Source organism: Homalodisca vitripennis, chromosome 3, assembly GCF_021130785.1.
Source record: "Homalodisca vitripennis isolate AUS2020 chromosome 3, UT_GWSS_2.1, whole genome shotgun sequence".
Taxonomy (NCBI): domain Eukaryota; kingdom Metazoa; phylum Arthropoda; class Insecta; order Hemiptera; family Cicadellidae; genus Homalodisca; species Homalodisca vitripennis.
In genome coordinates, this window is record NC_060209.1 from 155,935,941 (window position 1) to 156,008,029 (window position 72,089).

The window sequence follows — 72,089 nt, forward strand, 5'->3', positions numbered from 1 at the left end:
GATGGGCGGCTGGTCCACTTGGTACATAAATTTCGTCGAAGGACATCCTACACCTGTGCCTCGTCCCTATTTGCAAGTTTCTACCGAGGGCGCTGGTCCACTTGGTACATAAAATTCGTCGAAGGACATTCGCACACTGTTGCTCCCGTCCCATTTGCAATTCTACCGAGGACGCTGGTCTCAATTTCGGTACCCTAAATTTAGTCGAAGTACTTCCACACTCCTCGTCACATTTAGCAAGTTTCTACTGAGGCCCGCAGGTCACATTGGTACCAAAATTTCGTCGAAAGGACATCCACACGTGGGCTCGTTCCATTTTGCAAGGTCACTTACCGGAGGGCCGCTGGTTACTTGGTATACATAAATTCGTCGAAGGGACATCCACACTGTCTCGTCCCATTTGTGCAAGTTCTACCGAGGACCGCTGGACACTTGGCACCAAAATTTGTCGAAAGTACATGCCACACTCCTCGTCCCATTTCGCAATTTCTACTGAGGGCGCTGGTCACTTGGTACATAAATTCGACGCAAGGACCAATCCACACTGTTGCGCGTTCCCATTTGCAAGTATCTACCGAGGGCCGCTGGTCACTATGGTACATAAATTCGTCCGAAAGGACATCCACACTGTGCTCGTCCCATTTTTGCCAAGATCTACCGAGTGACGCTGAGTCACTTGGTTACCCTTAAATTTTGTCGAAAGTACATCCACACTCCTCGTCCTTTTGCAAGTTCCTATCTCTCCAACCGAGGACAGCTTGCGTCACTGGTACCTAAATTTGTCGAAAGTACATCCACCACTCTCCGGTCCCATTTGCAAGTTTCAACAGAGGGCGCAGGTCACTTGGGTACCAAAAAATTCGTCGTAGGAAACATCCCTACACTGTTGCTCGTTCCCCATTTGCAAGTTCTAACCGAGGAGGGCGCTGGGTCACTTGGTACATAAATTTCTGGTCGAAGGACATCCCCACTGTGCCTCCGTCCCATTTGCAAGTTCTACTATCCGAGGGACGCTGGTCACTTGGTACCAAAAAGTTGTCGAAGGTACATCCACACACCCCTCATCTCCCATTTGCAAGTTCTACTGAGGGCGCTGGTCACTTGGGTAACATAAATGCGTTCGTAGAGGACATCACACCTGTGCTCGTCCCTTTGCAGAGTTCTACCGAGGGCGCTGGGTCACTTGGTACATAAATTCGATCGGCCAAGGACATCCACACACTGTGCACGGTCCCATTTTGCATAGTTCTACCGAGGGCAGCTGGTCACTTTGGTAACCAAAATTCGTTCGAAGGAACATCCACACTGTGCTCGTTTCCCATTTCCTTTTTCCAAACTTCTACCGAGGGCGCTGGTTCACTTGGTACAAAAATTTGTCGTGAAGTACATACACACTGCTCGTCCCATTTTCCAAGTCTCTAACCGAGGGCGCTGGTCTGGGTCACTTGGTACATATAAATTCGTCAGAAAGGACAACCACACTGTGCTCGTCCCATTTGCAAGTTCTACGACGCGGCGGCTGGTCACACTTGGTACATAAATTTCGTACGACGAAGGCTAGACATCCACACTGTGGCTCGTTCCCATTGCAAGTTCCTACCGAGGACGCTTGGTCACTTGGTTCCAAAATCCAAGTCGAGATGTCCACTTATACTGTCCTCGGGCCAATTTTCCAAGCATTTTTCAAAAGCATACACTTAGTAAATAACTGTATGTCTTTCGCCCTATGGTTTGATCCACTGTAATCACTTGTATTTTCGTGCAAAAAATAAAGACATCGAAAATCCATGAAATTAGCATTTTCTAACTTTATAAATAAAATTGAGTAATATTGCTAAAATTATGAATTAAACAAATTTGGAGTGATACATCGAAAACAATTGGTTTCACAGGCCTAAAGCTCAAGATTAAAACCCCGGTAGGTTTTCAAGATTATCATTTCAATGTCATAAAGTGGAATGAAACTGTTGGATGAAATTATAATTAATTCTTTAATAGTGTCACGCTTCATTTGAATTTGAGGCCAATCGCACCGATCTATATTTGTTTATTCCTTGTTCAATCCTGAATGAGTTGTAGGTGACACTGTTGTAGTCTTTGATACTGTTATAAAGGTTTTTACAGGAGGATCATTAAAATTAATTAGCCCTGTAGTCCAGAGGAATTTAAGCACCATAAATTTGAATTGAACTTCTAACAAGCCAGGGATTGGTAAATTTGGTCTGATTGTTGTTGGACCCGGAGTGACAATACCGGGTTTGTCATTTCCTACGCTAGGGACTCTGATTGAAAGTATCGCAGTCAATCTAGAGTTATTCCCTTATGTATATCTGGCTGGGAAAGTGGGCTCGCTTGGATGATTATGAGCCCAAAGTCTTCACTGGCAGTCTTAATACAAAACCTAAAAATCTCATGCAATTCGACTCATACAATAACAATCAGCCATTCGACATGACTACAGTCTATGGACTATAAAACCCACATCTAGACGAGCGCAACAGGAGTGCCTGACTCTATTAAGACATCTCGATGCTAACATTTGCGCATGCCAGCAGCACCAAAAGGTCCTTCCGGAAAGGTTAAGGATAGCCGCAGGTCTCGTAAACGGAGTCCGGTTCGATTACTCCACGCGATCGTTGGCCCCAACGACCCGAAACAATTACTTGTAGTTTAAAATTAAGAGGGTCGTTGGCCCAAACGATCAGTGGTTGATGTGTAATTCGGGGACTGATTTGGCCCCAACGACCCGATCAAATTAAAAACATTGCATTTCAAATGAAAAGGAGGTCGATTACTCCACTGACCGATTTAGGTCAACTATGGACAAGGGCAATGGCAGGTACGGCAGCCGCTCTTCCTGCACTGTTGGAATTTTTATCTTCAATTATGAAGCGTGAATACATTTGATGAAAAATATAAATTATATATATACTATTAAATGTTATTATAAATTATATATTAAATTAAATTCAGGTATGAGGTAAACTTGTACATTTTATTATTTTTGATCGGTGTAACGAGAAAAAATTACATTGGTTAATATTAAAACGTTAATATTTTTTAGTTATAATTTCTTTTCTACATCATTGGACGTGAACTAAACAAATAAATTGTTTTATATCAAATTTGTATATAAACGGGCAAAATCGTGATTTAATGTTTTATTTAGAACTACATTAGTATCGATTTTTTATCATATACATATACATGTACAAGTAAAATGAACTGGCCAATTTCTCTTAAAAAAGCCAAATGATAATGTTCTCTGAAAGCATTTTAAACATTTTCGTGTATCTGGTACATTTCTTCAGGATGGATATAAACTACATTTACAGTAACATATTAGGAGTGTAACTATCAATCATTAAAGCTTAATTGAGAATATGTTTGCCAACTTTAAATTAGAAGCCTCTGAAGAAGTAATGTTGATTGTTAATGGGATGTTAGAGAAGGCATTACATTATTCCTATATCCGGGTATTCTATATGAGATAATTCTATAAAACGTAAATGCAACCTGGTTAGACTCTTAGTTATAAGTAGAATAGTGTAATTTGTGGTAATATATATTAGAAATATAATTTTATTAGTGATGTCGCAAATAAGAATTCAAATTTCACATGCAACTGTGAAAGAGTACAGTACTACTAAGAGCTTTAATTTCCAAAAGTTTCAACAATTAATTCTTTTGATGGGGTCTTCCTTCAGTTTTATTTCTTTCCAAGTTTGATATCATGCAAACTTGGAATTTGATGTATCCGTGGACAAACCTTGTTATACATTTATTAATAGTTTTAATGTGAAGGTAAACGTTTTTCTATTGAGCGATCTTCATTGTATAGCTTTGTACGCTGTGATGGCTGAGGAGAATAGTGATAACTAATCGACCGGACATGGAAGTCCGCAGTCATTTACATGATTTTATTAAGTTTTTCAATTGGAGCCCTGTGGTTTACTTTTACAGTTAAATTTACATAATAAAAGGTTGGGTAAAAACGGATTAGGTCTTCGGTTTTACAACGAGCCGGTGTTCATAACTCAAAAACTGTTTTGGTCCTAACTATGGAAAGCTACCCTCCACCACAATATTTTTCCGGTTTTAAGATCTGTTTGTTTTATAGATAGTTCCCCACATATAAAAACCGATACATTGTTAAGAATTTAAGTTATCGGTTTTCGACGAGGTGTAATGTAAACTGCACAACACAGTCAAATATTATCAAATCATATAGCTTCGTGTTTTAGTATTTAAGGTATATTTAACAACTATCGAGAAGTCTTCCATGAAATTTTTTAAAACCTTCCAAATCTTGTGTAACATTTACTTTTACATTTAAATCTATATCATTGTCCAGTTATGACTTAAGACAGTGAAGCAGTGGACCTGTACAGAAGGAGAAATCAATCGTGGCCATTAGGCCAATTAGGCGGCTACCGAGGACTGACAGCTTTAAGGGGTGGCTAAAAGAAAACCAATTAGTCAAGAATGGTGTATTAAATTACTTTACAAGAAAAACCGAGCCAAAACAAATACATAAAACAGGCTTGTGTCACTATAAAATTCAAACCTTTATTCATATCAAATCATTACTTAAAGTGTCAGCGTTAAACCTTAGGTAAATTGAATTATAGTATACAAATAAAACCTTTGTAGTTTACCCTCTGACATGTGCAAATTGAAGACGGGCAACAAGTTTTAGATGTTGAGTTCGGGTGTAGTTGGGCCGTGATTGTGGCCTCGAAAAGCATATTGTCGCATCGCTTCTATAACCCCATTACTACTACTATGTCTAAACCTTTACTCAAAGTCGGAGGATAGATCAGATCCATTAGGTCTAGTTTTGAGGGTTTTTTATCGGGACTCTGTGTTAAATTTTTTAATTAGCGGTATCTAATGTTGACTTTGATTATGCGAAGCATCGCGCGTATGTTAGAGGACACGCTAGTGGATGCTGCCCTGCTCTTCCGAGGCTCTATACTTTAACATGGAGCAAAAATTCAATGGAAAATAGGCACATTGAACTTGTCTCAAAGCTTGATTTCTCAATCTTTCATTCCACAAACCAGAACTTTATAGTTGAACGCCTGGGGGTTTTGACTTCGGTATTACAACTACAGTGAATGCCATTTATATGGTCGATTGTGGATTTTGTTTTTCAGGACTATAAAATTGCAATTGTTTATCATAGAAATTCTTTTATCTAGGGTTTTTTTCATTGTTTAAACAAAATTTACTAATAAAAATTCATTTCTTTGAAGCATCTAGTTTTGCTCCTAAATGGTATTATTTTCAAATTATATGTGAAATTTTCACCTAAATAGATGTAGAGAAACATCTCCAGTAAGAACACCACTACTCTTGGTGTGTTTTTTTGATTATATTTTAGGGTTTGTCGGGCTTCTGCGAAATGTAGTAAACGTTGGAGGGAAGAGACGGAGCTGCAGGTGCAACAAAAAGTACAATTGGAAATATGTAATATAAAAGATAATAATAACATAGTCGCCCTTATTTTCAGATTTTTTAGAGAACCTGTTACGTCCAACCCTAGTTTGACTGACGAGGTGGCCTGACGTCACTTTTCTGCAGGGGTAGGACAGTTTAGTCCACCGCCTGATACCTGTGGGACTAACTAGTCCTTCTTTTCAAAAACTGACCTGGCGGGGCGTGCAATTAGTTTTTCTTCTACCTGCACTTATTCTTTAATCTGGTCAGTGATGCTTCCACTACATTCGCACAGCGTACTGCCTAAAAGCAGTTAAATATTAAACAACAGTTTACTCAAGCTACACACATATCTTAACGAGGATTATAAGATCTTAACGAATTATCCATATTTCCGATTATTAATTACCTCCCTCTGACTTAATTTGGGCATTGTCCTAATGAATACATAAACATCTTTACAGTAAGTTTGTATTAGTTTATCCTTATATTGGGACCATCGTTTGGTATAATAACTGTATATGCCCATAGGACAACTAAGGGTTGGGACACACAATTAACCGCACCGCGCCCGGACACGTTCAGTCGGCCCGTATGCTGGGCCGTCCATAACGGTGAAAGAATTGCCCAGCGCAGTTTTTCAACGTGCAAGTCCACACATGTCCGCACCGACACCAGACCGTCGTGGGCCGCACCGTGCCCGCCACCGTTCACCGATATTTTAGTTTGAATTTTGACGGGCACGGTCGCGGTTCTACGATGAGGCATGCATATGTTGTTTACATGTTGCGTTTCTTCTTTTTTAAAACTATTTTAAGTAGTCTACACGTATCTATTTTAGTGAATTATTTTAGGTATAGCCCTACTAATTCTACTTCCTCCTGTGTTCGCGTATAAAATCATATTATTATTAATAAAAGTATTACATTTTTCTGTTACCTTAGAGTAAACTAGTCATATTTTCTTATTGGTCCATATTTTCTTATTACCAACCAAATTTAAAAAACCATGTTGTACCTTAAAGTGAGTTCATAAACAACCTAAACTTCGAAATTATGAAAAAATCTATAAACCATTTTTCATTAATTATAGAAAAAATAACAAGCATATAATTATTTGCGCGAAAATCCCTTTTTTTCTTTGATGTATTGAAGTTACTTGAAAAATTTATTCCGGTATTTTTGTAAGCGGTCCAAATTTAGAGTGTTTCTATGATGACATTTTTTATTTTTTTTAGTCTTTCCACTTCAATAAAAGTAAAAATAAAAATAATTTTATTTACTATAAGATTTTTCAAGCAAGAAAAACCCAGTTGTTAAAAATAAATACTAATAATAAATTTAATTTAATTTCCCCCAATAATAAACAAAAAACTGAATATTACAAATAAATTTTTTATTATTGCCAGGTGCTTTAATAATAGATAATACTATGACATAACCGTATTTACACATAGCAGTAAATAACAAAATAAAAAACTATGTTTTCTTAACCTACTTTAATTTAAAATTTATGTACTTAGATGTAGGTAATAAAATATAAAAAAGTAGGTTTACATCCTTTTAGATTTTTCTTTCTTTTTTTAAAACTAATAATTAGCACCCAATTATCATTACCAAAAAAGGGAAATTTAAGGTTACCCATAAGAGGCTGTGCCTGTTTGGGGATTACGATACTACAAAAAGGGTAAAAAATAAAAATTAGCCGGAATCGAGCAAGAAGAATATGATAAAAACTGAGTTATTGTAAAGCTTATGTTAGTAAAATAATTACACTTACGTTTCAAAGTTTAAAATTTAGTATAAAACTAGTGTGCTGTATTAAAACAAAAGAGGACTTATGCATGATTTACAATTTCAATATTAGGGCTTTTACACATTTGTAACATTAAATATTATATTATAAAAAATTATTTTATAATGCTATATCGTAGTCCTATTTAAATATTATATATAATCGTTAGCTGACAAGATACTAACCATACACTAATGTATTATCTTAAACAAATACTCAATATCATTATTGAACCGATAACCATACTCGATTTTTTTTAGAAATAGGCTATATTTTATGTTTTCTACTATTTTTGACTAATTCTTGGGCAATAAATTATTTGTCCTCGGAAGCTATAAAAGAAAAACATCTTGGTAAAATCTGTTTTTCGTAACTTCTCCAGTATCATATTTTTACAAATATTTTACTATGTTTTACAAATTATTAATAAAAGGGCGTGCGACATGGCAAACTCTCTGGCATCACATCTATTAAAGCCCCCCCCCCCTTTATCTTGGGTTTAATATAACAAAAAACACAAATATACTGTTTAATAGTGTATTTGACCGAAAAATTCATTGCAATGAAAACACAATAAACAAGAAGTAATAGGATAACAAAATATAACCAAGAATAATTGATATTTTACAACAATTTTACATACTAGCTGATTGTTACAAAGCTTTACTGTAGCATTACAATGTTTTCATTCACCCACTCAGCGATTACTAAAAATAACAACAATGATATTAACAATTTTCTCAAGCAATACTTAATCTTCCGAATATTTTTGAAGTATCTGTCACTTCGAATTCAAAAGAAACATTTGCACTAGTACAAAACCAGTGAGATAATTGTTGCGGCTCAGGACTGTGCATACGGACAGTGTGTGGCCTCAACGGAAAACCGAGCCGAGGCCCGCACCGATCAAATCGGCCGACTCACGTGTCGGGCACGAGCGGTTATGTGTGGTCCCCTAACCTTTACTCGTAGTACACGTTATAGTGAAATGGATGGTTTATTGTTTTATTAAACATGGTTAATAGTTTAAAATAACAAATTTAGTTCATAATCTAATATATCATTTTGTAAAATTGTACCCAAAATTAAGATTAAATAGATACCGAAGGACAAAATTATTTTATTACCTTAAATAGTGGCTCTTGGCATATAACCAAACAGTAAACAAAACATCTTCCTACACAGACATAACTAACTTACATAATAGTGACCAGAATGTCAGCTAACGATTTCGTTGTAAATATCACTCAAACAGGAATTCGATGATGACGGTTAAAAAATGTGTCTAGTTTCATTCAAACTTCCAATTGCTAGTCATCCTCTATATTCCCCCTCGCGAAAAAATTTAAACGTTATTTCAAATAGTGATCCCTGAACGACAGGATGATAACATGTTTAATTACTATCAGTTATAAGAAACTTCGAACGCACCAAATTCTTAAATTTATTCTTAAACCCTATTAGTTTTATTCTCCTTTAAAATTAAACCGTTACGCGTTTAAAATGGTTTAAAATTTGGGATTTAGTTAATAAAAAAAGCCCTAGTTTAATGGTTGCCTTCTTATTTTCTCGAACAAGGTACAAACAAACTTCTGAGAAGCCTACTTCTGTCACCAAAGTCAAATAAACTATGACTATGCAGTTTTATAACTATATAACAGTTATATAGTACATTCCTTTGATGTCTGCAGACATACCTCAACTTGCGATACTCAATAGTTTACTAAAGGTTACAAGTTAAAAGTAGATTTGGTAATTAAAACTTATTAGTTTTCCTTATCTTAAAATATTTGTCTTACTTGTGCTCAACAGTGGGTCGCCAAAAAAATGGATGTTTAAATAAGAAGTGTTGTTAATTATCAAAGCTTACGCTAGCTTTCCACGACTAAATGTAAGGTAATTTATGATTGTGCTACTATAAAACAATGTTTACGACAGGACAATTGACTTAAAGTTTAACAGGCTCTTATACTATTATATAAATGTCTTGTTCTCTTTACCTGATTTTTCTGGTGCATTCTTACGATTATTTTAATTCGTTGTTCTCCTAGTCGGAGCGGAAAACAGATATCAATAAAACCAAAGACCCACTATATATTCGTTACAGACCAATTCTTAAGTTAGAAATTGGCGTAACTAACACCTGACTTTATTTTTATGTTATATCATTTTGGTTTCGATTTCTTTTTTAGCCGCTGTCTTATTGTTAGTGGTAACTGAAAACTATTTAGCAGATATAGAGTTTAGATCTGCGAAACATCCATTCAAGTGCTGCCAGTGGTGAGTACGACGATCTTTTGGTCAACCCCTCGTCAAAAGAATCCCGTAGTCGGACAGTGGGTCCACAGGCCGGGACCGCGGACCCACTGTCCACACCCTTAAGAAGTAGGTAAGAAATCTTTCCGGCCCAGTTTTATTGATGTGGACCTACAGTCCGTGACCATTTACTTCAATTGCTAATTTTACCTCTACATATCGAAGATTTCATAAGTAAAATAACCTCAATATATCGAATTTTTCGCCAATAATTTTGCCTATTTTTTACCTCTATATATCAGAAGTTTTCTTATAATTACCTCAACTATCGAAGTTTCAGTTATAATCAACGAAACGAACTTTGGAGTACTGTATTTGTCGTGTTTGTGCAAACAAATTCAACACATCAAAGTAGAGTAGGTACCGTCATTTTCCATGTCGAGACTTTGAAACCCCTACCACCGAGCCATCTCCTTTGTTTTCTGTAGAACGCCAGTGGTGGATCACCACTCCACCCTCAGTTTAATTTTGGACTTTACCACGATTAATGCGAGTAGATTTTTTTTAAACAACGTAAATAAGTTTTGTTTAAACTCTTTATAAGCATGTACGTAAGCCTACATTATAGTAGCATTTGTTAAACATTTAAAATACAGTACAGTAGAACCGTATTTCAGACTTGTGTATTTATACTGTAACAAAATAACATTTTTAAGACGTTAACAGTATTTCATATTCCATATTTATGTAATAATATTACTTTATACGTTTAGTTAAAAAATAAAATTTTAAATAATTTAAATTGATGTAAATGGTGTACTTGTTTAATTCTATTTTTCACATTTCCCGATAAATGTAATGTACGTGATTTCTTTAATTGTACTGTATTATTGTAGTGGGTGTGGATCTCTATATTATCTGAAGTCTGTCAGAGTTAACCATGTAGTAATAGAATAAGTAACAAACAAAAACAGTTGTTAAACCTCTATATAACGAAGTCTGCCCCCAAACAGCCTTGATATATCGAACCTCATTATATTCAGAACATTCTTGTTATAATCGACGTTGTAAATCCCCTTGAGGTTCGATATATCAAGGTCCTACTGTATATGTTTGTCAGTTTAATTCATGTTAGTTTAACTGACTACGTAGTTAGTTGTCAAGTCAAGTAAGGACGTACTTGGTGGATTTTAGGAATAAATCTCATTAACATTTTTAAGAACGTACAGTATACACTTTTTTAGGATCAGTAGATAATATGTAGGTATTTTTTTTTTTTTTTTTGGGGGGGGGGTTGTTACTTTTTCCAGGAGATCTTTTATAGCGTACCAACAGGTATAGCTCCTCAGGTTAAGGTTGCCAGTTGGCGCCGACCTCATTAATATACAGTAGACGAACGTTACTGTATAATACCGTGTGTCTTGTTTACTATTACGGGCATTCAAAGACGACTACAGGCAATTTAGGTCGTATTTCGTTATCTACTTTCATCATTTTTCCTAAAACAATTGTAGTTAGCTGAGTTTATAGTTTATTGTGTTTGAGGCAATCGTGATCAAACCCTGTAAAGTTTAGTCTTTTGGTAGTGGTAAAACAATCTAGAAATGCTTTCTTTCTTGCGGATCAGCACTAAATGGTCTGAGGCATCAGTGTGAATTCTCACGGAATTACATATATTGTTGTTCAAACAACCTGTATCTCTTGATTTTCATATATATTTATGTACGTACTTAAAAATAATAAGGTAGGGGGTTTAAGGCAGTTAAGGGAATTTACCGAAATGTATGGTTGTAGATTGGGTGGCCTATATAAATTCGTTTTCTTCTGAAGATTGTCAATTAGTAAGGCGATTTTACTCTACAAAAAACAAATCTAAAACTTGGAGTCTATAATATACCTGTTGTATACGAAACACTTTTCTTTATGTAGCCCCACGGAAGGTATTTATTATATCTTAGATAAAAATACACAAAATAGTATTGTATTGGCTGTATTGTTAAACAAGTATTATTTATTTAGATCTGATATTAACCTGACTCGAATCCCTTTTCGTTTCATATGTTTTATTGCCATTTGTTTTATTTTAATTTTTTTTAATTTTTCACATATGTAGAACGTTTTGAAATTGAATATAGACTTTTACTGAGGATTAAAATATTGAACTGGACTTCTACCAAGTTTTATTTATCACTGTTTTGACACTGCTTCTACGTACATAGCTTTTCCCTGTGTACATCCTTTTATTTTTCGTAAGGTTACAAAGTACCTCTTTAATAAAACAGGTATTTAAACTTATATTTTCATTATCATAAATAAACTGAAAAAATATTTTGGCTGTATTTTTTTGAATTTTGTATTGTTTTACATTATAAATTGAGACATCTGTTAAATTTTGTATTACTTTATTAAAACAATAGTTATTGATTATACTTTCGTTTTCAACATGTGTAGCCTATACAGTACTCCTTTTAGAGGGACTCTTCTGTGGATTACTTGACGCCTGCTCGTGAGCGCAAGTCTAAACATACTGCAGTAGCTTCGTAATTAATTATCGGTGCGTTTCTTCCCTTCGAAATGTTTATTCCACTAAAATTAAATATTTTTTAATTAGGAAAATGTTTAAATGGTTTGTTAGTGTGGGTAATTGAAATATAATGTACTGTAATAGGTATTGAACGACGCAATAGTAGCGTCAGCTGTGATGCAGCCCTCCATAAGGCATACTGCCAAGCCAAGCGTATCACTGCACAGATCACTGCAAATATTGGTGAAACGTGTCTTGTTCGCTATACTTCCATCTCTTACTTTAATTTTTAATGAATCTTTGCGAACTGGTATTTTCCCTGATATATGGAAGATTGCCCAAATCCGTCCACTAAACAAGATCCCATCACCTGCTTTTTCCGCAAGACTACAGGCCTATCAGCATCTTGCCTGCTTTATCTAAAGGTCTTGAACGAATAGTGCATTGTCAAATTACTCAATTTCTACAATCGCAAAATATTCTTAACATTTATCAGTCCGGATTTCGACAGTATCACAGTACTGAAACTGCGTTATTGAGAATTACAGATGACATCCGGTTTGCCATGGATCAAAGGCAGTGCACTGTATTAGTACAGTTTGACTATTCTAAAGCTTTCGATACTGTTAATCACACTTTATTAGTAGAAAAATTGAGACATATAGGATTTTTCCACCGAGGTTCTTACATGGATGGGATCTTATCTAGGTGGAAGACAGCAGTGTGTTATGGTTGATGACATTAGATCTGACTGGAAGCCTGTTACGTGTGGTGTTCCACAAGGATCCATTCTTGGCCCTTTACTTTTTTCACTATATGTTAACGATATAAGCAAGGTACTGACACATACGAAGTTTCACTCTTATGCTGATGACTTACAGATATATGCTCACTGCAGTGTTAGTAACATTAACCAAACTATTGAAAACATTAACTTGGACATTCAACAGATTGTACTTTGGACTGAAAAGCACGGACTGAAACTCAACTCGGACAAAACTAAACCCATAATAATTGGGCATTTTAGACTTTTGAATACAATTGACTTTAACAATGTACGTGAAATATTGGTAAACGGAGAGGCTGTAGCATACTGTAGTAGTGTCAGAAGTTTGGGATTGACAATTACGAAAACACTGGACTGGACCGACTACGTTGTAGATACCTGTAAAAAGGTATTTGCAGCAGTGCATACGCTGAAAAGAATGCAACGATTTCTACCGCACCACATAAAGCTTTTACTAATTAAATCACTCGTATTTCCCCACTTCCTCTACTGTTGTGCCGTGGTTAATGACATGACTGTGGTTTTGAATAATAGATTGCAGAAAATCCAAAATTATTGTTTAAGATTTTTGTTTTAATTTAAAGCGAGATGAGCATATCTCACCTTATTATGTACTAATGTCAACGTTAAAATTGCAAGATCTAAGAGCTTTCCGAATCCTAATTTTACTTTTTTCTATCCTTAAAACCGGGTTTCCAAAATACTTTACAAACGATTTTAAGTTCATTGCTATTGAAGAAGGCGTAAGGAACACCCGCACTGGCTCGTCGACGTTGCGAATCCCCCACCACAGAACGACTGTCTTTAATAAATCATTTGTAGTGTCTGCTTGCCGTTTGTGGAATTCTCTTCCAGATCCTTTAAAATCCTTGGAGAGCCGGGATCGGTTTGCTTCGGCTGTTAAGTTGTATCTTTTGCAGCGGATGTCCGCGGCCGTGGTGCCCGAGGATTGCTAGTCATGATTTGTTGCAGACAGAATGAATGAATGTGTGAGTGTAAGTAAATAATTTTAATAAAAATATAATGTTTTAATATTGTAATGTTGTATATTTTGACTAAATTTTTGTTTAAAAGTATCATCAATATTATTTTGTAATCAAGTATTAATTTTATACACAGTATAAATTTAAGAGTGCAATTTTGTTTTTGTTAAGAGATTTGTTTTTATTTTGAAGATTACAAATGGCTTGTACTTACATATACTAATAATCAGGTTAAGTGTAAGAAAGGACTATGTAGTCCTAACTTCGCCTGAAAAAATAAAGAGAATTTCATTTCATTTCATCACTTGTTGTTCAAGGTCTCCTCGCCTCGCCACACCCCGCGCCACCACTCCCCACCCCCCCCCCCTCACCGCTCATCGCTCTCTTATCGGTTAAAGGGTTCCAAGTCCAACAGCTGCCGTTACATTGTTTTGTCTGAAATATAAACTGGTGACTTGTACAACCCTCCCCTCCCTAACTATCTTCATTTCCATCTTGTCCATATTTTTGTTGTCAGTTCTTTTAGCGTGATCCATGCTCCTTTCAAATGGATTGTGTGCTTTACATTGCTTGTAGTTGAGTGGCTAAAATTGTGAAACAGTGTAAATGCTGTATAATTTATAGAATGTTTAAGTTGTGTGTAAAATTTCATACATGTAATCTGCAAAATTAGTGTATAAGCATTAATAAAGATGTGCTGACTACTTTTATAAATTACTACCGGATCCAGCTTTGCGATTCTCTGCGATAACTTTTTTGTATCCACGCAGTTTAAAAGTCAGTATTCTCGCTAAGCTTGTGGGGTTAATGGTTTTTTCCTCATCTATGATCAAAGTGCATATGATATCGTCGCTCCTTATTTTTGAATCACTGTTCATTTGGGGTGTATTAACAGGAAACGCCATTCCATTTTGAAGTTGTTGTTACCCATGAGTCTCTTGTGCTGTTATCTTTATAAGAGATAGAGAAAAGGTTCCTTGAAGTCTCCATACCAGCATTGTGCTATGAAAGGTCGTTAGACTGCCGCAGAAAATTCGTTACAGCACATGCTCTTTATCTCGGAATGACGAGATACCTCGACTTCCAAAAGCCGATCGACAAACTCCCGTCCAATCTTGTTTCTTTTTGAGATGGTTAAGCAGTCCTTATATCTCTTCCACCCCCTTTTCTTCCGTCACGACTTTAAATATAGGGTAAGTCACTGGTTCAGTATGATGTAAAGAATGAGTATAAGTAAAGAATACTTAACAGATAAAATCATACACTTAATTAGTATGAAAGGGATATACAAAACTCGGCATATGACTCGATTACATAACCTCGTGTTGCTCTCACTGCGGTTATCTGCAGTACTATCCAAATAAAATATTCCATTTAAGTGTCGATAATACAGCTAGACAATAGTTTGGTGCAGATACCGTAGTTGTTCTGAGAGTTACTCGATCACACAACCTTGCGTTGCTCTTGCTTGGTACGACGCACGCTGCCTTGCCTAACCTAACTCTCACTGCGGTTATTTGCAGTATTATCCAAATAAAATATTATTCCATTTAGATTTCGATAAGAAAGCTAGATAATAGTTTGGTGCAGATAATCATAATTGTTCTGAGAGTTACTCGATCACACAACCTTGCGTTGCTCTTGCTTGGTACGACGCACGCTGCCTTGCCTAACCTAACTCTCACTGCGGTTATTTGCAGTATTATCCAAATAAAATATTATTCCATTTAAGTGTCGATAATACAGCTAGACAATAGTTTGGTGCAGATACCCATAGTTGTTCTGAGAGTTACTCGATCACACAACCTTGCGTTGCTCTTGCTTGGTACGACGCACGCTGCCTTGCCTAATCTATTTCTCACTGCGGTTATCAGTACTATCCAAATAAAATATTCCATTTAGATTTCGATAAGAAAGCTTGATAACAGTTTGGTGCTGATAATCATAATTGTTCTGAGAGTTACTCGATCACACAACCTTGCGTTGCTCTTGCTTGGTACGACGCACGCTGCCTTGCCTAACCTAACTCTCACTGCGGTTATCTGCAGTACTATCCAACTAAAATATTGCATTTAGATTTCGATAAGAAAGCTTGATAACAGTTTGGTGCTGATAATCATAATTGTTCTGAGAGTTACTCGATCACACAACCTTGCGTTGCTCTTGCTTGGTACGACGCACGCTGCCTTGCCTAACCTAACTCTCACTGCGGTTATCTGCAGTACTATCCAACTAAAATATTGCATTTAGATTTCGATAAGAAAGCTTGATAACAGTTTGGTGCTGATAATCATAATTGTTCTGAGAGTTACTCGATCACACAACCTTGCTTGCGTTGCTCTAGCTTGGCGCGACCTTACCTTGCCTAATCTATCTCTCACTGTGTTTATCTGCAGCACTATCCAAACAAAATATTTCATTTAAATGTCGATAAGAAAGCTTGATAATAGTTTGGTACATATCCTGTATTCACGCTTGTTCGTGAGATTGCAACGTGTATTTTATTGGCAATAGTGTTTCCTAAGAGCTTCAATGTAAATTTGAAATGTCAAGAAGACATCTAGAGTGTTGTTTGTTGTATGTACTAAATACAATTAACAGTTGTTTATGAGATTATACCAGGTATGTTATTACCACGGATTAGATAAAAGCTTCATGAAACCTTTTTGAAGCTTCTCGAAGCCTGCTCTTTGACTCTTAGAAAAGAGCATATTCAACTTATCAGTACAGTTGTTGCCCGAGTAGTACTACCAAATTGGACAATAGTTCTGAATAACATTATCTTCTTTATTAGTTTACAACATCAGTATTTTCCTATTAAAGATTTATGTCTTTATCAGATATCTTGAACAACTTGTGCCCCTTACCTTCTCCAAGTTGTTCTGACGAGCATGACTTCTCGAATAATATTTCAAATTGAAAATTACAGTATTTTAGAAAACAACACTAATAGCCCTATTATCTGTTTCTGACCTCTTAATCCGGAATGACTGCGTCATGCGTAGGTTTTGTCGCGGTAAAGATGATACTAAGAAGCCGTACTTTAAACAAACAGCACTATCCAAAACTGCTGCCATCTATTCTCTGTCTGTAGTGTGGAATAGAACTGATAACCTTTATGAATGAGACGAACTGTTTGTTTCCAGTCGATAACTTTTTATGTACCACAGTACAATGTGTAGTTGATTACGGACGATTGGTGTTAGATGGATGGTATCGATTGTAATCAGTCGCGAAACGTATGATGCTTTACTCGGCACTATAACGCTTATTAATTACTCGTGTAGCGAGAGCAGTTCCGAATGACGAGTGTTCTAGCAGGTCATTAGCGTTGATAGAGACAAGTGAGTGTGGGCTGAACGTAGACGCCAACAAAGCGACATGGAGAACACAGGGATATTAGTTGTTGTCGTATTGGCACTACATATTCTGTACTGATAACGGGCACACGTGTCGCTGTCGCACTGATATCCGTATTTCTTAAACATGTCACTAGATATTCAAGACAAAATAAACATGATGATAGATATTGAAATTGTTATTTGTTACAACAAATAACGCTTTATAAAAAACAGCGCATTTAATCACGTGTACCGTATGTGTATGGTTATTATGTACTGATTAATAATCAGCCAAAAACAATTGGTTTTTACACTTCTTACATGGCATTGAGAAATATAAATAATTAAGAGGTTGGAACTTGGACCTGAAATCCGTTCGAGCCATAAAGGTAAAATTATAATAATGAAAATTTCTTTTTTCATTAAAAAATTTAAACTACTATGTATATCGTATAATTACTAACTCAAAATGTCCACCACCTGGCAGTCGGTTATTAACGAGCATTTTTAAGGTTCATGTTACCAACATATTTAAACCAAACTAGAGGAAGCAAATAAAATGTTATAAGAATTTAACCCGAGATCACTGGAAAAATTATCTTTTTAAAATGTACATTTGGGAATGTGTGGATGAACACATTCGTTATGTTTTAACTTTAAAGAGTATTTGAAACGATTAACACAGAAATCACTGTGTAGGCTAGCCTTTGAGTGTTAGTATAAAAATCAAATGTTAAATGTTTTTGAATTCCGTGCTATTCTTGAGGTACAAAACTACAGTTTTAGCAGAAGTCGTATTCTCGTTTGCACTAGGCTGTACAGTGTGTTCCAATATTCTCGCTTTACGAATACACTTGGTATTTAATACGGCTGTTCCAGTAATCACGTGTGTTCGGTTTTTTAAATATTTTTAATACAAATTTATGAACAATTTCGACCATACATGTTCTATCGGTCGCCATTTTGTTTCTGTAAGTTATGGAATCTTCACGACATGACTTTTTGTGCTTTTATGTAGAGTTTTGGAATCATCAATGTATGAATTGGCAAGCAGTATAAAATCGAACGTGTATACAGTTTTGTGTATGGTTACTGTATATTGTGAATTTAAGGTCTTGTAACGATAGCGAAACAAACGACGCGACGCGACGGCTCGACTCATTCCAACGACGTCAATTTATTAGCAACGTGGAAATACTGAGGATACTCTACGGGATTTCCGCAGCTCTGCTATACAAATAACGACATTTCACAATCTGTTAGGTCTCCAGTGTCTGACAGATTGTGGTCATAACATCCATCTTCCACGCCGCCCGACCAAGTGAAAGTGACCGGCAGGTGCTACTGGAGGCCATTGGATCTTGATAGTCGGAGAGATCTGTAGAAATGGAGAACTATGCTTTTATACGTATCCGTGATATACCATTGAATTTCTTTTGATCGTTTAGCTGTATATTAATCAGCAATGGTGTATTAAAATGCATTTAAAAGTTATTTATAACTTGATTTTGATCATTTGTTTAAAGTTTGTTATTGACGTTGGAATGTTTAAAGTATTTCGAACATTTGCAATCGTTATGTTACGAAATTTATAACAACTGCGTTTCGAGATCTGCAATCTGATCTCTTCCTCAGGTGAACAACTAACCTAATACGTAACTATAATCTAGGTTAGAATAAACAAATCATACAAGAGCTGGTTGAAGTCGATCGAGTCCAGGCGTTGTCACTACACAAGATGCAAGTCTCCAGTACTAGTCAATAGCACGAGAAATCACAGCTCACAATCCTTTTGATTTCTTTTATTGTATAAAATACAGTATATTTATTTAGTGTAAAATGCGCACATTTTGTTCTACAAAATGGTTTGTATTACCGTTTTTCTTGGTTTCATGAAATTTGAAGGTTACAATGTATCTGATTATTTTGCGTTAACAGAAAGTGATTTTAAAGTGATGAAGTAGTTCTTACTGAGTTTGTTGACAGCCACGTTTCCACCACAATACACACGGTTTATCCATGAAAGTGAGACAGGAAACGTTTATCTTGTAATGTTTGTACAAGTATATGGAGCTGTACCGCTTCCAACCTCGCCCTTGTTATTCTTGCCATTTGTTTTCGTCATGTTTATTCTTGCCACGACGCAACGTTCTCCTGTAGTTTATGTATCACTCGTCCATACACTACAGGGTTACATATCAATGCGGTAATCACCGACGTCCGGTAAATATTCCACTAGGCAGAGGTAGACAACACTTGTAATATTCAACACCTAACTGTTCTGTCCGTGTGTTGTGGAGAGCTTTGGTCGCGTTAATTTACATAAACCGCGTTTGATGTTTTATAACTCGGCAACGCCATGCTTCGTAGTAAATACGTCCAATATTACTGTATATGACACGGTAATGTTGATGGATCGGTGGGCGTAGGGTATTATGAAAAATGTTGAATTCCAGAAATTCAATATTGTGAGAGTACCGGTTGGGGTTATTAGCAACCAAAATAATTACGGGTTTTTTGTGTTAGTTATTGTCAATACTGCGGCTATCAGTTTTCTGTCAGTTCGTTATTGTCTTTGCTATTCTCTATGTGTCTGGTACCAGTGATCGTCTTTATTTATTGTCAATACTGCGGCTACTAGTCGAGTTTCCTGTCAGTTCGTTATTGTCTTTACTATTCTCTAAGTGTCTAGTACCAGTGATCGTCTTTAGTTATTGTCAATACTGCGCTAATACTGTTCTAAACCTAACCAGATTTTGTTTTCGATTTTGTGTGTGTGTGTGTGTGTGTGTGTTTTAATTTTAATATTCCGCAGTTGACGTAATTTATCGATAACCCGGCTATTCGACTCAGTGTGTTTTCATTTAATGACATAATTGACTAATGATTGCAAATTCTCTCACATAAAGCTAAGAACTTTAATGTGCCAACAAAAATATTTCTAATAAATAATAGTTTTGATTTTTATTATAATTTTGTTTATAATATGAATAAATACTGAGACGACCACTATCATTCAATAATGTGAAATATAGATGCGACAGCGTTTTTAACGAACAACGTGGACATGAGTGGTGATCTCGGAACTCGATGTATTATCATTGTTGGGATGCGGGCAAGGGTCTCCCCTACAGCAGATGTCGGGACCTCTGTCAGACCCAGCTGCCTCTGCTTGCCCTACTCCAATTCAACCAGATTCTGGGAATGGGAAGCTAAACAAAAGTGACGCGATTTCGATGGTCGTTTTTGCACGGATTGCAAATTGCAATGTTTTTGCGCTACAAACAATATTGTCTGCGTGGTATTTAGATGCCCTTTATTTTTCATTTAGCATAAAATAAGGTCTTGGCAGTTAAATATTTATTTTTTGCGATTATTTGTATTCGGTTTCTTTTTCTTGTTTTAATGTTTGTTAATGTACAAATCTTAAATTTATCATTGATACATTTGGGAGCAGTTGAAAAACAATTACAGAATTTCGAGTTTGAATGATTGGTTATGGTAGTTTTTGAAAGTTATTTCATATTTTTCATTTTACTATTATGATAATATGATAAACACGTGTATTGAGCGATGGGGTTTTCCCATCAAAAATTACAGAAAAATAACAATTATTAAAATATATCTTTGGTTGGAAATATTTCAGATTATTGATATCATTCTTTAAAATTTACATTTTATTTTAATAACATAGAACGTCGCTGAAAAGAGATAATCATATTTTAGAAAATAAAATACTAGATAAATTAAAATCATTGTATCCTGGAAAATCTTTACGAAATGCTATTAGTTGTGTGGTAGAGTAAGGAGAATGGGCTACGGTGGTGTAGGTAGAGTACAGTATAGTGAAATCCAGGTGAATCTATAACTGTCTTGTCTGGGCTGTAGAGTGTTGTGGGAGTGGGGGGATTGGGAGAGCCGTTGCTAGGTTACCCAGCATCACAAGACGTCACAACACGTGAATGGCTGTCCTGTCGCACTCTACAGGCTTTACCTTCAACTAACAGTTGTTTACCAGCCAGCTTGCACAAGTAGCCTACTTTTATGTTTCATAATTTCGTCGATATTATTGTTTTATCCTCAGTTTATAAGCAATTACTATTGTTAAAATCTTCACAAATCTCGGGTAAGTGTAGAATTCTGAGTGTTTTTCGCATAATGTTGTTCTTCTGTAGTGATTGTTATTGACCTTCTATTTTTTTTCTCGCGAGTTGTTCATCTGTTCTGGATCTTGGAAATTTGAAAGGTGTTTACTTACCTCAAAAAATTATTTATTTTGATAGACTATAAGGTGTAATTAGATGACGACAATGTCCTGTCCTGTTAACAGCTGTATTAGTCATAACCTTGTAGAAAGCAAATTTTATTAGGTACTCAAGATAAGAATTTTTAACGTTTTTACCATGTGCTTTACTTCTTTTCTTTACGATAATAATAACCATATTGTACAGCCTTATACATTCTTAGGTAGACTATACACGTTAATTAATTTTGTAACATACGTTTTACGATAGTTTTTAATTTAACCTCAAATTGTTAGGGATGACACTGCATAATATTATTGATATTATGATTCCAAATAGACTTTTAAAACTTGTAACTCATGACTTCATAGTTTACATTATGTAAGTGGAGGATAAATATATTTTGTGTTAAGTATTTTCTTGAACTTTAAATAAAAATTATACAGAAGTGCATCATTAAAAAAATAATGTGACAAGTTGACAGTGGTCTGTCTAGTCTGCATGTTTTGTGATAAAGATATTAGGAAAAGTGTGAGACACATTTTTTAAACTAGCCATAATGCAAATTTTGATCAATATTTAGGCTACCCACTTAAAATTATTTCTCATATTTTATAAAGTTTAAAAAATGCTCAGAAAATTAATAGAACACAGAAAACAATTAAATTAAAGGGCAGGAAACCCCAAAAATTTAAAAACATTATGAAAAAAGACTAACTTATAAATATTTGAATGGAGTGTCAGTAATGCCTCTGGCCGTCAGCAAAGGGCAGCCCAAAAGCACTGCTCCATACTGTCAGCAATAAACGAAAAATACCCCTTGAAATATTACCTGTCACTAAAATTTCAAAATTTAGAGGGTCGTATAACAAATACTCGAGAGTGCCCTAGACTTTTGGATATTTAAGATATAGGCCTCACCTAAATTTTGTTTGTGATCACCTAAATCGGAAATTACCAAAAGTTGTTTTTAATAGTTTTACGTAACGTGAGTAAAGTAAATATTATCCCATATTTTCCAAAATTTCAACTAAATTTAATTAGTTTTATTACCCAGTTTATACAACTATGACATGACTGTTATTAATGGGGTTTCAATTAAACATTCCTTTTATGTCAAATCTGGATAGATTATATTCTACTGGAGGTATTAAAGTAACTACTTTTGCTGTAGTTGTATATAGGATTTTTCAAAATTTTATATACATAATGTTTTTTGTGGTCAGTTAGTAGCATTTTGTCTCAGTCTGCAAAATAAGAGTATTAATCATTATTCTGTTATCACAATTCAATAAATTCATTGGTTTAATAATATACAGAAATTAATACTTAATCTAAGTTGAGAGGGAGAATAACTAAAAACTAAATTTCAGAAGATAAGAGGGGCTTAGTACCGATATTGTATAAGACCTACTCTAACGTTTTTGGGAAAACTAAGTTATTTTAAGAATAAACAATAATTTTGGGTACTTCCTATAAAAATATGAGGTTTTTCTTAATAAATACTTAAGAATGTTTTAGAAAAATACACTATTCATCACAAGGTATACTTGCGGCATTATAGTCAACTCTGTGACATCGTCAGGTTTAAGACTTCTAAGTAGAAGGGGAAATGGAGCTGAACTCAACATTCACATTGAATTAACCCTTCCCATCATATCTACATTAATCATGTTATATAATTATTTTTAATACCAATAAACCTTTAAACTGATATTCAACTTGACTTGTGTGTACATTTAAAATATCCACAGACATGTAGTAGACATAATGATCAGTTTGATATAAACATTTTATATCACTATCAATGCTGTATAAGTTGGACCATAAAAATATTCAATTGGTCACTTATTATATAAATTATCTAAGCATAAAAACTGTACACTGAATGTTGAATTGTAAAAGAATGATAGTACAGAACGTTTTGTTGGATTTTGTACAGCTTGCAGAAAAATGGAAAGGGAGTCACAGGACTACTTCTTATAACATAGCTTACCAAACACATTATGTTAGCTAATTATTAAATGGTTATTTTGTATATTTGAAAATAATATGAGGCACTCAATTCTTTAACATAAAAAAATTTAAATTTTCTATTAATTTTATACATATTTTAGTAATATTTTTTACATTTCATATATAACAATGATCACTGACTTATAAATATTAAAGTGATAAATATCGATATATTTTCATTATTATCGTTTATATTAGTTTAAACAATTTGTTCAAGTATAATTTTCACTACAATCTTGTATTTCCGAAATAATTACTCCATTTTCATTGTCATTATATTCTAAAAGTGAAATTATGGGTTTATAATAACTGAAATAAGAAATAACAGTTCTAGAATAAAATGTGTCGAATTATAAATGGTAAGACTGATCAACTCGGCTCCTTTTCATGACCCATGCAGGATGCACTTTAGAGATTTTCAAATACTTCCTATACCTTCTCTTTTCATTCTTCAAAGTCTTCTTTATGTCAAAGCGAACCAAGAAAACTTTTTTAATAACAATCACCACCACTCTCATTTCACAACTCTCAATTGCTCCAATATCCTATTCACAATATAAGCTTTCTGGAAAGGTCACCGCTTTATACTTGTATAAAAATTTACAATCATATGCCACTTTCAATAAGGAAAGAAAAATCGCTTCCAAGATTCAAAATACTTTCAAAAGACTATCTACTTTCTCACTGTTTCTACAGTGTAGCTGAGTACTTGGCTTCTCAGTCAGAACTTTGAGGCATCCAACTTGCTATAAGAAAAAAAATGGTACAATTTGTTGTATTAGAAATTTAGTTTTAATTAGTTTAGTATACAATTTGTAATAATTGACGAGTCTTTGCCAAAGCATTGTGCTTGTAAGGTGTCTGTGACAATTAATTATGTAAATAAATATATTGTAAACATAGCATCTATAGTTGTTCCATATCCTGCTGTACTTATGTTTTTATTGTTTGAAATTGTTAAATTTAATTCATTTTATAAAATGTCCATTGATGGTTTTGACGTTTCTTCAGCAAAATTTGTATTAAAATATGTTTCTACGTAATTTATTTTTTAAGTGAATGTAATGTAAGGCTTTGTAGTTGAGTAAACGTTAACTGAAAGGTAATAATCAACAGAAAGACTAATTGTCTTCCAAGATTAAATTAAACTACCGCTTTGTTACCTAGAAAAGATCTAATCAATTTATTTTTAATCTTTTTTTTAAATCTCATCAGGACAAAACTCTTAAACTGGAATAGGATCCAATTTAGAATCCGATGAGCTTTAAATACTGCTATTAAATGATACAGTAAGTTAATCGATTTTACGTTAGATTCTTGAATAAAGAAATTTATTTAAACTAATTAGTAAGTAGTATTTTCAAAGTAAATAAATTATTCAAACCAGTATTTTAACATATATTTTAGTGTTTGATTTTATTCACAGTCCATTATAAGAAGTAGTCACTTCTGTAACCTTTCACTAGCATGCCTGGATGTGACGTGAAATGGAAGTTTTTTTCTCCCTTGCATACAACCATAGAAACATACAAGCATAGCCCGAAAAGAAGTAGTCACTTTAATAAACATCTGATTATAGTTGATTTCCTGATCTTGTGAATTACTTGTTACCGAATGTAGACGTTGATGTTTTCTCACCCAAACTGTGATGATTCTGCTGCAAGATTCTTTATCATTTGATAAAGCAAGGAGACAGGTAGAACTGTCCCCACCCTCTTTTTAAACAAAAAAATAAATCTATCAAATAAAGCCTAGACTTTTATACCAGTCAAACCAATTAGCAGTTAAAAATAAAATAAGATAAATACCAACAGTGTTATAACTACTAATAAAAAACAACAGACCATACAATTGTCATATTCCTTCATTTTTTAAAAAGATTCCTTATTAGACCCATATCCAACTTGGTCCTCCTCCACTGAAACAAACATGGATTTCTTAAATGCAGGTCTACTACAATGTCTACTTATCTTAATGCAACCCTCAAAGCACATATAGAAAATCTTGTGCCTTCTAAACAAGCTCTCTGGTAAGTCAGCTGCAGTATCACTTCCAAATCATAATAGAATATCAAAGAGAGACTATTAAAACTTTTAAAGTCAGCTATAAGCACAATAAGTTCTTATGCATCATTGGAGGCTCCAAGCATTTTAACAATTAAGAGCTAGATATGGCATTCACTTCTTTATCAGCTAAAGAAAAACTTGGACTAGATCACATTTTCTCAAGTCAAGTCATTTAGTTCTTGCCTTTAAAACTTCATTGATAAGGGATGTGAGAAGAAACTAAAGACTCTTTTCTTTGCTCTTTTCATTGAAGCAGTAATACTGACTTCATTAATTGAGTTAAGATTGTTATTAATGAAATTACAGACAATTCTCTATGTACTCAATGAAGTAAAGATCTACTCTATTGATTTTTCACAAGTTAGAGTTACTACTTGATAAAAAAGCTTTAAAAAAGGCTATAACCAAGTCCAATATTTTAAACAATTTTACCGAAGTACAGTATAATGAGAAACCAATGCAGAATTATTGTGTACTACGGATTATTTACTCGTCTACTTAGTTGGTGAATACTGTTTTCCCATGTGAGGGTAAATCATGCAATGCTTTGGTATCAAATAGAATGTGGTTTTCATAAAAATTAGTGGTACATTCAAAGCAACGCGTCTTCTATGGATCTATGTCCTAACTCCTAAGCGATATAATTGTATTAAAATTCACGTCACAAAGAGGCACTACTCAGAATATAATATTTGATTTACTCCACATTTAGAATCTCTAAAGGCATGCCTCCAGAAAGGGGCCAATTGGAGACTTGAAAAAACACCTGTTTGAACATATTCAAAGTTGATTGAAGTAAACTTTAAGGCAAACGAAAAATGGACTCTGTCTTGTTATACATTTAGTGGTTGTAACAGAGTCTTAGTAAAAGATCTCACAGCAGCTGTAAGTCAGCTGTAGGTGGTCGAACCTCTATTGGAAGCAGTTTAACCTGCTAATTAAAAGAATAAATAGGAACCAATTAATAATTAAATAATTAAGAATACAAGACTAATTATGTGGTTGCCATATAAACTGATTGACTTCAGAGCATATTATTTTGGACCCCATGTCTTGTATAATGTTTCAGGTGTTATTGATGGCTTCTGAACAGCCAGGACCAGAGGACGAGCCTGGAGTAGCCCTCAGTGCCAATAATTCTCTCGCCATACCTGTCACACTGCTCTTAATACCAAACACATTACTACAATAGAATGTGTAATGTTTCAGGTGTTATCGATGGCTCCTGAACGGCCAGGACCAGAGGATGAGCCTGGAGTAGCCCTCAGTGCCAATAATTCTCTCGCCATACCTGTCACACTGCTCTTAATACCAAACATATTACTACAATAGAATGTGTAATGTTTCAGGTGTTATCGATGGCTCCTGAACGGCCAGGACCAGAGGATGAGCCTGGAGTAGCCCTCAGTGCCAATAATTCTCTCGCCATACCTGTCACACTGCTCTTAATACCAAACATATTACTACAATAGAATGTGTAATGTTTCAGGTGTTATCGATGGCTCCTGAACGGCCAGGACCAGAGGATGAGCCTTGAGTAGCCCTCAGTGCCAATAATTCTCTCGCCATACCTGTCACACTGCTCTTAATACCAAACACATTACTACAATAGAATGTGTAATGTTTCAGGTGTTATCGATGGCTCCTGAACAGCCAGGACCAGAGGATGAGCCTGGAGTAGCCCTCAGTGCCAATAATTCTCTCGCCATACCTGTCACACTGCTCTTAATACCAAACATATTACTACAATAGAATGTGTAATGTTTCAGGTGTTATCGATGGCTCCTGAACAGCCAGGACCAGAGGACGAGCCTGGAGTAGCCCTCAGTGCCAATAATTCTCTCGCCATACCTGTCACACTGCTCTTAATACCAAACATATTACTACAATAGAATGTGTAATGTTTCAGGTGTTATCGATGGCTCCTGAACAGCCAGGACCAGAGGACGAGCCTGGAGTAGCCCTCAGTGCCAATAATTCTCTCGCCATACCTGTCACACTGCTCTTAATACCAAACACATTACTACAATAGAATGTGTAATGTTTCAGGTGTTATCGATGGCTCCTGAACGGCCAGGACCAGAGGATGAGCCTGGAGTAGCCCTCAGTGCCAATAATTCTCTCGCCATACCTGTCACACTGCTCTCAATACCAAACACATTATTACACATCAAGGTAATGTTCCACACTATTAGTACAGCCTAGAATCCATAGACATATACAAATACAATTAATTCAAATACCATTTAGCTTATCCAGCCAGCAAAAAATGTTTGCAACTAATTGGCCTTCAACCGGAAACCTTCAGATTTCAAGTTATATTTGTTATCTATCATTTGATTTTAAACATTTATTATCCACCACAGCAGTTCAATTAATGTACATTGCTGTGTTCTCCATACCTACTCAATGCTATGAAATGGATTAGGGTTTGAACCAAACTGAAATGGTTTTATTCAACTTGTAACAAAGCTAAATTTAAAAAAAAGTATTTACGGAAAGTAAACAGTAAACATAAATATTGAGAATTAATAAACATATGTTTTAAGACAGAAAAGATAAGATAATACTACATTCACCCATCCTTTATTTAAACATAGTTTCTGAGATATGTAGGGACTCTTCTTACTTTGGAGGAGCGACGGATTGTTGTTGTTGTTTGGCTGTGTTGACTGTAGAGTCGCCATAGGTGAGGGATTGTCATTTTCAAGATGGATTAATGTACTATTATTATGTTCAATAGTGGCTACCTCTTGCTGATTATTATTCAATTCTTGGTTACTTGATCTTGTTTCGGGTGATTTACAATCTTGATTTGTGGATGTAACATCAGAGTCTGAAGATTCTGGTATGATATGTCCCTTATTTTGTAAAATAGCTTTGGTTGGAGCTGCAAGGTAACGGGCAATATAACTGTTTCTCTTTCATCATTGTACTTTGTGCGAGCCAGTCTTCTTCAGAGTAGCAATAGGACTTAATTGCAATAGGTTTTATGTCATCGGACAGATTACTGAATAGTTAAGGTGGCTGGACTTCGGCACTAAGAAGGATGACCCAGTCTAGAAGACACATGACTGGTTAAGGCCATAAATGTTTGGTGCTTTGTTGGATATTTACAAATGTTGTATCTTCTAACAGCAGTCTCAGATATAAAACTACCAGACCTCCCTGTGTTGATTAAGGCTTCGACATGATTTCCATTGATAACCAAGGGGAACTGTTGATTTGGAAAGACATTTTTGAGATGCAGCAAATGTGGATGATGTCACGCAGTTTATTTGTGTCCTTTTGCTTTGAAAGTGTTGTCCTTCTTTACACTTGATTGCTTTGTAGAATTACACACTGTGGCCCAATGTCCTTTTTTCTCACAAATATTACAAATTGAATCCTTAGTGGGACATCTATTTCGTGGGTGCCTAGGTTGACCACAGAAATAACATTCATTCTTCGTAAGACTTGATGGGAAGACGATTCAGATTCATCATCATTGACGCCAACCTTTTCAGTTGTTTGTTGTGTAAGAGAATTGTAGGGTATTGAGTTGTAAGAAAGAGCTTGATTTTAAGCCACTTCCAAAATAACTGCTTGATTATATACTTCATTAAGAGTGACTTTTAAGTTTCCTAACAATCTTTGCCAGATAGTTCGCGAAGTTAATCCCCTGTTTAAAGCATCCTGAATATATTCGTTTTGGTTTTCACCAGCTGTGACTGCTTTAAAATTACATACTTTGCGGGGTTTTTCAGTTTCTGCAGATACTGTTCGATATATTAACCACATTCTTGCCTTCTAGTCGCCAACTGGTGACGAGAGTATATCTCATTAGTTGATTTTATAAAAAGTTTGTCGGGGATAATTATAGCTTCAGGATATGAATCAGCTTCTGATAGTACTTCATGCATGTCAGATTATACAATACCTAATATTCAGATTTCAAATTAGAGCCATCCATGTTCAGATAATCTGAATTAATTAGCCTGCTTATCCTATAAGGGTTGAGGGTAGTAAAGCCTGATCTTCAGGGTAAAAATAATTGTTTTTTTTTTAACAGGAAGGAGATGGGGCATCTGAAGAGCGCTCAGAGAAGAGTGGTGAAGATGATGATTTAACATCTTTAACTTGGCTCCAAGACAAGAATTTGCTCAAAGGTATGTACATTTCTGAATATTTATGAGTTAAAATTTTCTGGTTTGAATTTATTTGAGCTATGATCTATATTGATGTTTAATTGTATAATAGGCTAACTTTTTTTTAAATGATGTGGAATATAAAGTCATTTTACAAAAACCATGACATGTCTGTAGTTTACATTTTACTGCATAGTCTTTTCTGAAGGCAAAGTTCTTGTACCATGTACAGTTATATTCAATCTGAGAAATGTAACTATCATACAATACAAATTAGGCTTCAAATGGTACAAATTATTATATGATTTTAATCTCTTTAGTGACATTATTTTATATACATAAAAAATACTGTGAGATTTAGGGGGAAATTCTGAAAGTTCAGTAATTTTCACAAAATTTTCATTGATTTTCGTAAACAGGCTAGATCTGCGATTACTGTGATACTCATAATGAAGACTGGTAAGGTCATAAAAAAATCAATACATCACTGCCTCACTCTGCTTTCATCCATTATTCTATCCTATAAATAGTAAAAATTTAGTGATGGATTCAAATTGTTTTTAGATTTTGGGCAACAAAAACCTTATCACTGAACGCACTTAACAATTGGTGGGATTTTCAATAGCAGTACACTTTTAACGGGTGACTGTGAGAAAAGTAGGAGGGATATATATATACTGGCTATTACCACAGCTTTAAGTTTGCTGAGTGCAAGAATCTTTTACTCCAAGATGGCGGCTTCCCGTCCACTGCTGAGCTAGTCCCAAACACATGCTACTTTCTGGAGAACCCTTATACAGTATATAATGAATATAGTACAACAGTTATGCTTGAATTTCCCAAAAGATGAAATTTGTCTAATAATCTCTATTTTACCTTAGGAAAGTGGTATTTTTGTTATACAGTTCCTCATCCACCCACATTTGACACAGGTATAAACTTGCGTACAAATGGTACTGGCGTTCAGGAGTCGCCCACCAGTGACTATGTGGATGATAGTGCGAGCGAACGAGACTCGACATGTTCAAGCATTAACTCTGCCAGTCCCACACCTCCCCCCACCACTGTGCCTGCTATCAAGAACAAACATCCACATCATATTCCGTATGATCCACAGGTAACTTACAAATATTCACCCATCAATGTTTTTTTTATTACATTATATAATGTATTGGAGGTATAATAATTGTATCTACGTATTTTCATGATAAACTGCTATAGTAGTTAGTCCAGTAGTAAATTGAACAATTAGTTGTGTAACACAGATATGATTGTAAAGAATCTGAAACCTGCACTATTGCCTCCAAGCGTTCTTCTTGAAATAGTAAATTTGTATGAAACTATATTTATTATACTTAAACACAAATTTTGACTCATTTTTGTGATGGGTTCTTAGTTTATAACCACATCTTAGCACATTAGTTACTATGATGTAATTTTGTTCAAACTAGAGAACAGCCCAACATAATACACCACTTATTTTATTTTCTCTTTACATATCAGTGTCCTAGATATATATGCATCACTTCATATGAGTAAAATAAATCGATATTGGTGTTTGTGATACTTTTATTTTAGAATATTGTTTTTTTTACTATTACAATGTAGCAACCTATAAATAATATCTAGATGGAGTACAGTACAACAATAAGACTAACATGTGATACAGATAAGCCCACTTGCAGACGTACAAAGAGTTATTTGAGAATTTTTTTGTCATTGATCACTTAGACCTTGCAAAACTAACAACCCGCAGAAAAAATATTAAAGACATTTTCTACCTGTTCCAATGTAGCAACCTATAAATAAGGTCTAGATGGATTACAGAATGTGATACAGATAAACCCACTTGTAGAGACATACAAAGAGGTATTTGAGAATTGTGTTGTCATTGATCACTTAGACCTTTGTAAAACTAACAACCCATTGTAAAACCTACCTTTAAAAGACCTTTTTAAGGGCCTTTGTTTTATTGGCTTAACAATTTAATATTTACTCTATTGTAGGTTTAAAAAATATATTACAAATTAATAAAGACCAAAAATAAGTGATACCACAATGCATAATTTTCTTTCCATATTTTTGAGTGCATTGAATTAATAAAACAGACAGCAAAAAATTAACTTTGTTGTTTAAAGTTATTTGAGTAAGTGTTAAAACTGAAGACACATAGCTTACTATATCTGTAAGTGTATAAACATTTTTAATTGACTATTCATAAATTTTCTTATTTGTCCTGAAATGTGAAACATATCAATGAATATAATCTGAAGAAAAATGCAACAATTAAAATGTATGATGTGAGATGAAGTATACAGATTATTATTATAACCACTTCTCACTACAAATAAAAATGTTGAAGTTTAAAACGTAAATGCTAATTTTTAGAGTTGTAACTTATTTTTATTGTCTGAACTTAATCTTAAAACTTTTTCCAGATACATACGACTTCAAAGCCTCCCTACTCTTTTTCGTGCCTAATCTTTATGGCCATTGAAGAAGCTCCTGGTAAAGCTCTTCCGGTTAAGGAAATTTATGGATGGATTCTGGAACACTTTCCTTTCTACAAGAATGCTCCTACTGGCTGGAAGAACAGTGTCAGACACAATCTTTCCTTGAACAAGTGTTTCCGGAAAGTGGATAAGGCTCCGGTAATAATTGACAGTATATCTTATGTAACAAAGTTTATTGCAGAAATTTCTAAGTTTATCATGTCCGTGATTTTGTTTTGAATACTAACTTTAACCAGAGTAATGTTTATTGGTGTAATTTATTTCTTGTATTATTAACTCTGTCTCGTGAACAACAATTTGTTTTTGCCAAATGACTGGCTGTCGTCTATCTGTCCGCAGAATATCTCGAGAAAGAAATGGGCTATAGATTAGAAATTTTGCATGCAATCTCAGCAAAGCCTGTTACGCAACACTTGATCTCTAAAGGATTTATTTTTATTTTTTACCTCTTCTTCAAAGTAAAATAAGCAATAAAATATTTGTTTATAGTCCTATAATTTATTTATTATTCTATAGATAGTATAAAATTGAAGGATATATAGACTTGAGTAATTCTGTTGACAGGCTAAAAGAGTTCAGAGTAATTTCTTACACAAAAATTCTACTATTATGCTTCAGAACTTGGGAAAAGGCTCTCTATGGATGGTAGATCCACTGTATCGTTCTAATCTCTTACAAGCACTGCAGAAAGCTCCATACCATCCTTGCACTTCTCTGGATAAGGCGAACAGGACTCCACCAACTCCCACCAGGCAAGTAAATTAAATGTAATAAATCCTTTACACTCAAGAAATAAGTTTTGACCGACAGTACATCTCAAATAATTTGTTAGTCTAGGCAGTACACAAATCTCCAGTATTTTTTTTTATATAGCAACATAAGGTAAATACTTAAAAGATATAGATCCTGAAGATCCTTGGATAACAGAATATGTTGACTGCTGCAAGAGTTGATCGACTCCTTATCAGTTGTATTTAAAAATGTAAATGTAGACATTTCAATACTAGTTACATATATTGCATGGAAGTATGACACTGTTGTGAGATTTAACAAGTTAATTTACATAGTTTTATAAAGAGAGAGATAACTTGTTGAGGAATATATTAAAGACATTTATTTTCTTTTTCAACTCTTAGAGGAGGTTATGATTAATTACTGCAGTTTTCATTAACATGTGAGGTTCAATTAGTGTCATGAACATCATACATGGACAATACCAATGTTACAATACCAATACATTATACCTAGATAGAACAATGACTCTGTGTTCTGTCTCAATTATATTTGTTTTACTACTGAATTTTGTACTTTTTAATATATATTTTACTTAGTGCTTGTTTATTTAGACTTCTATTAATATCAAATAGACTGGCTTTTATAAATTGTAGTGTTAGAGGATCGCTCGGAAAGTAAGTTGCCAACAAATATGATCGCTGAACAGGTAGGGGTAACGGTACAACCAGAGTCACGCTGTATAGCTATGTTCAGCACGCATCTGGCAGTGTTAAAATGAAGTTCGTTACGCTATTTTAGACGCTCTCAACTAATGTTCAAAATTGTTGTCTTAATCAACTCTCCCAACGACTGTGAAGTACACAGCGTCATCAGATTTCTTTTGGTAAAAAATTCAACCTGTGGAAATTCATTGTGAATGTTGTGTTCTGTGTATGGAGGAGACGTTATGAGCTGTACTGCAGTTAAAAATTGTACCAATTGTTTCGTGAACAACAAATTAATGTTCATTGCAAAAATCGTCCCTCCTCCTCACTGCAGAAACCTTTGTGATTAGTTCACAGGCGGTAACATTTTATTCAGGTACTGAAAAGCTTATACCTAGATAGAATAAGTGCTTTAAATTTTAATGTTAACTGTGTTTAAAAATTGTTCTTTTGTACGTATATAATTAAAAAAGCTGTAAAAGCTACTTGTTATATTTTATGTATTATAGCAATTTACTTTCCGAACAACCCTTTTATTATTTCTGACTTAAATTTCAGCTGGTATAAAATTAGCTGACGTTTTGCCCAACATTGAAAGATTGCTGAATTGGTGGTTGTGAAATATCTTTTGTTACATTTAGTAACAGAGAGTAAAGTATACCAATATGCGTTTTATTTGTTCTCATAGTACAGTATGGTATGGTTAAGCCGACTTACTGAAAAGGGTTTGAATTAATATATAAAGGTATATATTTATATGAAAAATAAAGGATGCATTTATTTAGTTATCTACTCTATCTCATAAGTTCTGATCTTAAATTCGGAATGTCACCTAGTTTTCATTACATGATATGAAAATCGTTTGCAAATTGAATTGTGTTATTATATTGTACATTAACCAGTTGAAATATTTTTACAGATTCAATGCATAGGGAAGCTACTGCAATGAGAAGCAATTTAAATTTTAATATAGATATGGTGGTATGTGCAGCCCAGTACACAAGCCTGCAGTCCCCAAGGTGAATGGCAGTAGCCGCCTACCTGATCCCGAGTTGTTCCCGTACCTGGCCCGCCGCCTGGCCGCAGTGGAAGGCTCGGACCCTCTAGATGATGTGGACGCTGCTGCCGCCATGCTGGAACTCAAACATGGCCCCAACGCTAGAGCAAACATCTCCATGCGCAGAGGTACTCTGTTAACATTCTTTTTGAGCTGAAAACAAATAATTTAAAATCCGTTGATCAGATTAATTAAGAGAAAATATATTGAAATTAATATTGGTCAAAATCAATATCTATCCTACACTTACAATAACTGAAAGAAGTTCAATGATAGTGTAAATAAATGTACAATAGTTTTGGGTTATGGCTGGAACAATGCAAACTGGTTGCTTAACTCAAGATGAAGGGTGTAACTGTAACAGGAAGGGTGTATTAGCATAATAATGATTGGATCAGACTTATTTTTATTTTTTCCAACTTGTCCTATTTTGAAATGTTGTAGATGGAGCTTATATTGGTACTGATAACTTATTTACACTAAAACATTAAACCAATATTTAACACTTTTATTATTTTGTGTTAACACAAACACAAAATAATAAAAGTGTTAAATATTGGTTTAATGTTTTAATGTCAATAAGTTGTCCTATTTTAACTATAATACCTAATGAAGCAAAAAACCGCTAGCCATTCAAACCTAAAACCCTAGTTTTCCAACCTAAAACCCTTTCTAATTTGTTGTGATATCTGCCACAAAAAAATGACCTAAACAAACATTGCTTTTCTACTAAATTGAAGAAACATTAAGGAACAAGGAAGTCAATTATAAAATTTAAGATGTGATTTTATTTATATTTTTTAGCCATAGAGCATAGTTATTATGGTTGTAATTCAATAATTTAACCTCATGTAAATGGAAGTAAGTACAAATTAAATGTTTTATTACTTCATATTTATATTTTATATGTTCATATATTTTATAATTAATATGAATGGAAAGTAATTATAAAAGTAGGCCAGCTCACAATGCTTTTTTTCACCGTTCACTACCAAAAAGATTTTAAAATAAGCAAGGCCCCATGACATCTAAGGGATTAAACGCAGGCACAGAAAATTTGTTTTTAACACACTTACTAGCCTCTCAAACCATGTGAAAAATTCCAAAGTTTACGGATTCCTACACCAGTCTGTCTCAGATCATCCGAGTTATTGAATTATAGCCCACTTGACTGTACGCAACTTTAGCACTTCTTTGCTCACTTATTTAATCTCACTGGACAATTGCATTTAATCAATAAATTAACTATTAGATCTAATGATGATGTAATGTTTATATGTATAGCAGATGAGTACCATCGCAGGCTGGGAGCGCATCTTGTACAAAATACTCGTGGAGCTAAGAGAAAAATAAAAATTGAGGTAAGTGTTAAAAATAGACTCCCCGTAATTCATTTATGAAATTCGTTATTAACTAATATTTTAAACTCAGCAGGGATCACTTCTGGCTGGTTTGTACTTTCCAGATAAACTCACCACTGGGCACAGCAAAAACCGATGTGTCACTTAAATCTGGGCAACCTTATGGATGTCCAGGAGCAGCACATCACTAACCGCAAATTTCTAGATTCTGGGGTTCATGGGCAATCCGATAGGTCTAGTCTAATGTGGGAGATGACTGTTGGAGTTGGTGGGGTTTGTTCCCTAACCTCAGAGGTTCTTGCTAGCCTCAACAAGGGTATGCCACCCCTGCCTACTTTGACTGGAGAGGCTGGTTCAGAGCTGGCCTCCCTTTTTTCTGGGGAGACAGCTGAGATGTAGTGCCCCAATTCTTCCTCATGGATCTCGATAGCAGGCGGCCCCTACTCCCTAACCTTACCCATCCTGAATATCCTGTCACTCCAGAAGCAGCACAAAGGTTCTTACAGGACTAAGTGCAATTTATAAACTTCTTGTCCTAAGAGAACAAAAAAATACTAATATTTTAGGTTAATGATATAATTAATTGTTTTTCTACTATTGACCCTAGTACTGTGGCCATACTAACTTCATAAATGTGTATGCGTATTTCAGACAGTTTGCAGGTCTTCACGTTTAAAATCTTCTCCAAAACAAGCCTGTAATCTTATAATTATTTTTGTAAGGAAATCAAGTAAAACTCTTGGTTCTTAAAAATTAAAATCTAAGTATTTAATCAGAATGATACAAATTAGTAATATTTTACTAAACTACTATAACACTAATTATTATTAAAAACTAATAATATCTAATAATTTTTTATAAATAATATTTTATAATTAATTAAGATTTTTCTAGAATATTAGTTGATTTATATTCAGTATTAGTAATATAAAAATTTGCATCATGTTGCTGAATATATGTGATACATTTAATGAGCTTATTTTAGTGGACATAACCTCCTTCTCCCAGTGAACATGTGTTCTGTATTCTTTTTTTTTATTTATTGGTTTTTACCTATAGTTCCCCAAAGGGAACATCCCTTATACTGAAGTGGATTAAAAGCACTGGAAGTAGAAATTAGGCTTCTTAACTGCTGAACTATATTTTCTTGATTGGGGCAAGGAGATAAACTCAACTGTGGCGATGGATATATTGTTCATTCAAACCAGAAGTGCTTCTACATGAGCAGATCCTGAATACAAGAAATAAGACCTAGTTCAATTTTGTTTAACTCTGATCCTCTTCACCTAAAAAACGTGGAATAACATCTATTTGACACATGTCTTTTTTTGCTTTAAAAACATACTACAGCTCCATTATATTTCATTATAAATAGTGCTTTCACAATTAGACCACAACAGACTTTGGCTTTATTATTCATTCTCACTGGCCTAAAATATTTCATATGTTACCGATATAATCGTAGCTATCCTATGAAATATCGTGCATTGTTGCAGAGCAATTTGATTTTTTAATTGGTACTCAAGTTTTTTTCTCTTTGACTTCTGGGCCATAAAATTTCTTTAAACTTAAAAGTCCAATTATTTTAAAACAGATCAGGAGATTGGAACATCTTATATAGATCATCATTTATTACAGGAGTGTTTGGTATGTCATGTAAAAAGGATATGCCTATGTATGATGTCTCAGTTTTTTAGCAGAAAAATTTTGTGTGAAACCGCGGGTTAGTGCTAGTATACTTTAATTTCTGTATTTTATTTTGTGTAATTAGATATTTTTTACAAATCATGAACTAGAACCAAAATATAGTGCCAATGATTCTTGAACATGTGAATGTGGAAAATTATTAACACTATATACCTAAATTATTTATTTCTCACAAAAAATTATATCAATATTGCTAAAACGTCATGATATGTCCAGGCATCAATGTTGGTTAAAATCGTGCTGTTATTTTCATTCGTAAAATAATTTAGTCAGTCTGGTGGAGGCTGCCTTTCTCGAGATAGGTGAGTTAGTTCACAAATAATATAAATAAGAAACACTTCTTATAACTATTTGTAAGTGGACAGAAAATTATTTCATGTGGTTAAATGTTTTTATAAAAAGCAATTTGTGTCTTTGCTGTGATAAGATTGTTATTCATTTTAACAGCAGTGTGCTCACTGACATTCTTGACTATAACTAACCACTAATGAAGATGTTTTCTGATTTAAGTATCTTAATTCTTTTAATAATCTTTATCTTATTGTTCACAATCCGTTTTAGAATGTAAATACGTGGCGGAGCAGAATAAGGAAGCAGAGATGCGAAGACGTATCAGGTTGGTAATTGGTTCCCCGTAATTGTTTGCAACTGATTGTGAATTGACTGACCAGGCTGGGGATGCAATGCTTATCACTTCGTCACCTAGTGAAGATCACACGTACAGCAGTGCCGAACCTTCTTCCACTACCACTGTCAAGAGTGAACCTGCTTCTCCAGATGAAGCATTTGCAGAAGGTTCTGATTCAGACTCAAGGTACGTTTAAAAACTTGATGAAATGGGGAATTTTAATAATAATGAGCACAATTGGTTATTTTTATGATCAGTATTTGGAATTATAGTAGTGTGTACTTTTTATAGTGTAAAGGCTGAGAGTTGTCAATTTTGCAACTGATAAGCTATTTTAGTAATGCCATTATATTTTGTGACTGATATATTAATATTTTGCCTAACATTTATACCTTAATAGACTCATTACAAAAAATAAGTTATTTTATTTACAGGTATTACAGTTTATAGTCTGTCTAGAAAAAAAGTATAAACTGCCTACTTACAGATAAACCTGCCTGCAGTTGGAGTGTTACAACTATTTTTATATTTTGTAGTCACGGATTGAAGTAATCTGATAAGGTTCTACGTATGTGACAGTATTGTCATTCGCTTACATATAAATAAAAAACAATACATAAACACTTGACATACAATAGATAAATCAAAATTTTGCCATAATGAGTACGGCTAAGTTAAGATTTTTGCAAGGACTGGTTTGTTTGTTCATGTATGTCAAGGTCAAGACTAATGAACTCTCATTGAACTCTTGCTCAAATCGATCACTTTCTTTGTTTGTATTTCCATTACTGAAGTCCTGTTGTAAATCGGATGGTTCCTGACACTGATTCGTTCATTTTAAATGTTGTTCTCATTTGTTCTATTTCCTCTAATCTATTTAGAGCATTTAATATATTGCTTCAAGCTGTAAATATAGGATTAATGCGAGCAATCCCAAAATGATACCATAATAGAGATGTTACAATTATTGCTGAATATGATTTGTCTATAAACATTCCAAAATAAGAATATGATGAAAATTATTGTATATTGCTGGAATCATCTGTGGTTTACTGGTGATTAACACTTTGTACCCTGGGCCCTTAATACATGTTTCGGCGTGGCTCCCTGGGGGTTTTATGATGATTTAAAAAAATTCTGTGTTATTACAGTAACTATGTTATAAACTCATACTATATATCTTTTAAAGATAGAGATACATACTTTTTTTAAATGTATACAAATATAAACTTTATTTTTAAAATAAAATTATTACATAATATTGAATGTTATGTAAAAAATACAAAAAAAGTTTTTGCTACATAGCTTGTTAGTTCAGGTAGTTCGCCTTAGTGTGGTAATTTTTAAATAACAATGGTCTGAATCAAATACAGGATCTCGCACATTTTCGTTTAGGTCTTTCATAAAATCAATATTTGGTCCCAGGCGTGTATCAAAATCATCGTAAATTTCCGACTCGGAGTTAAACAAAAGATCGCGAATTGCATCACTTGATTTCATCTCCCATATTATTTAAACTCGAAAATAATAAGTAAAGAATATAAATGAAAATCAACGGAAAGTCGAGAAGAAAGAACAAAGCGAGTGTAAATACAAAACAAAACACACGGATAACCTCACATTGCTTACATTTGCCTTTACTTCATTCAGTAAGAAAATAAAGTTCTGATTTTTTTCAAACAGTTAAATTCACATTTAGAATACATTATAATAACATTTGCTTCAGTATTTGTCAGCAAGATTTGTAGAAAACTTAGTAAGACATCACTAAGACTCACAACAAAACACAATGTGAAACACTACAAAGTAAACTGACAGTACCGACGATCAGCCGCGACGCCTACGATCAGCTGTCTAGACTCGCTTGTAATACGACGATAAATATACGTATTTCATTACTAAAACGTGACCCAGGGATCTCAAAACTAACAAATACGAACTTAGACAACCAATGAACATAATCAAAATGTTTGAATCCAAAAATAAGATGACTGAGCTGAATAATACAACTAAATAACACGACCCAAGCTATACTCGGGCGACGGTAACAGGCGCTGCCGACGCGGCCCGACCTATACTCGGGCTCAGGGTACAAAGTGTTAAGCAAATTAGTTTAATATTTAGAAACAGGTATCAAGTAAAACTAATTAAATTATGAATGGTTGCAGTTAGCTTTGTCTCTTAACCATTGAAATAATCAATGTTATAAAATAATGTTGTATAAATAAATAAATTTATTTTTAAAGGAATATTGTTAAGCTCGGATTTTTTTCTTGATGGGTAATGAATATGATGGTTTTTGTAAATGTAAAATGGAGATTTAGTTACACAAATAAACTGTCCCAACCACCAGGTTTACATTATTTGTCAACACAGTCTTTTTAGCTAACTGAAATTTCAATAGTGCAGGTCATGAAGTCAAACGTTTTATCATGTTCACAAAAACACAATGTTGTAAATTCAATATTATTTACACATAGCGTAACACTCACTGGAATAGTATGTAATAGATATAGTATGTAATAGACAATCTTATAGATGTCTATCTGGAAACGAAACGAAAGCACAGCTAGCTGACAACTCTTAGCTTGCAAAGCTTCCTGTTTTCTCACACTTGAGACTTTAGTTGGCTAACACAGAGAACGAGTTGTCATGGACTATAGTCGATTTACACAGGCAAAGAAAAAAAAATGCCAAGTTGACAGCAGTCGTCTTTCACGGTGAACCGGTTAGTAAAAATGCAGTATCTTCATTTACTTCACTTTTCCCAAGCTGTAAACAGATACTGCATTTTCCCTAAGAAACATCTGATATTTAGTTTGCAACAACTAACAACAATGTGGTAAGCCTTTTATAAAGGTTACATTTTTATTTCAGGTTATGTGAGATGTGTTTATTGTTACATATGTGAGTAGGAATGTGTAACACCTGGAAAATCAAAACTTAATAACAAATAGCCAATATGGCTTCATAAAGGTAAGTTAACTAAGCTTGTGGAACATATAACTTGATCAGCTAGAGAAATGAAACCATGTCTCGGTTTTGCAAATCAACTGTAACAAGCAAGGCCTTTGGTCGTTCAGGGTACGAACTAATCGTGAATAAACCATCAATGCTGGATATGGAAGACACATAAAAAAGTGAGTAGTGTTATATCCAAGGACGTAACCAGATTGTTAAAGTTCAAGTACCAGAAAAGGGTAGAAGATCCATATATATCTAGATTCAAGCCATTGTTGGTGAGAAGAGGCATACCACAAGGATCAGTTTTGTGCCCCTTTCTATTTGTATTAATTACAAACAACTTCCCAAGTTTCGTTGGCAACAACAACTTAAATACCATCATGTATATGGATGACACTACTCTTGTTCTGGCAAATAAAAGTGCATTATAGCTGCAATTGCAAATTTCATCTTCAACAAATAAAGCTATTCATTTATCCCAGGTACTCTCAAACAGAAACAAGCTAAGTTACTATATAACTGTCAACAGTGATCTTACTTGGATTCTTCACATAATAATCCATGTAAAACACTAAGTTCAGGAATCTTTGTTGTCAGGATTGCAGAACAGGAGGCAGCAAGAACAGCTTATCTTGTGCAGGTTAAGTCTCACATGAGATATGGCATTGCCATATTGGTAGGAATATCCAAATACAATTTGAACAAAATTCTTGTCTTTCGAAAAAAGGCCATTTAAACACTTTCAAATCTAAATCTATTAGTTAGCTGCACAGAAGCCTTCAAGTCTCTAAAGATGGTAACAATTATAGGTTTATATAACATCTTGTCAGTCATAACACATGCAGACCATATGACACACCAAAGGGGTGAGGATGTTCATTCATACAGCACCAGGAGAGCAACAGACTACTTTCTCCTGGATGCAAGGTATACAACACACTGCCACATCTGAGAAGATTCAGTGGGAAGAATCTAAAAAAGGAACTTCAAGATTGGCTTCTAGAGTGACCCATGTTCACAATTGGGGAATTCTACAGGGTGACTTCTGATAAATTATCAATTTTTTCAGAAACAGAACATTTGCAGCTCCATGTGTATTAGACAAAAATGTTTGTATTCACATTCTCTATCAACATTGAAAAAATGTGCACTTTTATCAGAATCACTCTGCATGAAAAATCAAAGTAATTTTGTAAAGTAAGATTAACAAAGACACTTGTTTATACATTCATACAAATCCGGGAGAGCAACAGACTACATTCTACCAGCATGCCACACTATTGATTACAGTAAGAAGCCATGTATACTAGATGCAAGATATACAATATGCGGCCACATCTGAGAAGAATCTAAAAAAGGAACTTCAAGATTGGTTTCTAGAATGACTCTGTTTATAATTAAGGAATTCTATGACCAGTCAAAGTAATTTTGTAAAGCAAGATTCATGAAGACATTTTTTTTATAATAACTGACACTATATAATTCTCCAAAAATTTTTTAATAAAAATATATTCTGATTCTGATTAAAGCCTATATTCTGCTTTAAATTTTTTGCTTTGCTAACCTCTCTCATGGTAAATTTATTTTGAGTTTTCTTAAATTGGCAAGCTCTGTTAAAGAGAATCTATAAGGCACTTTTTCTAAGTATAGTTATATAATTATACTTTGCAAAAATGCATTAAATGCCTTATTTTATTGTAAACACAAAAAAATCTGTATTTAATTTTAGACAGTATAAAAATTAACTCATTAAAAGATAACAGTAACTCTTCCGAGTTAACCTCATTTTTCCCAAGATTTATCTTATCGTACTTACTACATTCTTCTTTGTGAAAGCAGATTTATTGAGTTTAAATCGTTATTTATTGATAATGACCTGTCCTATGTACACCTAAAAATTTTTCCTAGCATTAAATGTTAATAAATAATCTCAATTTATATCTAATAAATGGGTGGATACCACGATTATGGGCTACACCGTGTTTATAAATGTTCAGTCATATTGTTGCGATACACAAACTGGTCAGTCTCATTTTGACTCCTTTTGTTTTGATATATTAATGGCCTTACACAGTTGTACAACTATTCCTTTAGTCAACCAACACAGGTTTGGTTTTACCCAGTACACTATTCATTTACGAGATGTCTTAGATAAGAATTTCTTGCCCCTCCCTAAACATAATAAAGTCTTTGTGAAACTGTTAAATTATATTGTTATTATTACAACATCTGTTCTTATTAATATTAAAATTCTTCATCTTAATTCTCTCTTCTTATTCTTCTTCTTCTTTTATTTCTTTCTTATATATATTTCTTGTGTTCGTGTGTATGTGACAGAACTCCTCCTAAACGACTGGACCGATTTTGATGAAATTTGTTGTGTGTCTTCAGGTAGATTCAAGAATGGTTTAGATTTACAATTCGGTCCAATTTAAATTGTTTATTTAATCAATATTTAATTTATAAACTGTTATTGATTTTGAAATGTTTTACCTTCGATCCGGCAGACTGCGCTACCATACGTAATACAAAGTGAACTGATACTTCACAGCTGTTAATACTTTCAGCTGAAGTTCATCAAAGAGGCAGAAACATTTGTTTACATTTAAAATTTAGAAAATTATCATTGTAACGTGCTTGATCAGTAATGTAATGCAGATTGCATAGAAGAAGTTATTGCCTAATTTCCAATTTAGATTACACCAATGATCAATAAACTATCTAATGCAATGAAAATACTATTAAACGTTGTTATAAAAACCACTTCAAAAAGCCGTAAGTGTCTGCACATAAGGTAATCGAATTTGGTTAGATCGAAGGTATATGAAAAGAGCCAAAAGAAGCCGCTTTATGAAATTGGTTTTCGTTGATACATTTTCTCGATCAGAGCACAAGGCAAACACCACAATAATACTGGAAATATCTAAGATAGAAAATTAATTTTAACAGACCGAATTTGGTTCTTTATAACCTAATTAGTTTATCGAAATTCATCCATATAAATTAATTGTACTGAATAACTTATCAACTACCTAGCAAAAACCACGAAAGATAGAGGTAGGAAATATGGTACCTACCTTCATAATGTGCCCAAGAGGCTCACTAAGGAACGACTATCAATTATGTCAGGAGTATTTAGAATGTGATAAAAAAATACGTTAATATAGTGTACTGTTTTCCAACAGGAAATTGCGATTGAAGCCGCGGGCAACTGCCATTACTTCTATAATATAAAAATTAATTCAAATATAAACTGTTTATACACTCATATCCATTGAATGTAACTATAAATTGATTGAACATTTCAGCTGGAACTTACCTGTGAAGTTGGAAGTAGACTGCACTGATATAGAAGAGCAGCGGAAGATAGCAGAGGGTGCTGATGCACTGCTCAATCTAGCAGGAATAACAACACAACAGACTCCACCACCAACTCCTCTGAAAAAGCAAAATGCTCCATTTCGCCCGAGGCTGCTGCGAAAAACTCCCCCTGCCAAACACCGACGTAACGAGTCCGATATCAGTGGACTCAAGAACCGATGGAAACCAGGTATCATTACAGAGAACAACAATGTAATTGAACAAGATAGGAAACGTGACGAGTACCAACCTCCGACGAAAATAAGAAGGAAATCGTCGTCTGGCTCTGGTAAAAGTTTAGGCAAATTTAAAAGGTAGGAGTAATGTGAGGTCATTCCATTGAGCGTAGTCTTCTTTGTAGCGTGTTTATTTCCAGGTGGTAGAAACGAATTGTGATGGGACTCAAGAAACATATGTTGTTTTTTAGGTATCTAGCTTTAGCAAGCGTATTTTTATTGATTTAACACAGTTGTTTTGTGGATTGTTTTCTTCCAGTCACTAACGAAACCCAGTTAGTAGTACAAAGACGGTAGCTATTCACAATCTAGTTTGTCTGGTCTCAATATTGTTATGACCAATAATAGCAAGTGAGCTTCCGCCTAACTTATATTTAATAAAAGCTATGCTTAGTAATAGTTTGTGTGACAATGAAGGTTAGATCATTTAAAATGGAGTATGTTATTTCACAAATTTTTAATTTAATTTATGAATTTTTTAAATTTTTAGTGGGTGATGAATGCTTACATTTCAATTTGTTTTTAAAACTATTAACAGAAGAAATTACATGAAGCTGTGTTCAGCATTTAAACTTGAATTAAAAATAAAATTAATAAATGTGAATATACTTATGTTGGTAACATTCTAGATACTGGTAAGGGAGATTGTATTTTCTGAAAGTCTTCTACAGCAAAATTGTCTCTCTCTCTCTCTCTCTCTCTCTCTTTTTTTTTACGAAGAAGTTCTTAAAAATGTATTTATTTAGCATAAATACTTATGCTTTAATAGTAAAATATTTACTATTAAGCATAAGTATTTTTTCCTATTTTATACATTTTTGCGTACATGTTAAGTTGCAAATGTTTTCATCTGACAGTGTAATCATCATAACCTTAAGGTCTCAATTTTTGTTGTTACTTTCTTAATAATTTTTATATTTAAAGAACTTGAAATTATAAATATATAAAGAAACAAATTTATTTATAAAGGGTGCCCTAAGAACACGTAATATGGTAACATTGTATTTGGAATTCCTAAAATAAGTAACTGTTTACATATTTTGATACAAAATTTATTTTTACGGTTGAGATATTGAAATGGAATAATACAAAATTAAAATATAACTACAGATTAACAAAAGTAGAATTGTAATTCTAGTACATTGAAGTACAAATATATTTTTTTCAATGTCATATCAAGCATTTAAAACAAAATGTGATTTACTTGTTTTATTATTTTTAATACTTACATGGAATTGTTTTAGTAAAATATTTAATTCCGTTAATTTTGTGTGATAACAGTTTTTTTTAAATATTGTAGTACTTTGTAAGATTGTTTTTATTCCCTATAAAGCAAAACATATTGAAGTAGAAATATTACTGTATTAGTGTATCACCCTTGTTTTATTTCTTGTAATGTAAAAAAATAAATGAATAAAAAATTGTTTGTGCACGTTATATATAATAAACATTATTTAAGCAGGTTTTTATTTAACGAAAGCACACAGCATATATTGAGAATTATGTACCAAATTGAAACAATACTTTTTAATGTTTTAGTACATTAAAATTTAAAACATGTAACTGACTAGATAAAACAGCCAGCTTACTAACAGAACAAGAATAAACAGACAAGCGAGCTAACATCTTCTGCTTTATCAATGAGCTAATTCAATACATTGTGTACGTTCTATTCATTAATTGTGACTTTGATATAACACTCCAACGAACGTCTCAGAATTAGCAGAATCCATAAAAATGCCAATATTATATCATTTAGCTGAAGAATTTAATCATGTATAAGTGCAAGATTTGTGTTTATGCATAATTTTATGGTTAAAAAACTGTGGGATCTGCCCTCGAAAATTTTTACACATTAAAAACTATACCAGGTAAAGTTGTATATAACCATAATATTAATGAATCTGATGTCTAATTCAGATGGGTAGAAGTAAAGAGGTAGGAATAGTAAGCGTTCATCACCCAGATTTTTGTTGTGTAAAACTAAGTAGGAATGATCAGCAATTTCTGTGTCTTAACTACACAAGTGTGATGCCAAACATAAGTGTGCTGTGTATTTTTCTATCACAAGTCTATAGCAATAACTCATTCTGTCTATGTACACAAGCTTTGTACACAGAGTTATTTTCAGATTTGGTAATAACCAAAATCAAAAAGGCAGTGTTTGATGTGCTTTTCTAATCAAAACACTTTCAATATTGTAATTCATTACGTTATCCATACAACAATAAATTTTGTAATCATTTTTACATGACATTTGTCTTTATTTTACAGAACATCTCTATGAGTATGTATTTGATTGTACGTTATATTAATACATTTTTGAAATGTAAATTCTTAAATGACAATAATTGAGATTTGAAAGATACTTTATTTTATTCACATGTTAAAATGTGACCTCACGTTTTTGAATTTTAAGATGGAAAACAAATAAGTGATTTTAGAACTTTAATTTCCATATTGGTTCCATTACTACACTTTGTTGGTACATTTTACGATGGTCTGAGATGAGCTGCAAACACCTTCTTTAAATTTGATTAGTTAAATGAGCTTGGACCAATTAATGAGTGTTTTGTCAGACAATTGTAATGCTGGTACGATTTGCCAGTACAGTGTAAAACTATGCAAGACCTGTAGTCTAGCTGTCTTAACTATATATGCAATTTTCTATAGGTAATTTAACCATCTGTGTTGGAAAGCATATTTTTATATTTATGTAATATTATGGAATACATATTTTGGTAGTCTTATTGTCAAGGCTTGTCTGGCATTTGTATGATCTGTTGTAGACAACATATACTTGTTGTATCGTCATTATTATTTGACTTTTAACATGTTATGTTTGTGAAACTTATTTTCAATGATACCACGTGTTAATAGTAATATGTAAAGGATAATACATAAGTCAACAAGAGATTTCAAGAGTTCTTACATGGTGTTGAAGATAGTTTTCAATTGTAAAAAGTTATCTGCATTTTGGTTTTAAGGTTATGTATAGTTTTGTCCTGTGACACCAATAGAAACATGTAAATGGTGAGTGCCTCACCGGTCAGCAATAATGAACCAGTTTCCTGATAACTGTATAATACTCTGAGAAAGTTGTTCTAATTGTCTCTCTAGGTTAGTTTTATTTTAGTTAGTATTTTACAAAGGTGATTGTATTCAACTATTTGTAGGTTTATTTTTATTTTGACCATTAGTTTCTATATCTATTGCATTGTAGTATTGAATTTACAGGATACAACATGCACATTAATTACAGGTAAAATAATTGTTTAACATAGTTATATTTTATAAAGCACAGACATGATTTTATGGACTGATGTATGACAGCTGAATGAATGTTTCACACCAGGCTAAATGAATATTTTTATTATATCAGCATTATTTTGTAAAAATACCACTTTTGTTATAGATGAAATGTTATGCAGTGCCTGAAAAGTATAATTTTTTTAACTAACAATCTGAATTGACATTAATATCTTACTAAAATAGACCCTACTTAATTAATAAATCAAAATCATACTCTCTCATGCTCCCTTGTGTTCTTTTTCAATTTTAAAAACACAATTTTCTTTACGGTGAATGGACTATAAAGCTCTACTCTGGAATTAATTGTTTATTACATTTAAGTTTGAACAAAGATACAGATGTTTCTTATTTTCTCTCTCTTTCTACAACTGCCTCCTTACTCCACTAATCTGTGTTCCAGAACATCAGTACTGGCTGATCAGTGTTCAGTATTTCTCGGTTTTGTTACTTAAAATGTAATACAGTGAAATGAGGTAAAAATTATTATTTTTTTAATGATACATTATTGTACAAATTGCATTATCAGACTATAATTTGTAAAAAATAGAACTATATCAACAAATAAAATATTAACGTATCAACAGAATATAAATAATCATACTTTATTAGAGTAAAAACCATTTAAATTGTAAGTGCAAAACATTTTTTAATATTTATTTGACTTTTATACCCATATTAATGATTTAAAAGCAGCTCTAATTCATAGTTATAACAACAGAATGAACGCTGTTTGCACCATTTGTGTGAGGAGCTACAGTCCAAGTCATTCATGAATACTACAATGCAGTAGAATATAATTACATTGTTTGAACCTGATTGTGCCAAACTGTTGAAATGAATGTTGATTAATGAGATACCATGAGTTATTACATTATGTGTAAGTTATTCAATGATTCAGAGTTTATTGTATAAATTGTTGTTATACTTAAACAATGTTTACTACTAGTAGTCTCCCAATTTTGTTTCAGTGTCAGTTGGGCCACAATACAAAACGATAGTATCAATGGGAACATACATTATGTGGGAGCAACAATGATAAACATTACATTTTTAGTAATTAATTAGTTACATAGTGCAGCAAATGGTTAAAAATTAAACTAGGCATTTTTTATCTATATAAATACAAATTACAAAAATGCTTGAATTTTGTATAAGTATTTTTTTAACCTTTAGGATGAATTATGGTTGCTATTGAGTTTTGTGCACTAAATGTGTTAATTCTCCAAAAGTCCAGTCAAAAAGCCAAAGTGCCTAGCCTGTTACATTTAAGTATTTAAATAATATTTTAACCCTTTCCACTTATAATCTTCTGTCATTGTATAAAGTACATCCTAGAACTCCTTCCAAACAACCTCCCCTCTAAAATCATCTCGGCTCTGAAATTCCTTGATAAAGGAAGATTTTTACTCGTCTTTATCAACTTTAATAGAATTGAATATTAGTTCTTGACTGAAAATCGTAATTTCCAATTAATGCAATTACACAATTTTTGTCTGATCTTAATTCGCTAATAACTGTGCATATTTAATTAAAACAGTGAAAACTCACTTTGGAGTGGGTATAACTGAACTTAAATTAGATAAAAGAACACCCTTTTCTGATAATACAAAAACTAAAGCATATCTGTTAAATTAACACTGGTTAAGATTATGTTAACAAGGTTAGTATGATACTTAGTTTGTATGATGATCAATCTCCAGTCCCATTGTAAAGTTATCTTCACCAGACATCAGTTTATAAACAGTAAAGGCAGGCTTTGGCTTTTGTTAATCGTAATAAAACATCAAAAACACACCAACGTTAATTTAATATTAGCGTGTACTGGAATCTATGTATTAAGTTGTCAAACATTTTCCAAGCTATAGGCTAGAAAAGATTTGTGATCAGTTTGATTTTTCAAACTGCTTTTTATTGTTTTTATTTATGTATACATTGTTCAAACTAAACCAGATTTAATTTTTACACCCCTTTAACATTTTGTACCTGTTTTGAATGCTCTTTGTACTTTTTTTGATTAACCCCTTTCAAATATAATAACAATATTATGGTTACCTTACATTTTGTATGCTTCCCATGTGTTCAGATTTTGTATTGCCAAACATGATGAAACAAATTTGGCAACAAATTTCCCAACTGACCACAAACATCAAATTAAAATTAAGCGTCATATAGAAACATACTTGCAACACAAGATAAAATACTCTTACCTTTTTTTCACCATTTGGTATTTATTTTTTAAATGTGTATTATTTTAAAAGAGTTATCTGGTTTTTTTAAGAATTTTCTAAACAGATATTGCAAAATGTTTTGTTAATTGAGTTAAGTGAAAATATATAGGTGGGCAAATTTGCTGAAAACAGCAGTTGTTGTAAAAATATCTTGCCCCGATGTGGAAATAGCCTTAACTATCAAACTGTAGCCTAATCAAAACTGAAAAAGGTAGAAGTAGTTACAATGTTTTGATTACATTATGTAATAAATTTTAGTGTTTTGTAGATAGATAATTAGAGAATCTTGACAATCTTTTCTTAGGAGTTTGATATGAAATGTATACCATTGACTGGTCCGTACTCCGTTCTTGTAGTTCTATTCTTACCTAAGTTCCAAATTTCCTGTGGGACTCGCCCTGTCTTCCTGCCCAGATGCCAAAACCCTTCTTGTACAAATGTACATTATATATTGTAAATATTGTTGAAACTGTTTAATTTGTAAATCTTATACAATAATTACGTCTTTTAAAAAGACTTACAATAATGTTTGAACTTTTGTTTGGATGAATAACTGTGGTGGAAGTTATTGATTTTTCTGCGCTATTTACACAACTTGTTATTAGGGTCGTTAATATTAGAGCATATTTATTATATTTTAATTAATAATTGTGTACAGTAAAATTTTCATTTTTGTTAGCATTTTCTTATTTGAATACTCTTTAAAGTTCATTGAATCTTTAAAACAATTTTAAAATTCTCAATTGTTTTTAACTTAGGTTAATTCTTTCTTTGTGGTTGTTTATTTAGATAATTATTTATTAAAATACTTTGATGTATATTTTGTTACAGTTATTTCTAAGCCCACTGTATATTTGCTTGATAATATAACCTCCCATTTTAACGATGGTTTTAAAACGGAAAATAGTTTTAGTTAGTTGGTTGTTAAATGTAGTAGATCTTAAGTAATTAACTTATTTAAATATTTTTGTTTGAGTACTTAATACAACAATGCAACACGTTAAATTAGTAGAGATTGATAAGAGAAAATGAAAAATAATGTATCATTGAAATATCACCAGTAGCTTTTGACAGTCTTTTTGTTGTGAGCTAATACGCTTTCTGCTGTGTTGTGTTATGTTTAGCATTTACAAATTCTCATTTTATGTCTTGCATCAACCTTCATATTTTTTATATAATTAGTCCATAATTGCGCACATTGTTCAACGGAAATATTAACATGTAAAACACAAAATATAATTAAAGTTAATTTTCATGTTAAAGAGGCACTTGTACTTGTGCCATCTTGATTTTGTCCCATAAAAATCAATTTTATTCTATAAACTATTTTAATACATTAATTTTGATCATATAATCTTATGAGGTATGTTGTTTAAAGTATGATTTGACTAAAATGTCTGGTTCATTTAAAAAAAGGCTTGTACTAAAGCATTTTTGTAACTTGTAAGTTACGTCAGAATGTTTTCAAAATTTAGGCATTTATATATATTTTTTTTTTTTTCGGTAAATGTATTAGACAAACTAAAAGGCATTTAGATCCTTATAAATTATACATTCAGTACAAGGCGTATATTGCAAATAACACTATGATCAAAATAAAGGGAATAAAAAAATCTATAATTTAACATTGGTAGTTATGAAACAAAACTCGGGTAAAGCAGTATAACTGTTTCAAAATTATCCACATACATGTCAATGTAGGCCTATTGTACATAAAAATTTTACCAATGCCAAAATAGTGCAAGTAATTTAGTCCAGTAGTAACAGCCTGAGGTTTGGACTAGAGATAATCAATGTTCAACAGAATCATTACTGGAATTGTACTTTCCTGGGTGAACAAAGCTGAGTACTAGACAATTGTTGTAGGAATAGTTTTTCTCCTATGTAAAGCTCTCAAATCTGCTGTTGTCCAGATGTCTATGGCTGGGGAATAATAATAACCCTGGGGTGGATTTCAGTTAAGATATCAAAGTTATTTGGCTTCTTTGAAACCTCAGTAGTGCTTTAGAATGCTTTCTTCTTTCCCGTCTTATAAATGAATAGTAAAACTAGAACAATTCAGATCACTTGATTGAAGAGCTACACCACACTACAGGTTTTTGTCAAGCCATTTTATGCAATGATGGGCTAGGCGTTGCTCTTACAGTTTTCACTGTCCTCGGTTTGATACTGGACAGGTTGTAATGCTTGTGTAAATCATCGTTACATCGACCTTACATTCTGATTCCTAGTATGCATTAACAATATGGGTGACCTCTGTTTCACTTCAATCCTGAATAGGATTTATTTTGTTCAGACTCGAGTTAACAAGAGGAAGGTGATGATATGTTCAGTACCAGGCTGGTTGTCATTTGTCAGAGACTGCCTCTCACATGATCCAGGTAGTTGCCGCAAATTGTATGCAACATGGTAGCTGCAACCTGTATCTGATGCTTATTGGATTGTGGGATAATGTTTTAATACTGATAAAAACGCTGTGTTTACTATGGTCTGTAAAATTGATAAGGACTTACCGTCTCATGTAAATTTTTCAAGCATCATTAGCAAGTGTGGAGTCCCTGTTGTAACAAAAGGAAATATTATCATCTTAGGCATCGAATTCTTGGTAGGTTTCCACTTAGCTTAGTGGAATCATCATGTCGGTTCTGCCTTGAAGCTGTATGAACTTCACTTGATGAACCAGAATAGTTATCCTCCATATCTCTCAATTGTGGGGGACAGGTGATTAGAAGACAATGTTGTGAGTACTAGTGCTATTTCTTTGCTTTACTTTTCTACTTACATACATTTTGTATGCCACTATGTTCATGTGGCTAGGAATTTTTAAACAGAAAAAGAACGAGAGCCACCAGGAAGGAAAGTCAAAGCAGGAGGATAAAAGCTCGAGAAGACTGCATTCTCCCAGTCAAGCAATTTTTGGGATCTTGTCACACATCTTTTCAAAAGAACGAGACCCACCAGGAAGGAAAGTCAAAGTAGGAGAATAAAAGCTCGAGAAGACTGCATTCTCCCAGTCAAGCAATTTTTGGGATCTTGTCACACATTTAGCTAAATCAATTTTCATAAAACATCAAGTTTACTAATATAGATTCCCCCTTAAAAGTCTGCTGATCGCCGAGGATAAAAATTAGGAGAAAAGTAACTGGTATGGTTGTAGGATTGGATAAGTAAACAATTTTGTCTTGGAATTATAATTCCAAAATCCATAACTTTTATACTGTAGTCCTCATGCAGCAGAACTTAAGCTGTACCTGCTGAGCTTTACATAGGTGAAAACTATGCTGTTCATAAATTTTGAATGCCTGAATTTTATTTCATTAGTGAGAGATACATAATCAAAACTAATATTGAATTAACAATGTAATTGAATGTCAGTGGACTTTAACTTTATATACACGTATTGGAAGCAGATTGGGATTTCAGTTAAAACCAGTGGTTAGACTTTAAAATGTGTAACAAATCCATAATTGGAGATTCATATGTTTATTTAAAATATAGGACTATTCAAATTATAATATGAAGTGTGTTCATTTGTGCTGTTCATATGTTGGTTCACTTTTTCCTGCATTCGGATCTATGTGAATTTCTTTAAGTAACTTGCTACTAATTTGTTGAAAAACATTAATTTAAAGTCGTTATCCTTTATAATCCATTAGCTTTGTTTTATAAACATAAAACCATGAAATTGTGGTTTAAGAATATATTGACAGCATTACTTCAAAATCAAATGTTTTAAGACTATTAGGTCACTAAATAGATTTTTTGTCAAAATCTGTTTATTTTACCCTGATAATAAAAGTTGACTTTCAACATTAAAATATATATTCATATAAAAGTTCTAGACTTACCTAAACAGTTGTATTTGTGCACACTTTTATGTAGGTAGCTATAAAAAGGACTTTGTGTTTAAGGGAATGTTTATAAAAATGTGCACAGTTAGCGATTTTTTAAATTCCTACTTTAAAATAATGTCTATTTTTTATATAAATTCATCAGAGTAAAACACAAGTGTTATTTTTTTGTTTTATTTAACACATTCTTCAATATGAATGTTTGTGGTTAATATTTAAACGTGCTTCTTAATTATTTATATTGCTATGAAAATTTCACTTAAATTATCGCAACTGTATTAGTATAGGCTAAATTGACACTTATGAACATTACTTTTTATAGGCTGAGTATCAGGATAAAATAAAATAAAATCCATTTCGTGGCCAAAGCTCTTAAAAGATAAATTCTAGTTGTTTATAAGATTCTAAATTCTATCTATTGTCAATTGCTGTTTCTTAAATACCATATAAAGCAAACTATTCTTCTATAAACCTATTGTCTTCCAAATAATAACATTTAAAATGCCCCAAAACAGTTGGCATCTTTATTCCAATTGCCCATAGAAGGTAGATTAGATTTATCTTTTTACTGTACAATGCCAAGCTTGGCACTTAGTATTCTAAATATGTGTTCACATCATGTAAATAGTTAAATTTTTGATTTGGGCTTCTGTAAGTCTCTGGACAGTAGCTATTCTGTTATGTCCAGAGAGATAGTGATGAAATTATTAAATAAAGCAATAATTATTATGTAACTATCGTAATATTTATAAGACTTGTTTGTTTCTCTTAGTATATATATAAATATATAATGAAATATAAATATTACATTTAGATATTGTCTTTTACTATCATTTATTACTCCCATTTCAGTCTGCGAAGGTGATCGTGGCCAAATGTGGTAAGAACTTGTTCAGACAGAATTTAGTTAATCTTATATTTAATGCATTGTTTCATACATGTTATTTCAGCGGAGTATTGAAGGCGCTTGGGACAGTTGGAAATCATTTTAAACTAGTAATAGCAACTATTTTCCAATATTATTTTTTATTTTTGGAATGAGACTTTGGAGTTTGTTTAAACAAAATCAATATTACATGTTGCTGATATTTTGAGTCTTCAAATCCAACCTTCAGAATATAATTTAGTAAATAACCAGAACTCAAAACAAACAAAATGTTTATTGCACCAATCAATGTGTAAGAAATAATTAAATTCTTTATCAGCTACATGAAATGTAAACTTTGTTGGAAAACTTTTCATTTTGAGATTTCCCTTTGACTTATTAAAGTTTCTTATCGACAGAAGTTGATTTATGAATATGATAAGCAGAGAGCTCAAATGTAGTCCATTTTAGAATATGTAATTAGAGAAAAGGGTTATACTTTTGAGTAGATTTTTACATTTGTATTTAGCAGTAACATACAATAGGAGGGAATTCAGGAGTCTAAAATTCCTCCAAAAACATCATTCTGTAAGTTACAAATGATACTAAAAATATAAATGAAAAGAATGATTTCAAAAATTAATTTGGAAGCTCAGGGCTTGGAAACAAATGCTATGAATAGTCACATTTTGTTCTTATTAGGTACACCTAGTAAAACAAAAATAGAAAAAAAACTAAAAGATAAAAATTTAGACTTAATATATTATACAATTTTTATATGTAATATGGATTCTACCCTCCATCTGAAGAAACAGTAGTAGTGGTAATTAATAGCAGGTCGAAGTGAAGATTGTGGTGTGCAGGTGGTACTGTCATGTGCCCAGGCTGCCGTCAAGTGAAGTTATCTCTGTCAATTATTGCTCTATTATTGCTAATGACTTTATACTGATACCTCTGTTTGGATCAGATCACTAGAATGGTAACTATAGTTCGCTTACAAAGTGCAGTGCTGCCGACAGAAGAGGAATGAAAGCGATCGAACAATGCGCTGTCAAGTCATCTTTATTTACATGTACATAGAGTACAGTATTGCGTCAAGATACAATAAAATAAATTAATATACACAATAAAAAGCATTTAGCAAATGACATAAGTTGTTAAGCCCTCCAGTTTAGAAATTCTTGCAGGGTGTAGAAGGGTCTGTCCAGCAACCACTGCATCAGTGATGTCTTCAGGTTTCTCACTGATAGCTTCTTCAGGCAGACAGTTGCAGAAGACAGTGCCTCGGTAGGACGGCTTTTTTTCGAAGAGGCTGAGGTGGTGTATATTAAGTGTGAAGTTGTGCCTGTGATGTTACAGTCAGTATTTTGAGTTCCTTGAAGGCGTCTCTGCAAGTATCCCGTACACTCAGGCCCTCAAGTGTCCTTACAGCCCTTTTTTGTATTATCAAGATTCTTTGAAGGATTGTGGCACTAGTTCCTCCCCAGACTATCAGCCCATACCTCAGGTGTGATTTGAAAAGTGAATAGTATGCTGTCATGGCTGTTTTTATGTTGCTTATCTGTTTAATTCTTCGTATAACAAAAATGCCTGAGTTAAGTTTCTTGCGGAGCTGTTCTAGATGAGGTTCCCATGTAAGGTTATTATACCTAAATGTTTACTAGATTTGACTGTAGTAATTTCTGGGAGCCCTTGGTGGTGGTTTGGATTTGGTGTAAAGATGAGTTGGTAACTTTTGCTTTTGTTTAGGACTAGATCATTTTCATAGCAGTATTGTCTGGCCATGTTGAAGGCTATAAAAGTATCTACTTCCAGTTCTTAATTTTTACTGTCACTCTGCATGACATTTCTACTATTAACATTAACAGAAAGGGTGGTAGTTTTTATTGAAAGCTTGTGAATATCATGAAAGGTGAGCAAACGCATGTTGGTGGTCGTGGCATGGCCCTAGTGTTACACCTCAGAACTAATCCCCATGCCCTCAGCACATCTTGTCTGCATGTATGATATACAAGGGGTGGAAAGTCAGGTCCGTTTTGCATTAACATTCGAGTGGCAACATGCAATACAGAATAAGCGACATGGCCTGTCATTATCTGGAGTTCTCTTGTATGTCAATGCCAGATCCCACTATGCCATCCAAACCCAAAATCTCATCAGATTCACTTGTTTCACTACCTAAAGAAGTTTCTCAGCGGTAAGCGCTTTAAAACTGATGATGAGGTGAAAGTACTTTGTGAAGATAAATAAATCTCCATCATGTACTTGTGGTTAAAAATTGTAGGTACCTGAGTTAATCTTTGACATTTATCCTTGCTGATGAGTTTATAAATAATCTCTGGGATGAATGAATTTACACATATTAATGTTTTTGGTCTGGCAGTATATCTTGCATGTTTATATCTGTGACTGTATTTAATTGGCTAAGTTTTAACGAAGTCTATCACTTGAGGGTCTGGAAAAATTTCATTTCTGTCTGTCTGTCCAGCTATCTGCACTATATCTAAAAAAAAAAGAACTGAAATAACCATGTTAGCAACAAGAAAATTGCAGAATAAATATGTAAAATATTGAGTGCAAAATAACATAAATGTAATGAGTAAAATACAAATTTGAGTGCAATCATTTAACATGTGGTACAGTAACAAGTGTAGCTATACACTTGAAATTTTTCATATTAACTCAGCGAAGCATATTACATAACAAAAATAGTGTTGAATACTCCTACTTTGTAAACTATTGCAGTTGGCTAAATATGAGGTTTGGCTAGAAACAGGATTAGTTTTGTTATAGCCACAGAACGAATGCAATATGGCTGAATATTGTATGGCTGGTCACGTAACACCCCCTCCACCCGTTGCTTGAGTTTCATCTGGCTTCTGCACTCATTGCACCCATAACACCAGTTATAAGCAGTTTATTTTGTACTAGCTGTTACCCGCGACTTCGCACGCAATTTTTAAAATCTAAGTCCTTATATTACTTAGTAAAAGCACTTATGATGTAAAATGATGGAGTTCTATGAAAATTTTAAAACGTAAATAGGCATACATCAGGTAGGTATTATTTAAGTTCATGGTAAATAGTATCAGAGTTTAACTTAATAATTATTGTATCATGTTTGGCACGTGTAGGAGCATTTCTGGTTCTAATTAATTATATACATAACGTCACAGCTGAATCTGCCTTGTCATCCCGATCAAGAAAACACAAATCTCGAATCACACAGGTCACAAGCGTATATTTCCAGTCCTTGTCATATATTTCAGGTCTAAGATATTTCCAGTACCATAGTAGAGTTTGCCTTGTTGTTCTGACGAAGAAAAAAAATATATATACTTACGTACGACCGAGATGCCTACTTCGGTTAAAAAGTGCCTACTTAAGACCGTTTAAATTCACTTTCCTACTATGTCACAGTTTAACTTGCCATATTGCCTCAATCAAAATACTACGTATGTTTGATTATCTAGTTCTCAGAAATCTATTTTGGTCAAAATCGTGTTGACATAGTTGAGTTTGCCTTTTCCTGATGAAGAAAATACACACATAAATAGGACTGAATAGCCTATTACGACCAAGGGGGAAGTCCAACCTACTTCTTATGTATTTTCGGTATAAGAGGGAAATCCTTATTAAGGTTATGCAACATTCCAAAATAATCGTTATCAAAGTTTTGCATTATACCAGTCTTGCTTTTTGGACTGTAGCCAGGGAAACAATGAATCGTTGAGGCATGTTAGTGTTCATTTCTCTGTTTTCCATAAGCCACTGTTAAAATGCAGTATCACAATGTCAAGGAAGCCCACCAGTTTAAAGTAACTTATGTGAAAACATTCATAACTTTGTTCATTAAGGTTGGTTACATAACAGTGTTTAAATAATAATTACACTACTTAATATTTCATCAAATTTAAATGTAAACAGATGTTTCAGCCGACTTGTCGACATAAAACTGAAGGTTTGAACAGCTGTTTAGTACCAGTTTAATTGGGATTATGAAACGTAAATACTAAATTTTTTCTGAATTTCAAAATATTCAAGGTAACTTTTCTTATATTTTGTTTCATAAAAACCTTCCATGGATTTCAAAAGGAATTAGCCGAAGTGGTTCAGCCGTTCTCGAGTTTAGCGGTTACCAACACAATTTGCGATTCATTTTTATTTATAAGATTTGCATCGGAAAAATGTTGAGTGTTCAGAAAGGACAGCGAGTGAACATCAAATTTCTTTTCAAACTTGGAAAATATGCAAGTGAAACATTAAAAATATACAGTGATGAATGTTCATCACGAACATGAGGGGTTAAGATTATTTAAAGATGGTGACGGAGATTGTAAGCGATGGCCACACACACTGGCAAACCGTCATCAGCAAAAAGTTATGCTAACATTGAAAAAAAATCAGTTACCTTAATTGACAAGATAGCTGTTTTAACTATCAGAGGACTGTCTGAGTTAACAGAAATTGACAAGAAAAGTGTTAGGCAGATTCTTCATGAAAATTCAACATGAACAAAGTGTGTTCACAAATGGTTCCAAGTTGTCTTACACCTGAACATAAGGAATACTGAAGAATGATTTATTCTGACTTCTTACCTTTGAAGAAACTGTTATTACTTGTGATGAATTTTTTAATTATAATAAAATAAAATGTCAATTGATGCATTGGCAATACCCTGGTACTCCAAAGCAAAACAAGCACAAATGACAAAATAGAAATACAGAGTAATGATGGTTATCTTTTTTCATATCAAAAGGATGGTGCAAATTGATTGGGTACAAGAGGAGCTAACAATGAAGACGCTTTGTCAGTCAACAAAATAGTCTTAGCCAAAAATAACAACTCCGTCTTAGGCCATCCACCCTTCTCGGCCTCCTGTGATTTTTATATTCGCTACAGTCGTCAGCTTTGAAGGGAACGAAAATTTGAGACTGTTGAACAGTAAAAGTAAAAGCGATGGAAGACGTGAACAAGATTATGTAAAATGATCTGCAGCATTGCCAAGCACAGTGCAAAATTCTTATGAGAGACTGAAGAGGGGAATAAAATGAAGAAAATAAAGTCAAATTGGAAATACAATTTTTTTTCACCCTCAATCTAGATTTTAGCCACACCTAATATGTTTAAAAGTCCAGTTTTATACAACTTATAGTGAAATTTTAAAGACATCTTAAATCAAACAAATTATTAGTATTTCCAACTAGATCACACATTTCTTAATACTCCAGGTGTACAATTTTTTTATATTTCATTTAATATGTTTGCAACATTTAATTTGATTTTCTTTTGTAAATCTATTTGCACTTCTAAAATGTTTTATGTGGTTATAATTATTATGTTAGGCACTAAGTGAAATAATTATCACATTTATTATAGCCTAGGCTCATTTACCATATCTATCCCAACTCATATGGTATTTTTGGTTAGTGTGTGAAATTTGTAAGTCCAAACCAGGATCTGAAACTGTAAGCAGACACCTACCAACAACTACCACCTGTTTTATGTATAATTTTGTTTCATTCAACCAAACACTTTTCGTATCATATGTTTAGCGCATCCTCTCTGTAAAACTGTCATAGTCACACAGATATTGCCAATTACAAAATTGGTGTCTTTGAATTTGAGATACAAATCTCAACCAAGAAATTCGTTACATTACTTTCAAATATAGAAGTATAGTAGAGGCTGTGTCGTGTCAAGGTGATACTTAAAAGGTAAAAATCTGGGCAGTTACAAATGGTTTTAATTTTTTATTTTGCAATTGTAGGTTTAGTAAAGATGACGAAATGTTTCATACACAAAAGTAACAGCTCCTTCTGTTGGTATATGACTTTCAATCTAGGTTTTATACAAATCTGTCTGATGCAATCACCCTCCTGACAGAATTTGCAGAAGAATAAAATTGTCCAACTTTTTTACAACTTGATTACAAATGCCTGGTCTTTACTTGGCCCCACCCCACACTACTGGCAGAAAAAGAATAACATCCCTCAAGATCAGACCATGTTAGCACCCTCGCGTCTCGATGGCCACAGCATTGATTTACTAAATCACTTAAGGATCATTTACACACTAATCCATCTCTATGTATTACACTCCAGTAGGAAGTAGTGATATAAAGTAGTGTTTCAGTAATAAAAAGGTGTGATCAGGTCACTTATTTATAATGTACGGCAGTATATCACACAATTAAACATGCGTCACTCAATTGCAATGAGTATTTCACCTAAGAAATATAACTTTATAGAAATTATAGTAAAAATGTGCCACTATTCTTTGTACACTTCAAAAAATCTTGGCTGACTGCATCAATATTATGTTCAGTTTTTAATCAAACATATATCATGGTTAGAAAATCATCTGATTAGAAATATTGAAACTATCGAATACACCATTTGACCTATTATATATATTCATAATTAATCATTGCCAGATGTTTTTATTTCATTTACGCCCTGATTAGGCTAGTGACATCGGCATGAACAATGGTGAAGAACATCCAATTTATTGTCTCAAAATGTATTTATGTTTATATAACATGAATACTTCTTATTTAACATTGAACAATGTTTTAAATGGTTACAAGATAATAAACTTACTCCTTTAAATCTGAAGTATCCAGTTTGTAGTGAGCAGGTGAATTACAAGTGGAAATCAAAGAGTTTCACTGCAAGAAATTTGAGAACAAACATAATATTGCAAAAAACTCACTTGACAAAACTTTGTTGGAACATTCTAAATTTGGTATTATGAATATATTGAAAATCATGTATTTTTTTAGTTAAAATGAAACAAACACGACTTTTTAATGAATGAATATTGTTTTGACGGCACCAGTACCTGCAGAAATACCAGTTCAGATTGGCTGAAACTAATACAATTCTTTTTACACGTAAAAGTATGGCTTCACTATAATACAATTTTAAATGCTTTTAAAAAACTAAATTCAGTTTCACATTATTGCTTCAAATTATTTTAAAATAAAATCATGTGTTTAGTATTTAACAAATGACAACAATTACAATAACGATGTACATGTTTTCTTTGTGTCACAAGGAGTCAGACACGTTTATCCTTGAAAGTAGTAAAAAGTAAGTAATTGTTAACACTTTTTTGTTTGTAATATTTTATAAATATAAATAGTTTTTTTTTATTTATCATTAATATATTAATTTTTAAGATTTAAAATCAGCGGAAGTATATTGTTATTTGAAATACCTACAACGTAATTTGGTTCAACATTTTGTTTTCAGTATTTTTTAGATAGTCATGAATATTGAGGTTTCGATACTCATGAATATTGATGATTTGATCGTGGTGGTGGCCGCTTATTATACTGCATTCAGGTGCTAAATTGTTGGCTTAAAATTAATTGTGGCACTAAAACAAGTGATTGCGAAGAAATTACTTTTTTTAGATGTAAAAGGAAATAGCTTAACTTGGGTGACCTTAACACCAAGAATACTCTAGTTTATTCAGGTCCTTGTTGTTTGAATTCTTAGTTAAATGATTTTACTATGAATAACTACAGATTGTGGTGGTATTGGTGAAATTAAGTTGCCAATCTTAATTTTAACTTTATTAACGTATTAAGCTAATCCTCCGTAAACAATATTTGATTTCAGGGGTGGAAATCACAAATGATTTATGCTTCTTAAAACTGGAAATGGAACTGTCATTTTGCGGTTATATATGTCTAGTGTACTTCTTGTTACCTATATTATGTTTTTCAGTGATATCTGTGACCAATAGCTTATAGAATTCTGTAGTCAGAACAACTATCCTGGGTACCTTCACTGCCTTAGGGATAACTATTGTGTCTGTTACTCAATTACCTTGCTCTAATAGTCATTTTGTTTGGAAATTACGAATGTGAATTACAAGTTTGAGCATACATTATATGAGCGGTTCAAATTTTAGGAAATTAATTATTTGATCATTGTTTTTGCACGGTGAGTTCGTCTTGTGTTGTTATTATTAAATCTGATTTAAATGTGATAAGAAGTTACCACGTAGTTTTTAAGTACATACATACGTAATATCTAGGAAGTGATGGTTCTGGTTCGTTTAGAACATTTTATTACATTAATAAAAGTTATGGTTTGGTTTATTTTTTTATATTTTTTAGAAGGAAAATACAGTAAATTTATTTGCATTATTTTTTATTTGCTTTTATTCACATTGGTAGTCTGACTTATAACATTCACGCTATTAACATATTCCAATCATCCTCTTGAACAACATCTTAGGTTTAATAGGGTTAAATGATAAATAACTAAGTAAAGCATTAAAAGTAGAACTACTGTAATTAAGCTGTAAGATTTTAGGAGGATATGATTAGGTGGATTTACAATATTTGTTTTCTTTGTCATGTTTCCCAGCTTGCAGTAATGGCTGGAGATATTCGTGATCAGATCCTCAAGGATTTTATCTTTTAGTAGTATACACTTTCTTGAGAACGTATTTAGTTTGTCGCCATCAGAACAAAGTGGGTCACCACAGCCCATTCTGCCAGCAAGAGGCACTTTTCCGATAAAAAATTGTACACTGAGAAGGTCTTTTAATAATTAATACCATTGTTATCTGAGCCAAAATCCTAAAATTCAGTATTATTGTTATTTTACGTATGCAAAAATGGCACAATGGCTGGCGGCTCAGTAATGACCAATACAACACATTCATAACCACAAGATCATGTGATGCACTGAGCAGATCTAAAACAAGGAAATATTGATCCACGTGAGAAAAGTAGTTAGTTAAACTTTTAATGCCCTACAACTTTGTTATTTGTAATTTCCACACTTTTAAACTATATAATCCTAAACAAAATTATATATATATATATATATATATATATATATATATATATAAAATTTTGTTTAGGATTACAATTACAATAAGTTAATAATATATATTTAATATGTACATATTATTAACTACAAGCATTATTAATGTGAAACTTGTATTTTGCTACTCAGGCCCTTTTTCATATTGGGTAGTGTATGATAAGCGGACCCAGTTTTTTATATTGAAATTGGCAAACGATATTACTTAATCATAACCATCGATATAATCAATCGATACTGATTAATTATTTCGAATTATTAACCTAAATAGTCTATATCAACAGCTGTAAGCACTTTAAAAAAATACACGTCTAGGGTAATATTTTAATTTTACATAAGTAATTTTAATTATTAAAAATGGCAGTCAATTTTAGAAAACTACATGACATTGCTTTGAAAGATGATAAGACATAAATGAAATATATTGTTTTTGTGGCTTCAACATGTTGGAATCGTACCGAAAATGCCATTATGTGAAATTTGTGGGAAAGAAACAACTGTAACTGTGAGAGGAGCAAATATGGTCGTCTTTAGTTTTCCAAATTTTTGTTATAATTACTTTTTGATCACTGTAAATATTAAATTCATATTTTAATTTAAAACATATGATTGTTATTGAGGACTATAGATACTTTTATATCGATTGATAGTCTGGGATTTGAGATGCGAATATTAGGTATCGAAGACTACATTCTTCGATATAAAAAACCAGGTCCACTTATCGTACCCTACCACATATTTACCCCAGTTGCTATTTTATGTTTAATAGTCTTCTAGTACGCCATCAGATTCCATATGAATGAGAACTTCATTTTTATATAAAGTAATGGGGACTACAAATCTATAGAGAGTACCCGGTCTGCATATTATAACATTTAGCCTATTTATTAAAAATCACTAAATTTAATTATACAAAGTCTATTAGCCTAGAATTAATTCATTGAAACAAAACATTCATTTTTAGTATACCTATCACTTGATGACATTTACCCTTTTGTAAATCAATGGCTTATGTGAAGATTTTATATTTGGTGAATGTATTTCATCAATATCCAAGGTGAATTTGCCAAATATACCTCTTCGAAAAGCATCTACAAAGCGCACAGCTGCCAAATTTAAGTTTGGTTTCAAAACTCTTTTTCCTTCACAGTCCAATACCTTCATAGTAAAATTATTTTTCATTGCAAACACACTTAATGCTTCAGAGATGTTATCACTTGGATTGTCAATACCTAAAAAGTCAGTATAACCAAAATGGCTATGTTTGTTTAACCAAAATAATAGATAATCTGCTATTAATTCTATTCCCACTTCTTTATCTGGAATAGTAGCACATAAGGCAAGTTTCATGCCTACATCAACAGATGGAACTTTCGGAGAAAGAATTCCAGGAGTATCCAATACATATATTAAAGGATCATCAGATATTTTTATTTTTTCTCCAACACTTCTCGTTATTCCTGGAACTGCACCAACATGCGCTGCATTTTTTTTTAAAAGGTTCTTATTCCTGAGTGTGTTAATTAATGATGACTTACCAACATTTGGAACACCAATGACCATTAAACAATAGTCTCTGTTTTCACTTCTGTTGTACCGATGAGAAGATAATATTTGCTTTTGCACAAGTGGAACCAACCTTTTGATACCATTACATTTTTGGTCTTTACAATTAGTAAATAATATGTTCTGGAATCCATTTTCCTTATGTTTATTGATAATCACACTCTCAAGGTCTTCATTTGCCAAGTCCCTCTTATTATACACAAGTATGTGAGGGCGCAGACCACTAACAGTTTGAAAACTCTCTGGATTCCTTCCCGAAAATGGTATTCTAGCATCATGCACTTCAACTATACAATCAACAGATTTTAACTTCTTTTGCATGTCTTTTACCCCTTTACCCATATGACCAGGAAACCAGTGCAATACAGTTCTGTTTTTCAGTTTAAATACAGTTCTGAACACCTGTTGGGATTCATTATACAATAATCCACTAAGGTATACCATTACACAAGTTTTCGAAACTTATATGCACTATAACACAGTTTAATGCTTCCACTAATGTTGTGTGCTACAATAGTAGAACATAACCTACACTTTAAAACAACACCTACAAGCTAATCTTGACTTGACCTCAAACAGAATAAATCATAACATAAAACAAGAACAATAATAAACTTAGCAGTAAAATGTCTATGTCCGGTTCACTATAAACATGTTAACACTGTGATAGTCAGTGATGTGACGAGTCGAATAGTTCTACTCGGTCAACTCGAGTCAGACTCCACTCGAGTCGACTCGAGTGACAATTCCGTTCTATTCGAGTAGAGTCAACTCGCATTTCGTATTCTATTCACTAATCACTATCCCACCAAACCAAAGGGAACCCGAGATTGGACGACTCGGTACGAAAACTCGTCCGGCTCGCTCCGGACCTCGTTACGAACTCGTCCGACTCGCTCCGACTCGTTACGAACTCTTACGACTCGCTACGAACTCGTCCGACTCGCTCCGAACTTTTAGCGCGATCCATCTCTTGTCCAGACAGAATAAGTCATTTTGTTCATAACCCTAAGTGATGTTTTGAAAGTGATCTGTAGCCATTATTAATTTTCATTCTATCTAACTATGCATCGGTACAACAAAAAATCTGGTGGTATGGGAGTTTTACAAGAAAACTACAGATAATCGAGTGCAATGTAAGTTGTGTTCATCTTCTATAAACATTTCGGCGAAAACATCTAACTTAGTTAACACATCTAAAGAATAAAACATCCAGTTCAGTATTTGGACACCTCTGATAGACAGCCATCTCCTGGAATTTCAAGGAAGTCAAGCACGAATCTTCCAGCAGGTCCCTTGGTTGATTCCGTAAGTAATGATGCTTCTACTAGTGGAACACAAACACAAGATACCAAACTTATCTTGTGATAATTTTGATTCAGAACCTCCACGCAAACGCCATAAACAAATGAGTACTAGTAGCACCTACCAAAATAAATCAAAAAATCTGTTGGTATGACGCTTTGTTAGACATTGATAGTTTTAGATTATCAGCCCCCTTACAGATAGTAGAGAATGTTGGTTTCAAAAACTACACTAAGAAACTTAACCCGGACTACACTCTTCCAAGCAGAAAAAACTGTTATCGACCAAATTACTCGATGAACGGTATAAGGTATGTCAGAAGCCCTTAAACAAAAACTAGCAAACAGTTGAAAATATTGCATTGACAAACAGATATCTGGACGTCAGATAGTAATAGAAGTTACATGTCTTTAACATGTCATTTCATCCTTGATGCCAAGTTAAATTCTAAGTGTTATTCTACCTCTGAGTTACCCTTGGATCATACATCTGATAACATAGCTAACGCTATAAGAAACATTGCAGAAGAGTGGCAAGTACATCATAAAATTGTGTCGCTGTTGTTACTGATAAATGCCAGCAATGTTAAAAAGGCTGTCAGAGAAATTTTACATTTGCGTAATCACTACTGTGTTGCGCACACATTAAATCTTGCCGTTAAGGATTGCATATCGACAGGGCAATGATGAAAATGATCATTTAAAACATGATGAATTGATCAAAATTATCAGCAAATGTCGTTCAATTGTGACTCATTTCAACCATAGTGCTAAATCTTCCTATAAATTGAATAGATATTCAAAATCAAATGGGTCTAGAAACGCTTAAATTGAAGCAAGATGTCCCAACTCCGGTGGAATGCAACTTTATTTATGTTGGAACGGTTGGTCAAAGTTAAAATTCCTCTTTCAGCTACTCTGCCACTTATACAGTCAACCTGTACCATCTCTAAAATGCTTCTGAGTGGGATATAATTGACGACTGCATTGCTTTACTCCAGCCTATAGAAAAAATGTCAACATTTTTGTGCGGAGAAGCTTACCCTACACTATCCAGTGTTATACCATTAGTTAGAGGACTTCAAAGTGTACTAATAAAAAAGAACCCCCAAACAGATGCAGGTTAAACATCTAAAATCATCACTAATTGAAGTCATTGACAAAAGACTGAATGTTTATGAAAATAACAGGACATCAGCCAAAGCAACGTTCCTGGATCCTCGTTTTAAGAAAAAGGCCTTTGGTGTTGAATCCAATGCCCAAAACGCTCAGAAAGTGGGTAATTGAAGAACTGACCAAACTCCAACCCGAATCAAGACAACCTCAACACACAAAGCCTACCACCACAACCTGAGCCAAGGCAATCAGAAGAGGACAATCTGTGGGAAACTTTTGAAAAAAAAAAGTAGCTGAATTGACCACCTTTCAAAACGCCAACTTCTTCAGCAACAATATTGATAAATCAGTATATAGAACTACCGTATTTAGACAGAAAAGCGAATCCACTCCAGTTTTGGGAAGAGAGGAAGCACATTTTCCCTTCACTTTATAAAACTAGCCCAAATGTATTTGTGTATTCCTGCAACTTCTGTTCCTTTCTGAAACGTTTGTTTTCTAAGGCTGGGATGGTTGCCAATGAAACGCAGGAACAGGACTACTGCCTAAAAAATTGGACAGTATTTTATTCTTAAACAGCTGGAGCAAGCCTACAGTACCAAATTCAATGTAGGATGTACCTATTCTGTTTAAAACTGTGTAGTGTATAATACAGACCTAACCTGTGACAAATAATTATTATATTGTATTATTATTATATTATATTTTTATCATATTATATTATTATTATATTACATTTGTATTATATTTATATTATTATTCTATTATATTTATATTATATTATTATAATATTATATATATATTTATATATATATATATATTATATATATATATATATATATATTATAATTATTCATCCAATTCATTATTACAAATATAAAAAGATACTGTTTATTTCTTAGATATATGTTTTTTACGATGTCTATTATTCAATTGATAATGTTGTGCAATTGCATACTCGTATAGTATAATATAGTAATACTTAAAATATATTACACTATTGTAAATCTTATGTGTTTAATTATTCATATACCATTCATAGGGAAAAGACATAATAAGATGTGTGTGTATATATATATTTTTAAATTTACATGCAATACCAAATATTACACCAAATTACATAAAAATTAAAATAGTTAGTTTTAATATAGTATTGTATTTTATTAGGAATTAAATACAAGTGTGAAACTAGAAGTATTTTTTATTTTTTACAAAACTCCCACGTTATGTATAATACAGTGTTAACTCAGATAAATGGTTCTAAAAAATGGAAATATAAAATCAAGTAATATCGCGAATCTCAGTTCTGTTTTACTCGCATTCAACAGTGCAGGTCAACGAATTGCAGGAGTCGGGTGAATACTGAATACAATTAATTATAGTGAATACGAGTCGGCTGGAGGTCCGCTACCCGAGGATGTGAATAGCGAATCCGAGTCGGCTGACTCGAGTCACGGACTCGAGTAGGTAAAAGTATTCGGAATACGAGTTACTCGAGTTGAAAGAGTATTCGACTCGGCACATCACTAGTGATAGTGAAGACGTAGTATCAGTAACAGAAACTGCGGTGAAACTCCCAAATGTGATTGTTGTCACTTGTCATGTACATTAATCAGATGTCCCTTACATATGATGTATCAGATGTATGTAATATTGGAGAATGGGAGTTTATGTTTATGATTTGTTTAGCAATTATCTGCAACAGGGTTGCCAGATGAACACTGAAAAATTATCCGCAGCTTAACGTCAAAATCACCAGTCATGTGGAAATTCCTACTATACAAACATCGTTTTTTAATATACCTAACAGTGTTGTGTAAATAGTCATTCTAATTATAAAAATAATCTTTTATGCTCGTAGTAAATATTTTCATGACACAAATTAAATTCAAAGGTTCTTTTTCATTTTCTCCGATTGTGGTATCCAGAACCAAAAACCAAAAAGAAATTCGAAAAATTTTAAATGCATGCCAGCCTCAGATCCAAAGTTTATAAATTCCCTAAGTCAACAATTATATGCAAAGGGTGACAGGCTAACCACTGACTAACCCATGTAAAAGTAGTTTAGTATTCGAGTCATTAACCTGTTTTTAAAAACACAAACACAACTACTTTAGATGTATATTTCATGCACTACAGCTACAAAACTAGGACTTGTTATTATGATTTCTTAGATTGAAAGTCATAATATAAAATTTGGAAATCTGGTCCAACTAAAAAAAAGGCAAATGAAAAGAAAAGGTTTCTTCTTTGAAAAATTGTGCTTACATCATTTTATTGTCGATTTGAATTAGTTGCAAGAGGGGAAAACAATACATAGTGAAACACGTAATGTTATTGCCAGAGCAATAGCTAAATGTGACGAGGAATAATAATAAAAAAAGCAATAATTTAGTGTTTCCTTTAAAGAAAGCTACTGAAAGAGCTGCTTTTTACATATTTAAATCCCTAAGCAGTGTTTATAAAATTAGAAGTAAGTGTAAAAAGTCGGGTAATTCGTCTCCATCAACCCCAGCTAAGAAAAAGAAATGTGCGGCTCAGCGGAATGCGACAATCGACAGTTTTGAGATATACGTAATTAAAAATTTAATAAATGATTAAAATATTCACAACAACAAAACATTATGTCCTTCCACTAAATTCCTGCCACCTTCTTTCTCCTGGCGATCGGACTGCAAGTGACACAACGGTTATTGTTGCATCTACGAGTTTTATGATCTACGACATTTAAGAATAATTAGTTGTGAGGCGATGGATGAGAATTTCTTTCATAATAGAGATGGCATTTTTACATAACAGGATCTTATGGACGTGATATGGTGTTTAAGGCAGCGATTGATAAAATTAAATGTGACATTAACTTGCCTGTTTTATAGCTAACGTCCACCATTTTGTAAACGCAAATTTCATCACAAATATAGATAGCAACTAGTAAAGTCAGTTTAGGTAAGTGAAACCACCCAGACAATGGCATTGACGCTGTGTTACAAAAACGATGGCGAGAAAGAAAGGATTTACAACAATCGAATGTATGATACAAAAAATTGTGGCCGTGTAAACTAATCATAGCTAGTAAGGACCAGAGTATGATTCATCTTTTAAAGGTTGGTAAAATTATAGGTATCCATCAAGATAAAATAATTCTATAAGTAAAACTAAATATAAGCTGACAGTTGAGTGCCAAACAGGCGCGTCATCAAATTGTCTTGTTGATTCGCCATATCTAGCTAAATAAAGTTTCTTTATACACTCAAAGCGGGTAGAGGTAGTAAATACTGAACCCGATGTTGACATTAACGAAATTTTACAGAATGCAGAAAGTCCTATTCCAATAAATGATTTTTTTTTTTTTTATTTACAAGGAAGACATAATATGATCCCATAAAATACATATTAGGTTAAAATTACTTTTATAGGAAATTCATTATCTAAAAAAAATGAAATTAAGCTATGTTGTTTTAAGGAACAGGGTGGCCTGCTTCGTAGCGACTTCGCTTCCTTTCGGGAGGCAGTAAATAAAACTGATCGTCATAATGACGTGTAATTTTCATTTTCACAGTAAGTGAAATAAAGTCTGTTATTTCAGATAATGTAACTTTTTGGCCGTCGGTAAAAACCTGTTAAAAAATTGGGCTCCAGATAATACCAAAGAACCCAAAAATATAATGATTTACAATTATTGTTATGGAATGAGTAATATCAATCCACGCATTTGGAGTTATAGTGTTCAAGGGCGATAATAACTTGAACCTGTTTTTAGGAGATTTCAATGCTGATCATATTACTTAGGGTTATGCAATATTTTGTTTTAGAGGGAGACACATTTATAACATCATAAGTAATAATAACTTTATAAAAATAAATAAACACTACAATGTAGGTACATTTTTCAGAAATTAAAATGAACTTGATCTGGCTTTTATAAGACCACTTTTGTTTAATACAATATCATCTTGGGAAGTCCAATCGAATTCATGTTTTGCAATCATTTTCCAGTTTATATTGAAATTGATTGCACAATTGGAAACATAATAGTTTATGTTCATGGTTCTTCTTGAAGAACGAGAAGAAACACGCAAAGTATGGAATGAAGTACATACTAGAAGTCATTCAGTGATTTAATCCTAGATGCTTCTAATTTTAGTCTGGATGA

At 33.2% G+C, this 72,089-nt stretch overlaps 2 protein-coding genes across 4 annotated transcripts; one reads left to right on the forward strand and one right to left on the reverse strand.

Moving 5' to 3' along the window:
- Positions 1-27,072: 27,072 nt before the first annotated feature.
- LOC124357687 (forkhead box protein N3-like) lies at positions 27,073-55,051 on the forward strand. Of its 3 annotated transcripts, none has more exons than XM_046809677.1 (9): positions 27,073-27,628; positions 29,505-29,601; positions 30,513-30,697; positions 32,019-32,231; positions 32,658-32,845; positions 34,524-34,717; positions 35,877-35,950; positions 38,329-38,471; positions 44,558-55,051. In XM_046809677.1, exons 1-9 carry the CDS (start codon positions 27,494-27,496, stop codon positions 44,925-44,927), a joined length of 1,599 nt encoding a protein of 532 aa, XP_046665633.1. In that variant the 5' UTR covers positions 27,073-27,493; the 3' UTR covers positions 44,928-55,051. The 3 variants fall into 3 exon arrangements, with proteins under 3 accessions (XP_046665633.1, XP_046665632.1, XP_046665634.1); XM_046809676.1 differs by having other exon boundaries at positions 27,075-27,628; positions 35,874-35,950; XM_046809678.1 differs by having other exon boundaries at positions 27,101-27,628; positions 32,712-32,845; positions 35,874-35,950.
- A 9,759-nt stretch (positions 55,052-64,810) lies between these two features.
- On the reverse strand, positions 64,811-66,187 carry LOC124357688 (mitochondrial GTPase 1). The gene has a single exon (XM_046809679.1). The coding sequence runs from the start codon at positions 65,958-65,960 to the stop codon at positions 64,923-64,925; it is 1,038 nt and encodes a 345-aa protein (XP_046665635.1). The 5' UTR covers positions 65,961-66,187; the 3' UTR covers positions 64,811-64,922.
- Between the last annotated feature and the right edge of the window lie 5,902 nt (positions 66,188-72,089).

Bases quoted from the DNA above. Each gene is read 5' to 3' on its own strand.
- LOC124357687 (XM_046809676.1), top strand. From the start codon at position 27,494: ATGTTTCAGGTGTTATCGATGGCTCCTGAACGGCCAGGACCAGAGGAT. The intron at 29,602-30,512 runs GTATGTACATTT...CATTTGACACAG, and splicing joins AGACAAGAATTTGCTCAAAG to GTATAAACTTGCGTACAAAT. The intron at 35,951-38,328 runs GTAAGTGTTAAA...TTGACTGACCAG, and splicing joins AGAGAAAAATAAAAATTGAG to GCTGGGGATGCAATGCTTAT.
- LOC124357688 (XM_046809679.1), bottom strand. From the start codon at position 65,960: ATGGTATACCTTAGTGGATTATTGTATAATGAATCCCAACAGGTGTTC.